The following is a 72,089-nucleotide window of genomic DNA, read 5'->3' as shown; positions in this document are numbered from 1 at the left end:
AAACAAACAAACAAACAAACAAACAAACAAACAAACAAACAAACAAACAAACAAAAGACAATGATGACCTCATACTGTTGCACACCTTCAGATTTGTTTGCAGGAAAAATGGGAAAAAATAACATCTGAAATGTTTCGTCACTTGGTGTCTTCAGTCCCTAAACATCTGTTAAATGTTGTGAGAAGAAATGGCAACAAAGTGGTCAATGCTTTATCATCCCAACTTTTTTGAAATGTGTTGCATGAATAAAAATCGCAATGTGTTTATTTTGAATGAATGAATGAAATTCATGAGGTAAAACATCAAATAATGTACTTCTGTAATATAGGTCAAAGATTATTTATAAATCATTTTTAAGTTTTAATTTCAATTTCAACATACCATCCCAACTTTTCCTGATTTGGGTCTGCATTTCTGTTCACTCTTGATGGATTTGTCAAAATGACATACATGCCTATACTCTAAATTGTTTTAGCTATGATGCTACCAAAGTCTGCCCATTGGTTAATGGATGCTTTTGTTGCATTTAGCTGTACTTAATGCATTTAAATCTCTGTTAAATTGGGTGAGAGGAAGTATTTTATGTTCATCTAGATTGTGTACTGTGAGGGAATTTTTAATGGATGAACATTATTATTCTCTGTGTTTCTGTGTGTTGAGCTCAAGTGGCCTATACTGAGAAAGATGTTTTTTCCTATGTTGTAATCGCTTTTCTGTGGCCTTGGTGGTAATGAGCAGGGTGCTTGAGTTCATCCTAGCTTGCATCTTCTCATGATGTAACCACCTTTCCTGACCTTGGTGGTGATAAGCAGGGTGCCTGAGTTCTCATAACTACGCATCCGCCCGCACGCCAGGTGCACGCTCTAACAAAGCTTCATAGAAAATCTTGAGCCAATCACATGAAGACACAAGCAGTGAGCGAATGCTTTCAGAGTATAATAGATAACATTCCTAAAACACAACTCAGAGTGCGCGTACTCTCGGCATCATCAGAAGTGATGTCTTCTTCTATTCTTCTCTTTCCTTTCCTATTTTATATATCTTTATATGATCTACTATAATAAATGACTGAAAAGACAACTGTTAAGCGTTCTGAAGTGTTTATTAGAAATTTCCATTACAGTACAATATATGAATGTTGGAAAGCATTCTAGCATCTGAAGTTCACAATAGTGGTTTTTAGCATGGCTGAAATTTTACTGTTATGTAGTTTTAATTAAAAAAAATTTAAATGAGTTAAAATTCTGTGTAATGCTTTGGGCATCAGCTGTAAAAAGAAGGGTATCTACAGGGCCATTTATAACACCTGAGCCACCGAAATTACCTATAAGAATGCAGGGTTGTTGTTTTTAAATACAACGTATATTCTATTTTGATATTTTGGTTTATAATGGATGGCAACAGGGCTTTACATGAACTTTTTTGCTCACCATCCACTGTAGCTAGTGGTTTTCCTGAGTCACTAGCCATTCAGCCTTTTCACTAGCCACAATTTTGTTGCCAGGAAATCGCAGTTTTTTCTTCACCATGATATGTTAAAGTTCGGAAGATCTAGATTTAATTATGAATGGCAGTGTATAATCAGTCCCCCCAGGATTTCGCGGGCCTTTTTTGTGATTGTTGCGGGCTAAAATGTCTGATGTTGCAGGGGGTTTTTCCAAAAAATTGCGATGAAAGTTGCGGTGTTTTTTAGGTTTTTGTTGCAATTACATTGCGGGAGGAAGTGAAAGTTGCGAGAAATTGTTGCGATTTTCTCTTTTTGTGATTAAAATTGAGTGATATGTTAAATATTAAGTTATTACTGAAAAACCATTGATTAAAAAAACAAAGACACTGAGAAATGGTCCTACAAACAACTTTACCAATATAAAAGATTACCAGGACTACAAAAATGCAGAAAAATAGGCTTTACTTATTCAAATGCACCTGTTGGTTCAACAGTTAAAGTGCATAGAACCTCACAGCACAACATGAAGTTACCTTAAAATATAATATAAATGCCTCAGCTTTCATGTAAGACAAAAAAAAACTATTAATACTAGTACTGTGTGCAGGCAGTCTCTCCTGAAGACTAAATTAAACAATAATTATAAACTAATAAAATAAATGGCTCAGGCTTCATAGAAGAAAAAAAAACAATTTGAACAGAATCTCACAGTATGATGCTGAAGCTGCCTAAACAATGGAAAATAAAATACCACTTTGGCAAAAATGTTGGCATCCATTAATTTCTTGTATTAAGTAAAAAATAATGTAAAGTGCACACAGTCCTTCACTGTAAACATAACACACTTTCAGTAACAGAATTTAAGCCTACATAAACACTGACTCGCACATGCTGCTTCTCTTGAACGTATACACGGAAGTAAAGGCGGAAGGTAGTTTGTCGACGTCACCTCAAGACGATGCCAACGATTGGTCAAATTTGCGGGAAAGTTGCGGTGATTGGATATAATTGCAACACCGCCCTGAATTCGCGGGGATTGGTTGAATTTGCGTTGAAGTTGCAAATCACAACATCGCGAAATCCTGGAGGGTCTGTATAATGTATCTCTACAGTAGCACTCAAGTATTCAGTGCTGTTAAGGTAGCTCCCTATATGAAAACATGCAACCAATTCAGAGAAAAATATAAACAGAGTATTCTGTTTATTGAACTCAAATTCAAGCCCCTTACAATATGAAATATCATATAATATGAAAAATAACATTCAGTACAACTGAACGGATTCTAATATTAAAAGTCCAATTCAAAACATTTATCATTGAAAAACATTTGATGTTTTGATATACAAGTATTATGTGTATTATCAAGTATTATTATGTATATTATGTATTATCTATTAATAGTGTGTGTGTGTGTGTGTGTGTATATGTGAACATGTGTAGAGAGATACATTAAATGTCCTCATTACATTCATCATCAGATGAGTCTGAATGGTCCATGAAAAATGGTCTTCGTGACCTGAGGCTTCCAGCAGGCCATAAGTTGATAGCTGGGGCGAGATCAACTTCTTTCCAATCGCGTGAATGTTTCTAAACAGCAGCTCCATCCTCTCCAGCTCAGCTGACTTCATGACAGCCAGGGACTGAAAGCAATGCTGTCCTGTAGTGACAAGCCGTCTTCGCCTGTTTTGATGTTATAGTACCGATATGTGCATTTGACTTTGCGTGGTCCTTTATAGTTTTGAGTTTAAAATTACTGGTGCCTGTCTTTGCCAGACTTTCCTTTTTCAAACAATGTGTGGTGTATTGTAATGTATTAGCTCTTTATGTTATTTTATTTATTCTTTTTTTTGTCACTTTTTTCATTTTCTTTCTTTTGTATATACAAATAGTTACATACATTTTTATACATGTTCGAAATAAATAAATAAATAAATAAATTCATTCATTCATTCTACAGTCTTCGCAGTACAGGGTATTTTTGGTTTTGCTATGAACTAGCCAATCTCACCCGAACTTCCATTTGTCATTGAACTGTCTTATCTTCCTATTAGTGTCTTGTTCATCTCCATGGCCGTAGCCAGCTCTGAGACCCCCGCGGTTCGGACCTTGGTCATTTTTAAGAGCTGAAAATACATTTGTTCGCTAAATATTCAACTGGATAAAAAATAAAGAATAACATTAAAACATCTCCGTAAAAAGTGCATTGTTAATTATGTTAAATGCTGATTCTGTCTTCTGTGTCTGTTTCACGCGCGCAGCTCTGAGGCCAAGAACACAAAAGCGAATGAGCGCACGACTCGGCAGAGGAATGCAGTGCAGGAGACACGGAGTTTCCATGGTAACCATCAGCGCACTTTCATGAAGCTGTTAAATTGACATCTTTGAAGCAGTGCAGTTGTAGCCTACCTTGTTTGTGATTTTAAAAATAAATCATTCGATAAGCTAAAGCAATAGAGTGGAAAGTTTCAACTTATGTCTGCCTTGGATAACTTTGCCTAAAACATGGTGGTGTATACTGATTTTTTTCCCAGAATTTTTTTTTTGTGTAGGTGTAACGGATGCCAGATTGTTAATGTATCTTAGTTCTACAGGCTACATGGTTAGGGTATCTTTTGTCCTCATTGCTTGGGCCAGATCAAACCATTAAAGAAGCTTAAATTATTCTTACTCTTGCCACATACATGATTTTTTTTCAAAACTGATGATATTCAGTTCAAACACCATTAAAAATAATTTCAGGAATAGATCTCTTGTGGGGCGGCACGGTGGTGTAGTGGTTAGCGCTGTCGCCTCACAGCAAGAAGGTTCTGGGTTCGAGCCCCGTGGCCAGCGAGGGCCTTTCTGTGCGGAGTTTGCATGTTCTCCCCATGTCTGCGTGGGTTTCCTCTGGGTGCTCCGGTTTCCCCCACAGTCCAAAGACATGCAGGTTAGGTTAACTGGTGACTCTAAATTGACTGTAGGTGTGAATGTGAGTATGAATGGTTGTCTGTGTCTATGTGTCAGCCCTGTGATGACCTGGCGACTTGTCCAGGGTGTACCCTGCCTTTCGCCTGTAGTCAGCTGGGATAGGCTCCAGCTTGCCTGCGACCCTGTAGAACAGGATAAAGCGGCTAGAGATAATGAGATGAGATGAGATCTCTTGTGTGACCTGTAATTCACCCCTCTCATTTAAATATGCCAAACATTTTTTTGGCGAGTGCTTTGCGCATTACTGACCTCAGTGATTTTAAAATGCTGCCTCCGGCCCTGTTCATCTCTGCCCCTTTTTTCCTGAGCAGCAGGGTTTCAAACTCCAGCTATACGCCGCCACATAGTGCGCTTGTCAGTCATCATCAACTCTGTTGCTTCGTTCCTTAACCGCAGGTTACTGTATCACTGATTTTATCTGAGACGTTAAAGTACGTTCTCAACAATTCTAACATGTCAGAATGTTTATGCAGGTGCTCATGGGAGTTGTAGGCGCATAATATTACATTGCAATACGTTTATTATATCAGATGCCTTCAGAGAAAACTACAATTAAAATATATTGTCATACCACAGAATAAACCACCTGCCAAAGTGGCTAGTGAGACTAAAGTCATTACCCGCCAAAGCCAAATTTTACCTGCATTTGGCGGGTGCTAATGTAAAGCCCTGGATGGCAAGGCCATGATTATTGCCATGGTTCAAGCTTTTGCAGACTTTTGTGGTCTGCAACTTGAGAGGTATGATTGGGGGTGTCAAATAGGATTTCGCTTAGGGCTTGCAATGGTTCAGAAACAGTTCTGGCAATCATTATAAATAGCTGTGGTGCCTACTCATCTGATGCCCTCAGGATGTCCTGACGCTGATTGTAATTATCTCATATAAGCTTTTATTTATTTACTGCTATTTTTAATTACATTTGTAATTGCAGTTTATTGGAAAATTGGCCAATTGTTTGTGTGTGTGTGTGTGTGTGTGTGTGTGTATACAGTTTGCCAGAATTACAGTTTTAGAATTTATAGCAATTAAGTTTTGATACACGGTACACAGTTTCACCTATGACATTACCTATAGCTTGGAGTAGATAGCCATGAGTAGTTATTAGATTCACAGAAGGACTGTTATATCTGTAGGTCTAAAGCAGCACAAACATCTTAATGTAATTTTCATTTGAAAAATCACTACTGGATCACAAAACAGAATGTGCCACACCCATCATAAATGGTGTTTCAAATAGCTATCATAAATAGCCATAATATAGACATTATGGCTCATTTTGAAGATCTACGTTTGTTAAAAACTTTTATTTATGGGATAATTTTATCCTGACACCAGATCTACAATTCACAATCAATTTTCATTTCAAAACACAGACTGTATATTGTTAACATTGTGGGTTTTTTTTTTTACATTTAATACTCATTTAAACATTTAGTATTCTGTGAAGCATGATGGCATTATAAAAACTACAGGGGGTACAAAAATGGAAATCCATATAATGTATTTGTGGCAGCGGGGGCGTGGCCTAGTGTTGGTTTGTGAATGGAGGGTGGTGCCAGGGAAGGTGAGTGGCAAAGTCAATGCACCTCATCTCATCTCATTATCTCTAGCCGCTTTATCCTTCTACAGGGTCGCAGGCAAGCTGGAGCCTATCCCAGCTGACTACGGGCGAAAGGCGGGGTACACCCTGGACAAGTCGCCAGGTCATCACAGGGCTGACACATAGACACAGACAACCATTCACACTCACATTCACACCTACGGTCAATTTAGAGTCACCAGTTAACCTAACCTGCATGTCTTTGGACTGTGGGGGAAATCGGAGCACCCGGAGGAAACCCACGCAGACAACATGCAAACTCCACACAGAAAGGCCCTCGCCGGCCCCGGGGCTCGAACCCAGGACCTTCTTGCTGTGAGGCGACAGAGCTAACCACTACACCACCGTGCCTCCCGTCAATGCACCTGTGCCTAATTAATTTTGTGTGTCTGTGTTGCAGTGACAGAGGATAGAAAAGGAGGGAGAGAGCAGAGTGAAAGGAACTCTCCTGACCAGAACACATGTATGTGTGCGTGTGTGTGACTGGGAGAGTGTGAGTGTGTGAAGCTGAAAAGCTCTGGAAACAAAGAAAATAAAGAGTGTATGCAAATATCAACTCCCACCTGCTGTGTTTCTGTACTCCACCCACATCAGAGAACTGTTACAGTGGTGCTGAAACCCAGAACGTACAGAAGGGAACCACCACATGGAGTCCTCCCCATTCAAAGAGCTCATCCATGCCTTTGCTACCACCAAGCAGAACCAGCATCAAGTGCTGACTGCCCTCTGGAAAGAGCAAGAGCAATGCTTTGAAGCCTTGATGCTGGCCCAACAGGAAGATTGCCAGGCATTCCAGCATCTGCTCGCGTCGGCAGGGGCTTTGACCATCACCACGGTGGACCCTATTCATGCCACCCTCATGAAGATGGGCCCCCAGGATGATCTAGAAGCTTTCCTTGTTCTTTTCAAGCAAGCGGCCGAAACATGGGGGTGGTTGCTTGAGCAGCACATGGCGTGCCTCCTCCCACTTCTGACTGGTGAGGCACAGCTCACAGCACTGCAGCTCCCTGCTGACAGCCGGCTCAGGTACACTGACCTGAAGAAAGCCATCCTGCAGCGTGCTGGCCACTCCCTGGAATAACACCGCCAGTGCTTCCAGACGCTGACGTTGGAGGAGGTCGGCCAGCCGTTTGCATTCGGCCAGCAACTCTGGAATGCCTGCCGGTGGTCGCTGGGGGCGGAAGACTGCGACGCCGATAGGATCATCGATCTGGTGGCACTGGAACAGTTCATCCCTTGACTTCTGGAAGGAACGGCGGAATGGGTCCAGTGCCATTGCCCGGCGTCACTAGAATGAGCCATCAAGTTGAGTCTGCTCCTGAGATGATTAGGGATGTACAGGCGGCCTGGTGGGCAGTTGACTGGAGGATTTTGTGGTTACGAGTCCCTTATCTCCTTGTCGAGGTCCCAAATGATCACCTGGACAAAGCATTCAGGTGCCAGGATGGGATGAGGTTCCTGGTCATGAAGAGATGGGCAGAAGATGCGTGACAGGGTGTCAGCCTTGGCATTTTTGGTGCCAGGATGATAGAATATTGTGAAGTTGAAACAGGTGAAGAACAGTGCCCATCGGGCTTGGTGTGGGTTCAGTCTCTTTGCCTTCTTGAGATACTCAAGGTTTTTATGATTAAGTGAAAATGACAAAGGGGTGTGTGGCTCCCTTCAACCAGTGCCTCCATTCCTCTAAGGCGAGCTTGAAGGCCAGTAGTTCTTGGTTCCCGACATCATAATTTCTCTCTGCTGGAGTGAGCTTTTTGGAGAAGAACGCTACCGGGTGGCGCTTGGGCCTTTCACCAAAGTACTGGGAGAGAACTCCTACACCAATCTTGGAGGTGTCCACTTCAACTGTGAAAGATCAGGTCAGGTCTGGATGTTGAAGGATAGGGGTTGTGGTGAAAGCCGTTTTGAGCCTGTCGAAGGCCTCTTTGGCTGTGGGGTTCCAGTGGAGGCATTTGGGCAATAAAAGTTTGCAAAGCCTAGGAAACATTGAAGCTCCTTCACCGAGGTGGGTACGGGCCAGGATGTGACTGCAGTTGCCTTGGAGGGGTCCATGCTGACTCCTTCAGCACTGATGATGTAGCCCAGAAAGGAGATCTTACGCATGTGAAATTCACACTTCTCAGCCTTGACACAGAGATGGTTCTTAGACAGGCGCTTGAGTACTGATCAAACATGGTTACAATGACTCTCTTCGTCAGGGGATTAGATCAGGATGTCATCGATGTAAACCATGACATACATCCCCAACATGTCTCGCAGCACGTCATTAATGAGGCACTGGAACACGCTTGGCAACGAAGAGAGGCCATAAGGCATGACCCGGTACTCAAAATGGCCGGCACTGGTACGGAAGGCGGTCTTCCACTCGTTGCCTTCGCAGATGCGGACCAGGTTGTAGGCACTATATAGATCAAGCTTGGAGAAGATTGTGCTGCTGCTGAGCTGTTCCAATGTGGAGGGCACAAGTAGAAGTGGATGCAAGTATTTCATTGATATCTGATTGAGTCCTCGAAAGTATATACACGGATGAAGTCCGCCCCCTCTTTTTTCCATGAAAAAGTATTCCGCTGATGCTGGTGAAGTGGACAGGCATATGTACCTCTGCTTGAGTGCCTCCTGTATGTACTCTTCCATAGCAGCTTGTTCGTTCTGGGACAGAGGGTAAATGCAGTTGTGTGCGGGAGAAGTACCAGGCAGGAGGTCAATGGCACAATCGTATGGACGATGTGGGGGTAGGCCACATGCTTTGCCCTTGCTGAAGACCTCCCCTAGGTCCAGGTAGTATGTGGGGATCCCTTCCAGGGAGTCAGGGTGAGGACTCTCTACAGAGGGTGAGGAAAGATTTAACTGAGGACGTCAGTGGCAGTTCTAGAAACATGTCGGGGACCACTGGAAAATCTCTGTTCTGCCAGGAAATGAGTGGGTCATGAAGCTGTAGCCACGGATAGCTCAGGATGATGTTGTGATGCTTGGTAACTGTGACAAGGAGTGACATTTGTTCAGATTGAAGAGCTCCCACCTGAATGTGCATGGGAGCAGTCCGGCAGGTGATGAGGCCCTCCCCTATGGGGCCTCCATCGATGGACTGGATGCTGAGTGGGCTCTGCAGTGAGTTTGTGGGCAAATTGAACCTCTGGATGACTGAGCTGGCAATGAAGTTTCCCTCTGCCCCTGAGTTGATAAACACAGACAGCACGTGGGTAAAGGAAGACAGTTTCAGTAATACTGGAAGCTTGAAAGATCAAGCTCTTAGTGACCTCATGGGACTCACTGAATCAACCTTGGTCTCCTCGGCACTGGTGCGTGGCAGGCAGACTGGACACTGGATGATAGGGTGATTGGAGCTCCCACAATAGAGGCACAAGCCCTCCCTTCTTTCTCCGATCTCGTTCGGAGCATTTCAGGCAAGTATGAGAAACTTCCATGGGAGAGGGAGAATCAGAGGTCATGGCAGGCTTGGCTTCCTCCTGGAGACATGGGCAGCTGGGTAGCAGATAGTCTAGCTGAATGGCAAGATCAGTGAGAGTGTCTAGAGTGAGATGTTCATTGCTGCATGCTAGTTCACTCAATACTGAGGGGTGAAGTCCTTGGCAAAGCACTGCCTTTAGCGCTGGCTCATTCCATCCTCTGGCGGCTGCAAGAGTCCAGAAATCTAGGGCATAATCGGCAACTCTCCTTACACCTTGGGTGATGGTGGGTAGGCTCTCGCCGACTTCAATTCCCTCTGGTTCGTGATCGAACACACTTGTATAACTCCAGAAAGCTGTTGTAGGAGGTGATGTGTTCACCTCTGCTCCTCCAGACTGCGATGGCCCATTGTAGTGCTTTGTAAGCACAACAAGTAATCATACATAAGGCGCGCTGGATTATAAGGCGCACTGTAAATTTTTGAGAAAATTTAAGGATTTTAAGTGCGCCATATAGTCCCAAAAATACGGTAATAATAATGATGAAATTACAGGCCCGTTTGATTGCCATTAAAAACAAGATTGGATAAATGTAACTTTCTAATAATGTTACAAAGCATATGCTAGCTTATCTTGAAAACGCTGACTACATTTGTAAATACAGAGAGTTTTTTTTTTTTTTACCAGCCTTGGGTTTCTCAGGTTTAGCACCTGTCTCAAGAGACGCAGGCGCGCTGGGAGCACTATCAGCAGGGCATGAATGATTACTTAAATCGGGATATAGTTTTTTTAATTCCGTGAAAATCGTCCCCGGGCGGCATGGTGGTGTAGTGGTTAGCGCTGTCTCCTCACAGCAAGAAGGTCCGGGTTCAAGCCCCGTGGCTGGCGAGGGCCTTTCTGTGTGGAGTTTGCATGTTCTCCCCGTGTCTGTGTGGGTTTCCTCCGGGTGCTCCGGTATCCCCCACAGTCCAAAGACATGCAGGTTAGGTTAACTGGTGACTCTAAATTGACCGTAGGTGTGAATGTGAGTGTGAATGGTTGTCTGTGTCTATGTGTCAGCCCTGTGATGACCTGGCGACTTGTCCAGGGTGTACCCCGCCTTTCGCCCGTAGTCAGCTGGGATAGGCTCCAGCTTGCCTGCGACCCTGTAGAACAGGATAAAGCGGCTAGAGATAATGAGATGGGAATGAGATGAAAATCATCCCCTATTGGTTTCATTTTGACCCATTCGAAATAGCCTTTAGTCATATAATCATAATCCCATTCTGGGTCACCCAATCCCTCGTATATTTGTCTATGTGCTGAGTTTAAAAGTTCCTGCATGAGGATAAGTCAAAAACTGAGGCTGGGATTCAGTCCAGCCAGCCAAATTGTCTAACCACGGACTGGTGTAGAATGCTAAACCACAGCAATTCATCCAATCCCGTGGGGTTTCCTCAGGGTCCGGTCTGGGTACCTTAACACAACTTCCCCCCATGGTGACATGAAAGGACCGTCTCGAGATAAATTATTCTGTGGTAACTCACACAGATGCGCGCGCACTAATCATCCCGTGGCAACTCTTCACGGGGATACACTAATTCTTCCCGTGGCAACTCTTCACGGGGATACACTAATCATCCTGTGGCAACTCTTCACGGGGATACACTAATCATCCCGTGGCAACTCACACGGAGATAAATGGGTTTTCGGATACTACCAACCAGGCAGAAGTCCCTTAAAATAAAAGAGATTTCTTACCTGATCAGGAGTTTCCCGGATGAGCCCCCAAAACTGTTAGGTAAGAGATCCACCGTCTCTTCCTCTTGCCCCCAACCGGAGCGATCACACTCTCACAGATAGGTCCCTCCGTGTCACCCAGAATATTCTGGGGCGAATCGTGAAACAGACAGGAACCCAGAAATTAGTTTCACCGTCTTTATTTCACAGCTTCGCCGAAAGACAAAAGACTACAGAAGAATTTATATGCATGTGTGTGTGTGTGTGTGTGAGTGAGGAGACCTTGGTCTGAGCAGGTCACATCTTAATTACATCAATAATAAGCAAAATGTTCAGACAGATTATGCACAGCATGTTCTTAAGATAGAACACAAAATATTTGATGCACAGCCTGTTCTTATGATATGAAATGATATGATATGATATGATATGATATGATATGATATGATATGATATGATATGATATGATATGATATGATAGCACAGGGCAATATGTTCCACATAAGATTAAACACAAAATATTTGCACATGTCAGTCTTGGTTAAACTGAGATCAAGAATAAATCCTTACAATTAAGAATAAATCTTTTACAGTATTGTAAATTTTTTTGCTAACAAATTAGTAATTAGGTCAACTTAACACATTTTCTTCTGATTAGAATTGTATCTCTGCTCCCATTTATCTTGCAAATTCAGTTCTGATTGATGTTTTGGGTAGATCTTCCCTTGGAGAACAAAATTTAGTCCTTTGTTGATTTTCTTGTTACAAACATTTTGTCCTGGAGGTTGGTCCTCTCTCACATTGTCACATTTCAGTTCTGTTTGATGTTTTGGTAGTCATGATGGCAGGCCAGATGAGTTACTATGTCCTTGATGTTCTGCTCTATAACAAATATTTGTATTCAGGAGGAACTGGCCAATGCCCACCTGTCCAAGCTCAGGAAGGTGCAGCATGATTTGGAGGAGGCTGAGTCTCAAGTCAACAAGCTCAGGGCCAAGACTCATGATACTGGAAAGGTCATAAAAATTTTTTTCCTCATTGATATAAGCAAAAATGATTTTTTTCTACTTATTTAACAAAATGAAAATAACTATCAAGGTTATGTGTGCTCATTATTTTATGCAATATATTAGTTCACAAATATTTATTTTTTTTCTCTTGTTCCACAGGCCAAAGAAGAGTAAAACTCTGAAGCATAATTCTGCTGCAGTTATAAAATATGACTATGTAACAGAGCAAATTTTTCCATTCAATATTAAATAAAAATGTTTATAATCACATGTTATTGCTATTCATGTAAATTACAAATAGTTGATAATTTTAGATGAGATTACACCACAATGTAAATAAATTTTCCTGATCAGGTATACAAACAGTTATGTTGGATATTAGCCAATAGTCATGATGATCAAATCATTTTTGGAGCACCCAGAGGAAGCCCATGCAGGCACATGGAGAACATGCAAACTCTGCCCAGAAAGGCCCCAGTTGCCCACAAGGTTCAAACCTGGAGCCTTTTTGCTGTGAGATGACAGTACTAACCATTGCACCACTGTGCCGCCTGGAATTAGAATCAGAATATTTTATTTGTCAAGTACACGTCTACAAAAAAATCTGCCTTGGTGTTGAAGTCAGCAGTAGGCTATTAAAGTTAAATATCAGGCAGGTTACAGAGGTGGATATGGGAAGGATCCTTGTTCAAGAGGATTAGAACCTTGAGAAAGAAGCTATGTATATTTTGGTTAGTCCAAGTCCTTAGTACTTTCTGTCTCTTTCAAGTGGAAGACAGAATAGCCTGGCTCAGAGGAGACAGTAATTTTCCCTCCTCACATCCTCATTCTAGGGGACTGGAGGGATGTGAGTTGCAGAACTGACAACCAGTGAAATTCCTCTGCAAATCTCTCAATGCACTATAATTTCTGCATGGAGTGAGCAGGCGTGAAGCTGTTCCAAACACAGATGGAAGATGTGATGACTGATTCTATGATGGCTGAGTAGTTTTAGAACTGATCTAACATTGCTTGAGACAGCTGAAAATTTTCAAACTGTTACAGAACTTTCCTGATAATTTGTGTAGTATTGTTATCCTACAGTAGGGGACAGCAGGGAGATTTGGGACAAGTTTTCAGCTTTTGTCAATTGTGTGAAATTCTTTGCAGGTAGCAGTCACATTCATATTGCATAAGAGAGTATTTACTATACCCTCTTGCCACAACATTAGTTTCTCAACTTGTGAAGCCTTCAGGCTTCACTTTTTCTGTCATTATGTTTTGCGGGGAGACATGAGACATTAAGGGGAAATATGGGACATTATGTTGGGAGACTTGGGACATAGTGGGGAGACAAGGAACAAAAATGAAATACCTAGGCCTACATGTTTACTTTTTTCCATTATCAAAACTTGCAATATATGAACTGTAGAACACACAATGCTAGTACAGTTATAGAAAAATATCAATTTACCTAAACATTGACTAGACAAAACAGTTCCATTCCGAAGAAGGAATGAAATAAGCTTAATCCATATGCAGAAGAAACCAAGCCAAGAATCATTTATTTGCAACATATACACTCAAGCACAGACTTAAGCACACAGTGAAATTTAACCCATCTGAAGCAGTGAACACACATGCACACACAAGTGAGCAATGAGCACACATACACACCCAGAGCAGTGGGCAGCTATGCTACGGCAGCCAGTTGGGGGTTAGGTGCCTTGCTCAAGGCCACTTCAGCCCAAGGCTACCCCATGTTAACCTAACTGCATGTCTTTGAACTGTGGAGGAAACCCACGCAGAGAGGGGAGAACATGCAAACTCCACACAGAAAGGCTTCCGTCGGCCGCTGGGCTTGAACTCAAAACCTTCTTGCTGTGAGGCGACAATACTAACCAGTACACCACCATGCCACCCAGATACAATCCCACATTTTTAACATCTCATCTCATTATCTCTAGCCGCTTTATCCTTCTACAGGGTCGCAGGCAAGCTGGAGCCTATCCCAGCTGACTATGGGCGAAAGGTGGGGTACACCCTGGACAAGTCGCCAGGTCATCACAGGGCTGACACATAGACACAGACAACCATTCACGCCTACGGTCAATTTAGAGTCGCCAGTTAACCTAACCTGCATGTCTTTGGACTGTGGGGGAAACCGGAGCACCCGGAGGAAACCCACGCGGACACGGGGAGAACATGCAAACTCCGCACAGAGAGGCCCTCGCCGGCCACGGGGCTCGAACCCGGACCTTCTTGTTGTGAGGCGACAGCGCTAACTACTACACCACCATGCCACCCACATTTTTAACAAATTTTTTAAAACAATTTTATATTTGTAAATCACAAGAAAAACACATGAACTGTCCCAATTCTTCCCATCTAGCCATTTTGGAGAAAAAAAATCCTTAAATGTTTTTTCCCCAAAATTTAAGTTTAATAAAGTCAAGTCAAGTCAAGTTTGTTTGTATAGTGCTTTTAACAATAGACATTGTCCCAAAGCAGCTTTACAGAATCTGCATGACCCAAAATATGAGCTAATTTTATTCCTAATCTATCCCCAATGAGCAAGCCTGTGGCGACGGTGGCAAGGGAAAAACTCCCCCAGACAACACGAGGAAGAAACCTCGAGAGGAACCAGACCCAAAAGGGAACCAATCCTCACCTGGACAACAACAGACAACATGACTATAACATTTTAACATGAAGTTAGTTTCATTGATGTTATAACTCTTCATTAATGGAAAATTGAGTGCAAAACTGTTCATGACAACCGCAGTCCCAAAGTTAGCAAGCCAACTGTAGTCCTCAGCCACAAAAGCATTACTGTAAGTGTCCAGAGTGTCTTCCAAGTGTGACTTTCAACTGTCCATATGGGGCCATCCTCCACAGGAGCGATGTGATGAGACTCCAACCAGACATAGGGCATCAGGATGGATCAGGCAGGTCTGAGGAGCAGAAGAGGTCAGCACCTCAATCCCAGGATTGACATGTAACTCAATCCTGGGATTGATAATAAATAATACTATATGTGGTAAGTCTAGGCTACATACTTTAATTCCTAACAAATCCCAAATTCACCAGCGTACATTATACCATAGAATAGACATGGATTACAAAGTAGAAAATACATGTTTTGCTGACAATATTTAACTGCACATACCTTGCTGCAGTGTCCAGCTTCATGGCTCCACAGGAAGTAGGTTACTCTAAGGGGCAACATCTAACTTTTGATGTAATTAATAACCTGATTGATTGAAATTAATTTATGGGAATACAAACTGTCCCAAGTCTCCCCACTCTCCCCTACTTCAGGTCCCATTGGAAGATTGTTGCTGACTGCAGAGCCATGTATTTCAGTGGGGAGAGTGGGAGATGCTTTAACCTATCAATTTCCATTGCCACCTCTCCAGGTGTTTGGCTTCACACAATGACACCAGCTGGCTAACAACTTTGCAGCATGCAGGCTCATCACCATTTGAAATAAGACAAAACAAAAGTCAAAGTCTAACTTTGTCATTCAGACCATACAACAAGCAGTACATGGCTGAATGAAATTATGTTTCCCCACACTCCAATGTGCTGGTATGTACAATAAACAAACATCTCATCTTATCTCATTATCTCTAGCCACTTTATCCTGTTCTACAGGGTCGCAGGCAAGCTGGAGCCTATCCCAGCTGACTACGGGCGAAAGGCGGGGTACACCCTGGGCAAGTCGCCAGGTCATCACAGGGCTGACACATAGACACAGACAACCATTCACACTCACACCTACGGTCAATTTAGAGTCACCAGTTAACCTAACCTGCATGTCTTTGGACTGTGGGGGAAACCGGAGCACCCGGAGGAAACCCACGCGGACACAGGGAGAACATTCAAACTCCACACAGAAAGGCCCTTGCCGGCCACAGGGCTCAAACCTGGACCTTCTTGCTGTGAGGCGACAGCACTAACCACTACACCACTGTGCCGCCCCACAAAGGAGAATATATTACCCCCCAAAAAATGGATGAGAACCATAACACTGGTGGGTGATGATAAAGTGCATAGTGATGGCATTGAATTATTGCACAGGATAACAAGATATTGCACTTTTGCAAGGCACTGTATGTGTATTAATTTAGAAATCCAGACGAAAGGTGCACAAAACAAGTCTTTCAGTAGGTTTAAGAGGTTTTTAAAATTCAAAAAGATATTACACAGGCTGACAGCATATTATACCAAATAGAAGCATTTCAACAATCTGTATGTGCATTAAGGGAGTCATCAGTTGTGACCAGTGTTGGGCACGTTACTTTCAAAAAGTAATTAGTTATAGTTACTAGTTACTTTTCCCAAAAAGTAACTGAGTTAGTAACGGAGTTACTTTGTCATGAAAGTAACTAATTACCAGGGAAAGTAATTATTCCGTTACATTTTGTTTCCCCTCAAAAAAAATCAAATTCAATTAGTGTAATCATAATAAAAGTGCATGTTAAATGTGTTTAATGACTGAAATGGACACTTAACAGAACCAATTAGTAATGTTATCTACACTATATTAATATTTTTGTGGGACAATGTGAGATAAGACATCTATCAAATGTAATATATTTTTGTAGTTATTAAAATTATGTTACTAATTACTGGCCACTGACGAGGACAAACGCTTTGTTCCTCGACATAATGTGCATTGCATGTAAACACTCTTGCCTTTTATTTCAAGTAATGAAAAGTCCTGGCTGTATTTCCAATGTGAAAGCGCAGTGCTGGGCTGACTGCTCACCATCGCTGTGCCTTCCGATTGAAAGAGCGCGCAGTAGTGCAGTAGGCGTGGCCTACCTACGTATGTTGTCCAAATCTACTCTGATTGGCTTACTGTGCCGTTGTCTCATGTCTCCCCGCCCCACACGAAAGCAGAGTAAAGAAAGGCTGAACGAGCAGCGTGCCAGATGAAAACAGCTTTAATAAAGTAACGCATAGTATTTTATTGTAAGTAACGGGAACGGCGTTATAACGATGTAAAAAGTAATTAGTTAGATTACTCGTTACTAAAAAAAAGTAACGCCGTTAGTAACGCCGTTATTTCTAACGCCGTTATTCCCATCACTGGTTGTGACAGTCTGTGTATGTTAGTGGGTCCAACAGTCCTGAGTCCATCATGTTCATGTGAACTTTTTAAATGTGTTAAGTATTCTGATGGCTTGTGGGAAGAAGCTATTGCTGAGTCTGGCAGTCTTGCACTGTGAACTTCGGTAGCGTTTACCCAAAGGTAGAAGGGAGAACAGACCATGTGCAGGATGGGTGGGGTCTTTGATTATATTGATGGCTCTGTTGCTGCAGTGTGATTAGTACAGATCTTGTATGGGTGTTTGCGATGTTCTGGTGATCTTTTCTGCTGTCTTCACCACTCTTTGGAGGGCCTTCCGGTCGGAGACAGAGCAGCTGCTGTACCAGACTGAGAGGCTGCTGGTCAGGATACTCTCAATGGCACCTCTGTAAAAAGTTGTGAGGATGGGGGGTGGAAGTTCCGCTCTCCTCATCCATCGCAGGAAGTGTAGGCATTGCTGTGCCCCCTTGACAAGGGAGGTTGTGTTAGTAGTCCATGTTAGGTCGTCTGTGATGTGCATCCCCAGGAACTTGGTGCTTTTCACAGACTCCACAGCGCTGCCACGGATGGAGAGTAGGGTGTGAGGTGAATGCTTCCTTCTGAAGTCAACTGTGATTGCCTTTGTTTTGTTGATGTTCAGTTGTAGATTATTGTTATCACACCAGGCAATGAGTTGGTTTACCTCCTCTCTGTTGTCTGGGTCATCGTCATTGCTGATGAGGCCCACCACTGTTGTGTCATCTGCAAACTTGATGATGTGGTTTGAGTTGTACTTGGCACAGCAGTCGTGGGTCATCAAGATGAACAACAGAGGGCTCAGAACACAGTCCTGGGGGACTCTAGTGTTCATGATGATGGTCTCAGAGGAGTTTTTTCTGACTCGTACTGTCTGGGGTCTGTCTGTGAGGAAGTCCAGTAACCAATTGCACAGTGTGATGTTGATGCCAAGTGGACAGAGTTTCCTTACCAGGTGTTGGGTAATGACTGTGTTGAAGGTGGAGCTGAAGTTGATGAAGAGCATCCACATATAGCTGTTCTTATTCTCCAGATGGTCCAGGCTAATGTGAAGTGCAGTCACTATGGCATCATCAGTGGAGCAACTGGGGCAGTATGCAAACTGGAGTGGATCAAGTGCAGCAGGGAGTCTAGATGTTGTATGTTCTTTAACCAGCCTTTCAAAGCACTTCATCATGATGGGGATGAGTGCTATAGGTCTGTAGTCATCGAGTGTTGATACTGGTGACTTCTTTGGCAGTGGTATGATGGTGGTGGCTTTGAAGCACTGAGATACGATGGCTTGGCTCAGGGAAGTGTTATAGATGTCTGTGAGGATGTGCGTCAGTTGGTCAGCCCATTCCCTGAACACATGCCCTGGTATGTTGTCAGGACCTGCAGCTTTCCGTGGATTCACCCTGAGTAGGGCCCTCTGAACATCGGCTGGGTCAAGACAAAGTACTTCATTATCCGGAGTGGGAGGGGCTTTTGTCTGTGTTGTTGTTTTCTTCAAACCGGCTGAAGTAGATGTTAAGTGTATTGAGGAATTCAGTGTTGATTGATTAATTGATTGCTTTGTTCCGAACAGTAAGGAAGATCTCATCTCATCTCATTATCTCTAGCCGCTTTATCCTTCTACAGGGTCGCAGGCAAGCTGGAGCCTATCCCAGCTGACTACGGGCGAAAGGCGGGGTACACCCTGGACAAGTCGCCAGGTCATCACAGGGCTGACACATAGACACAGACAACCATTCACACTCACATTCACACCTACGGTCAATTTAGAGTCACCAGTTAACCTAACCTGCATGTCTTTGGACTGTGGGGGAAACCGGAGCACCCGGAGGAAACCCACACGGACACGGGGAGAACATGCAAACTCCACACAGAAAGGCCCTCGCTGGCCCCGGGGCTCGAACCCAGGACCTTCTTGCTGTGAGGCGACAGCGCTAACCACTACACCACCGTGCCGCCCATACCCACATATATATACACTTATATTATCAATATAATGTTATTGTAATTCCTCCTCCCTATACCTCATAAAGATCTGTTCCTTATACCTTTTTTGACCTGGTTTATAGTTGTACATTTCATGAGCTCCACATTCAAACTGTTCCATAGCTTTACTCCACGAATAGAAATACTGAACATTTTTAACGTTGTCCTAGCACTGCAAATTTTAAATTTCAATTTCCCCCTAAAATTATAGCCCCCCTCTCTATCGTAGAACATTGTTTGGATATTCCTTGGTACTTTATAATTCCTTACTTTGTATATTATTAAGGCAGTTTTATATTCTATAATATCCCTGAATTTTAAACATTTTGAATTTAAGAATAGTGAATTAGTATGATCTCGGTAACCAGCACTATGAATTATTCTTAGAGCTCTTTTTTGAAGTATAGTTATTGCATGAAGTGAACATTTATACATATTTCCCCACACCACTGAGCAGTAATTTAAGTATGGTAAAACCTGGGAACAGTAAAGAATGCAGAGTGAATTATAGTCCAGGATGTGCTTAGCTATACTCAACACAGATATGCTTCTTGATAGTTTAATTAGTATGTATTTTATATGTGATTTCCAAGTAATTCTATCATCTATTATTAACCCAAGAAATCTATTATTAGAAACTCTTTCAATATCAACACCATCTACCTGTACATTTATTGCCTTATTTATTTTATAATTATTAAATAACATGAGGGTGGCACAGTGGTGTAGTGGTTAGCGCTGTCACCTCACAACAAGAAGGTCCGGGTTCGAGTCCCGTGGCCGGCGAGGGCCTTTCTGTGTGGAGTTTGCATGTTGTCCGCGTGGGTTTCCTCCGGGTGCTCCGGTTTTCCCCACAGTCCAAAGACATGCAGGTTAGGTTAACTGGTGACTCTAAATTGACCGTGAATGTGAGTGTGAATGGTTGTCTGTGTCTATGTGTCAGCCCTGTAATAACCTGGTGACTTGTCCAGGGTGTACCCCGCCTTTCACCCGTAGTCAGCTGGGATAGGCTCCAGCTTGCCTGCGACCCTGTAGAAGGATAAAGCAGCTAGAGATAATGAGATGAGAAATAACATGATTTTTGTTTTAGACAGATTTAATGATAATTTATTTCGATCAAACCAACTTTTTAACCTGCACAATTCTGAAGAGATTGTTTTCTAACTCATGTAAATTTGTTCCAGAACAAAACATTTCTGTCATCTGCAAATAATATCATCTTAAATATCTTTGATACATTGCACATAGGGGCAGCACGGTGGTGTAGTGGTTAGCGCTGTCGCCTCACAGCAAGAAGATCTGGGTTCGAGCCCTGTGGCCGGTGAGGGCCTTTCTGTGTGGAGTTTGCATGCTGTCCGCGTGGGTTTCCTCCAGGTGCTCCGGTTTCCCCCACAGTCTAAAGACATGCAGGTTAAGTTAACTGGTGACTCTAAATTGACCGTAGGTGTGAATGGTTGTCTATGTGTCAGCCCTGTGATGACCTGGCAACTTGTCCAGGGTGTACCTTGCCTTTCACCTGTAGTCAGCTGGGATAGGCTCCAGCTTGCCTGCGACCCTGTAGAACAGGATAAAGCGGCTAGAGATAATGAGATGAGACATTGCACATATCATTTATATAAAGAATGAACAGTTTAGGACCCAATACTGACCCCTGGGGGACACCACAATCAATATTCAAGCGAGTTGAGACAGAGTCACCCAACTTCACAAATTGTGTCCTGTTGCTCAGATAACTTCTTATCCAATTTAATACAACTCCCCTTATCCCATATTGTTCCATCTTATTAATTAATATATCATGATTAATATTATCAAAAGCTTTTTGAAGATCAATAAACATCCCAGCGACATATTTTTTATCATCTATAGAGTTACTGATTTCTTCAGTTGATTCCATTAGTGCCATCTCTGTTGATCCATTTGCTCAAATCCATATTGACTATCACTGAATGGTTTGTATTTTTCAATGAATTTATCTAATCTGTTACTGAATCATTTTTCAAGAGTTTTGGAGAATTGAGGAAGTAAAGAAACAGGTCTGTAATTTGTGAAGTTGTGTTTGTCCCCAGATTTATACTGTGGAATTACTTTTGCTATTTTCTTATTGCTTGGAAATGTACCGGTTTGAAATGAGAAGTTACAGATGTATGTTAATGGTTTAGAAATCCCTCCAATAATAGTTTTCACTAGTTTCATATCAATATCATTACAATCTGTGGATATTTTATTACTACATTCATTAACTATATCAATAATTTCCCTCTCATCCACTGGTGTAAGAAACATAGAACAAGAATTCCTCTTTATAATATTATCAATACAATAATCATTTGTTACCGGATCAGAGATATTTTGAGCTAAACTTGGTTAACAAAAAAATTATTAAAACTATTAGCAATGTTATAATTTTCGATACCTTTGTCATTAAAGTATTTAGGGTAATGTATTTGTCCAGAGCCATCTTTAATAATACTATTTAATATATTCCATATTCCTTTAATATTATTTTTGCTATTATATATTAATTTACCATAATAATCCTTCCTACATCTCCTTATGATACTCGTTAACTTTTTATATTTATTTTCTGCCTCTTTGGTTCTTAATTTAATAAATTCTCTATATAGAGTGTTTTTCTTCTTACAGGCATTTTGTAATCCCTTAGTAATCCAAGGTTGGTCATTATAGTTTTGTTTTGTACTATATTGCTTCAGTGGGCAATTTTTATCGTATAATAATTTGAATATACTTAAAAAGTTATCATATGCTCCATCAGTGCTATTCTCTATATAAACTGATTCCTAGTCTTGCATTAATAAATCATTATTTAATGCAAACATGGCTTTCTCTGTCCTAACTCTTCTATACTTAAGTTTATGGTCTGTCACATTTCTCTTACAATTACAGTCATAAATTGTAAAAACTGGTAGATGATCACGGATATCATTGATTAATATTCCACTTATAATGTTATTATCTATATCATTGGTAAATATATTATCTATTAAGGTAGCACTATGGTCAGTAATTCTGGTGGGTCTGGTAATTTTTGGGTGAAGACTCATACTGTGCATGGTATTAATAAATTCCTCAGTCATAGTGTGCTTATTAGGGTTCAACAGATCAATATTAGTATCCCCACAAATGAAGATAACTTTATTATCTACTGTAAATGTCTTTTCTACCCAGTCCTTAAAACGCCTCTATACTAGTTTCTGGCGCTCTATATATACAGCTAATTAATACATTTCTACTTTTTTCAATATTAATTTCGATTGTTAAACATTCTAATAAGTTATCAATCACCGTTTTCATGCCATCAATTAATTTATAATTCAAATTACAGTCCACATACACCACCACTCCTCCTCCACCTTTATTTTTCCTGTTTATATAATTAAATTCATATCCAGCCAGTTCAAAATCCACTCCTTTCTCCATGTTAATCCAGGTCTCCGATATGGCAATTATGTTGAATGGATGAGTAAACTGACTTAAGTATTTCTTGAGGTGTTTGAAGTTAGCGTACATGCTTCTGCTGTTGAAGTGTATTATTGATAATTTTCCCACAGCCTTAGTGGACTGATTGTACTGTTCCTCTGTGTAATAGTGGCAATTGTCATTAATGGTTGAGAAAAAGTTATTGTCCAGGTCTATGTCATTTTCTGTATTCAATAGCCTATGGTCAGTGAATTCATGTGGTTTCAGTTCCAGGTTTTCATAATCAACAAGCATTTGCGTTAGCCGAGTACTGTTCCGAGTAATGGATGAAAAAATTATTTCGGTGTGTGTCATGGTTGAGTTTGGTGTAGTGTCACATCAGTATTGATTACCATACAGTTCCGATAGCCATCACTGGTATTTGTCCAAGTCCTAGATATTTCGTATGACCAGAACTCTAGCCTCCTGCGGTGTACCATTCAGCTTAATGAATACTTTGCAGTTGGTTATCCACGTAGATTGAATTTTATTTTCCTTCTTCAGATAATGTGCTTTTCTGGCAATGTCAGCATTGTGTTTTGTCAGGTGCTCATTGATGTAGACATTTGTACCTTTCAGTTTCCTTCCTTGTTTCAGCAATGTAATGTTTTCGATTGACAAATCTCATGATGATGGCAGTGTTTTCCTTGTCTCTCCTGGGTAGAATGTGGCAGGCCTTGACATTACTGCAATCAATATCGATTCCCTTTGAGTGTAGGAACACAGACACTTGTTGCTCCACGGAGTTGCTGCCCAGTTCGTCAGATTCTCCCTCCCTTGTCACTGCTTTTGCATATGACCTGGGTTTAATCTGAATCCCAGTGATGATGACGTCATTCATCCTGGTATACTGTTCCAGTTCAGCAACTCTGCTTTCCAGGTGAGCGAGACGCCAGTCCTTCTCGGCGTTCTGCAGCCTGCGCGACTTCACTTCCGTCACCAGGTCCATGATGGTTTTCTGTTGTTTAATAACAGAAACTTCTTCCGCCAGAAAGTCGAGTGACTTTTTAATGTCCTCACCTTCCTCGGCTGTAAAGTTCTTTTTTGGTGGCATAATTCACCAATAAAGCCATCCAATTCGGTAAAATGTTTGGAGAGTTGTTTCCTCACCTCACTGCTTTTATGAAGTTTCCTGCCAGAGGAAGTGACGTAACCATCCAGATACCTCATGGAGTGTGTGAAAGGTGGTGGTGGAGACCTATAGTCTGTGATGGACTGAATACATTGCCACAGGTGCCTAGAGTCTTTAGAGTCAGTGAAGTGTCTCTGGATTTTCCATCCATAGGCACACTTTGCTGCTCTCATGCCCAGGTTCAGATTGGCTCTTGCAGATCTAAGAGCATCTTTGTCCCCAGACTTGAAAGCAGCATTTTGTACTCTCAGAAGTGCGCACACCTCCCCTGTGAGCCAAGGTTTTTCATTGGCACGTGTGGTGATGGTCTTGATAGTAGGTCACATCTTCCACACACTTTGATATGAAGCCCATCACAGACTCAGCATATTCTTGTAAGTTGGTGTTGGTTGACAGTGGCAGCCTCCCTGAAAACATTCCAGTCTGTGCAGTCAAAGTGAGCTGAAGCAGCACTCTCTGGCCATGTTTTTATCTGCCTCACATACAGTTTGCACCCAGTTAGCAGTGGCCTGTATGCTGGAATTAACATAAGAGATAAATGGTCCGAGTTTCCAAGTTGGGGGTGGGGGACAGCCCTGAATGCCTGCTTGATGTTTGTGTAGACACGATCAAGTGTGTTTACACCCCTGGTAGCAAAGTCTACATGTTGGTAATAATGTGGTAGGACTATCTTCATGTTGGCCTGATTAAAGTCTCCTGCGATTATGTAAACACAATCCGGGTTAATATTTTGCATCGAGGCAACAGACTGATACAGTGTGGACAATACATCTTTTGTGTTCGCACTGGAGGGGGATGTAAACAGCTGTGATGCTAATGGCTGTGAATTCCCTCAGCAGGTAGAATGGTCTGCATTTTAAAGACAGAAATTCTTTATCCTCAGAGCAGTGGCTTGAGACCATTTCAACGTTTGTGCACCAGTTGTTGTTAATGTAGATACACACACCTCCTCCTCAAGATTTACCACTGAGAGCATAGCTCCTGTCTGTACGGAATGTTGTTAGCCCATCCATGTATACAGCGCTATCAGGAACAGTGTAATTAAGCCATGTTTCAGTAAGGATGATAATACTGCAGTCTCTCACCTTGCACTGGGTGGTTAAATCCAGTCTCAAATAATCCATTTTGTTTTCCAGCGAGTGGACGTTGGATAGCAGGATAGATGGAAGTGCAGGTTTGTGTGGGTTAGCCTTTAGCCTGGCGCTGATACCCGCATGACTGCCGCATTTGCAACGTCTCTCGCACCGCTTGCGCCTCCTCCTATGATAGATGGTGATGGTAGGGTAGTCCGCTGTTGTGCAGGCCCCTGGGCCTTGCCTATGTAGAATGCCTACATCGCAGAGTGTTTTGCGTTCCAAGGCCAGAATTCCACTGGATAAGTTGTTGGATGAGTCAGATTTGCGAAGTCTAAGCAAAGTGCATTGATTGTAAATAAGTTGCGTACTTGACTGTGTCGGTTCAGACAGAACATTTAACGTAGATCGCACATTGCTATTGGGAGCTGGAGTAGCTGCTGCCACACAGGGCGCCACCATCTTAGAAAAATATGGTGGTGTCATCAGCAAACTTGAGAGGCTTGAATGAATTCACTGCTAAAAGTAAAATACAGTCATTGGTGTAGAATTAATACTCTGCACATACTTTTTAAATGTGTTTATTTCTTTTTCTAACTGTATATTTTAGATTTCTTCATATTTTTAATTCTATTTATATTTCTACTTTTGTCACTTAATTTTTTATCTTAATTGTCACAAACCAAATACAAAAGCAAATTCCTTGTATGTGAGAATGTATTGGGCAATAAACTTAATTCTGATTAATAGAGCATTGGAGAGCATGAAGAAGTCTAGAATCAACATAAACTTCTTGAGAACTGAGATCTATTTCACAGCTTAGCATAGCATTTTTCAAACTGCAGGTACCAATCACAGAGCAGCACCGTTTGTGAACTCTTCTGTCATTGGACGCTACTTTATTGCAGGAGAAATTGGCGCGGAGCATACGGACTTGGAGTTGTATGTAAGGATGCATCCCAAATCTCACCAGATCCATCGACTAGTGAAAACAGTGAACTCCCACAGAATTTCAGTGAGACCTTCCTCAGGGATATTTGTTTATTCTATCTAAGATTGCAAGGCCAGCTCCTTCTCCCAGCTTCAACAATACAGACTATTGTTGAAGAGATGCAAAATCTGCATGAGTTAGGACAGGATTACACTTTAAGTAATCTTCGTTCACTTTTAAAAGATGACATGAGTCTAACAGATGATGATGTCACTAAAATCTGTGATTGTGTTGGAGATTCAGATCAAGCGGCTGCTCTGAAGATGTGAAAGAAATGGTCCTGCTGCTGATGGCCTAGTTTGAGGAAAGGGAAGAGATTATGCTTTCTAATGTGGAGGACACCTGTCTGGCAAGGGAAGTCCAGATGGACAAGCTCCCCTTAACTCCTACCATTATTGTCTGTGGTAAGTTAACTTTTTGTTGGTCTGTTTCTTTTTATGTCTGGATGAATTCATGGTGCTTGTTTTTGTTATTGTGAACTGTATAAATCATGTGTTTGTCTGTCTGTCTCTGTGTGTGTCTGTGAATCAGTCTGTGTGTGTGTCTGAGTCTGTGTGTCTGTCTGTCTGTGCCCTGAAAAGTGTCAGGAGCCCAGCCATTCGTTTCACTTACATTTGAGTGTGATTCCTTCTTTTTTAGGGCGATCCTGCTTTACTTCCACACGGTTTATGCTCAGTGTTGACAGAACCATTGTTCAAGAGAACATCCCCTCCTTTGTGTCGTCAATATGTATGATGTTTGGAAGCTACTACAGCTTCAACATCCATTACACTCTAAAAAATAATGGGGCCAGTACCGGTTCTTCAGGGCGATGCCATAGAAGAACCTTTTTCAGGGCTTCAAAGAACCGTTCATGTGAAACTGTCTCTACATCCCAGCCAACCTGAGGTCTCAGGTGAGTCAATGGGGACACGACTCCTGCCTGGCCTGTCACCCCAGGGTCACACGCTCCCTCCATCTGCTGTCTCAGCCATTCTGGTGGCCGTCGATGAGGAGGGACATCCAGGATTTTGTGAGAGCCTGCCCCACTTGCAACCAGCACAAGTCCCCCAGGCAGCCCCCAGCCGGGTTACTCCAGTCCCTGCCAGTACCCATGCATCCCTGGTCCCATGTCTCCCTGGACTTTGTTACTGGTCTTCCTCCATCGGAAGGTAATATGGTCATCCTCACCATCGTGGACCGCTTCAGTAAGATGACCCACTTTGTGCCTCTCCCAAAACTGCCAACTGCTAAGGAGACTGCCCAGGTCGTCTTAGAACACGTCTTTCAGGTCCATGGCCTGCCCAGGGATATCGTTTCTGACTGGGGCCCACAGTTCTCCGCCAGTTTCTGGAGGGAATTCTGCCACCTCCTTGGGGCCACTGCCAGTCCGTCGTCCGGGTTTCACCCACAGTCAAATGGCCAAACTGAGCGCATGAATCAGGAACTGGAGAAGGCACTTAGGTGTGTGGCTTCGTGCAACCCCCACGCCTGGGCTCAACATCTGCTCTGGGTGGAATATGCCCACAACTCCCTCACCAGCTCTGTCACCGGACTCTCCCCCTTCCAGTGTGTGTATGATACACAACTACCTCTGTTTACCAGCCAGGAGGGAGAAGCCACCTGCCCGTCTGCTCTCGCCTACGCCTGCCGCTGCTGCCGCACGTGGGCCCAGGCCCGCACCGCACTCCTGAAGTCCAGTACCAGCTATGCTATTGGGGCTAACTGGCGGAGGACCCCTGCACCCGTTTACCATGTCGGCCAGAAGGTATGGTTGTCAGCTCGAGACCTACCACTACGGGTGGAGTCACGCAAATTGGTGCCTCGCTACATCGGACCCTTTCCTGTACAGAAGGTCATCAGTCCCACGGCAGTTCGGCTGCTGCTGCCCAAGACCATGAGGATACATCCCACCTTCCATGTCTCCAAACTCAAACCGGTGCACGAGAGCCCCCTGGTCCCGGCAACACCGCCGCCTCCTCCTCCACGCTTCATTGATGGTGGACCAGTCTACATGGTCTGGCGACTACTCCGCTTGTGACATAGGGGTAGGGGCATCCAATACTTAGCAGACTGGGAGGGTTATGGTCCTGAGGAGAGGGCATGGGTCCCTGCTGGAAGGATTCTGGATTCGGCCCTCATTGCCGACTTCCATCGACTACACCCTGACCAGCCCTCCATCCGACGGGGTCGACGTAGGGGTTCTCACCGTGCGGATCCCCTTCCGGACCCTGCCCCTGCTCCAGTGCCTGAGCCTGACACTGAACCAAATCCTGGGCGGGGGCCCTTGGATGACGAGTCTTCCGACAGTGAAGATGGTGCGGAGGCTATAGACACTGACCGGTCAGAAGAATTCTGACCCTCCACCGGGATTCCCCCTCCTCCCGCCCGTCTTGGTGGATCTGTGGCTAGGGACTTCTGGAGCCGTCCCTTGGGGGGGGGGTTCTGTCATGGTCCCACCTGTGGGTTCCCTCTCTTCAGGTAACATCTCCACTCCTCTCCACTCAGCATTACCGGCCACGCCTGCATACACTTCCTCTTATTAACTCTCAGTGTCTGTCATTGGCTGCTGCCTATCACCTGCTCCTCCTCTGTGTGTATTTAAGCTGCTGTCCTCCCAAGCTTCAGTGTCAGATCATCTTCTAGGCGTCGACTCTGTCAACTCTTCAGTCCTGGTAACCTGACCCTGCATTTCTGTCCCTTATCTTGCTACCTGATGTGTGACTCTGTGTTCCAGCCTGTTCCCCACTCCTGCCTGTTGTGCTGTCCTGTCTGTCTGCTGAGGGACTGCTCGCTGGGAGACTGCCTGAACACCTAGTGCCATCAGCTTACAGCCTCCCTACTCTGACAACACCTGATCCTCTCTGATCTCTGCTGCTAAGCAGGGTCGAGCCTAGCCAGTGCTTGGATGGGAGACAGCAGACATCACCAGCCATCCCTGCCTCTCAGTCCTCCTGCCACTGAACTTCACACACGCACATCCTCCCTTTCCCCTGTTATCAATAAAACTCAACATTTAATTTGCGCTCTTGGGTCCTCGTCTGTTTCCCCTGACAGTAATGACACTTCAGAATGTTTATGACTGTTGTCATTAAGTTTCATTTGGTTTTTGTAATGTCTGACCCCCAAACAGGGTAGACTTTACATTACAAAAATCGAATGACACTTAATGACAGTAGTCATAAACATCCTGAAGTGTCATTACATGTTCATGATATGTGTCATGTCATGTTTATGGCAGGTTCATGTCGCTCTTATGTTGAAACCTCAAGTAAAGTGTAACCCAAATGATTTATTTGGCTTCTTCGGAAGATCGTGTAGGGAAAACAGGCTTCACAGAAACTCTACCTACATAAATAATTTTGTAATTCAAAATATAATGAAGGATGAGTGACACTTACATAGTTTTTTGACAGAGGTGGTCGAACAAAGCCTGAATGAGGCCGTTTTTCAGTTTGTTCTTCCCTGGATATTTGAACTGTGGATCCTGTGAAATTAAAGCACTTTTGAGAAAAGGCGGGAGGATGATATCACAGGAAACTGGCGTCACTGTCATCGCTGATGTCTCATATCTCACTTGAACTTCATGGCTGTTTTCCCTGTCAATTAGAAAAAATATACATTTACAATAAATTTCATATACTGTAACACATTGCATTCTGAGACCTCAATGGCTTCCTGGGATTACCTAATTCAATGCCTATCCTAAATGTAAATAACTGTACTGTAGCTCACATTGACAACTTGGCAATTAACATATTGAAATTAGTTTAAGATAAGATAGTACTTTATTCATCCTGAAGGAAATTCAAGAATTCTCATCTCATCTCATTATCTCTAGCCGCTTTATCCTGTTCTACAGGGTCACAGGCAAGCTGGAGCCTATTCCAGCTGACTATGGGCAAAAGGCAGGGTACACCCTGGACAAGTCGCCAGGTCATCACAGGGCTGACACATAGACACAGACAACCATTCACACTCACACCTACGGTCAATTTAGAGTCACCAGTTAGCCTGACCTGCATGTCTTTGGACTGTGGGGGAAACCGGAGCACCCAGAGGAAACCCACGCGGACACGGGGAGAACATGCAAACTCCGCACAGAAAGGCCCTCGTCAGCCACGGGGCTCGAACCCAGAACCTTCTTGCTGTGAGGCGACAGCGCTAACCACTACACCACCGTGCCACCCAAATTCAAGAATTACTTAATTTTATTTAATTTAATTACTTACAACTTAAGTTTATCTAGAATAGCCATAAATTGAACTTGGTCCTTAATTTTAGGAAACATTCGTTCGCTCATTCGTTCCGTCATTTTAGTAAGGGTGATGCCTTCATTTTCTGGATACAGTGAGAAAAAAAATTGGGTTTGGTTTACATGACATATAGACATTTTTATTCTCAATTAAAAAAGAAAAAAATTACCTTACCACTAAACAAATGTTTTCTGTGGCCGATGGACTAGTGTTATGAACTGCCTGCCAGCTAGTTCATAAAGATCCAACCGGTGATAATCCAAATCTTCACCAGGTTTAAAGAGAATGTGATTAGCTGTTGGGCTTACTTCGTAAGCGTGAAAATGGGCATCAAAGGACAAGGTATTGAGAAGTTCAGCGACATTAAACCAATTTGCTCTGGCATTCAAAATCTGTGTGACTTTTATAAAAAGAGGAATTTCATCCTGGAACAAATCCAGGATGAAACAGTCACCAACAGAGTAGGTCACAGTGTCTATATCAACCTCTTTGCAGGTCCAGAATGTCTCCTCTTCTGTCACGTTAGCAAGTCTGAGTTTTTCCTTCACGACAATGTCAAGTTCATGATACTTCAAAGGTGAGACTGCTGAGCTTCTCTGTCTCTCAAATTTGTTGCCCGACAGCCAGTCCCAACACTGCCTGAATTGGTTTCTTGTAGCGAGAGAGAGACAGATATTCTTGAAGTTACAGTTTATTTCAGCAACTTGTTTAAAGTACAGGTGCTTTGCCTCGTAACGCATGCACCAATGTGCTCTAGGTGGACCAAACTCCTCAATCAATCAAGGGTAATGAAGCAAGAAATGTACCTTTGGAGTGATCTTATTAGGAAACAATCTCCTGAAATCAACCAAAAAGGAGGAAATCAAAAAGTCCAAATAACTGATCCAACTAGCACTTATAGTAGGTGCCAAGATTATTTCTCCAATTTCCCTAAGGCACAGAAAAAGTTGCCATGTCTTGTTGCCTTTTGGAATTTTGTCTCCAATAATAAAGGGAAGTGTCCGGAATAATGTCCACTTTTCAATTGCTTTCCCTGCAAGTCTACCATCTAACACAAGTCTTTCAGAAATTGGGGCAGGCTTACTTGAAGCATCATTCTGTCCAAAAGTGAACCCTGCCAGAGCAACAGAAATATTCTGCACACCAACTATTTTTTCTCGGTGAAGACTTCTCACAAGTAACATGAGGAACAACTCCTTCAAGAAAGTCATGCATAACATCTGGAGGGAATGCATTAGTTACACTGAAGCTTGGTATCTCACTAAAGGCACACGGACCGGTCACTCCATACAATGAGCTTGTATTTGGGTCTTCAGCTACACATTGTAGGTGGTAACTGTGTACATCTGGTGTCCGTAAAACACATTCATCTTCATTTGTTTTCTGTGAAAGGTCCTTATAGTGACATAAACAATACAGGCAAACACGCCCACTGCTAAAGGAACCACGAAAACCTGCAAGGGAGTGTGCAGAGAGGTTGTCTGCTGATACTGTAACTATTGTGCCTTTAAAGCGAAGGTGTCTTCCTTCATATAGCACTTCAATGCCATCAGTTTGCAACTTCTGTATATCAGAAATAAGGGGCTCCAAAATTCTGGCTGACCCGTACTGTTTCAACAAGCTATTATAAACAAGGATTGAAAGATGGATATGCTTTAAATTACTCCTGTATTTTGGGTGAATGTTTCCCAGAGTAAAGTAAAATGCAGAAATTTTGTGTACTGTTTTCCTAGATCCTAGAGGGTTAACAATCTCGAATTCATTGTTATAAAAGTGAAGTCTCAAAAAGAAATCACTATCCCACTGAGAATCCTTACATATAGTCCCATCACAGAAATCTTCCAAACATCCATCATCAACCACGGTCCAATTGATTATGTGCTCTAGAGTGGACTTTTCTCCTAGTATTACTTTCAGTGTATCTAACAAGGGAACATATTGATAAGTATGCTTTTTACCATTTTCTTCAATATTAAGAGTGCATTCAACAGATTCAATCAAATTTAGATGTTCAATGCAGTATTTTTCTAGTTTGTAGGGAGTATTCACTGCGTTAAAACATTGTTCAAATAGAGTATCCTCACTAAACATAGACAGGAGCAAAGTACTAACATCAACTCCACGTTCTTCTAAGAACTTTTCAAATATTTCTGTGAAAGAACCTTGGAAAAAGATTAGCAGTGTTTCAAACCCATAAATAACATCTGTTGGTACACATTTTTGAATAACATATTTTTCCTGAAGATACAAAACAAATATCGCCAACCGTCTTGTGAGTGTTTCAATTAGTGCATTTAAAAGTTCTGATGTAGATACTTGAGAAGCCTGTTCAATTTCTCCACTGGGAGGAGTCTCTGTTGCTTCCAAATATCCTTAACAGTTTCTGTGTTTTTTGCGGATGTGGTTCTGTAATGATTTCACTCTTGAAAATGTATGTGGGCAGCCATCAAGTCCACAAGTAACTGAAAATGCCTCTAGGGTTTCGTGAAAAAGCTGCAGGTGCTTTAAAAGTTTGTTGTGAGTTGGTTTTTTGATTGGACAAAACGTGCACTGAAAAATATTGTCCATTCATATGGACCTACCAATGAAACTGTCCTTTGCATGCCCTAGTCCAGCTTCTTCAAGCCATTCACAAACTTGTGACACTGACCATAAATGTGCCATACCTGTTGAAAATATAAACATGAATTAGAAAAATGATTCAATTTACTTATGAATACCGAAAACATGTAAGCAGCAACATAACTTAGAAAAACGTTGCTTTGTTTTGAAATGCAGCTATTCAGCTACTCACAAAATGGCGCCTGACCTGTTTGCTATAGCTATCGATAGCTAAGAATATTCAACTTTTCATTTTGTAAAATTGGGATATAAACTTTGTTTCGTCACCCCCACAAACGGCTAATGTTTTTGGCTGATAAGGAGACTAAACTGGTGTAGAACAAGCACTCTTACAAACACTTACCGAAAGATTAATATGTTAATAAAATCTTCTGGCGGGGCGGCACGGTGGTGTAGTGGTTAGCACTGTCGCCTCACAGCAAGAAGGTCCTGGGTTCGAGCCCCGGGGCTGGCGAGGGCCTTTCTGTGTGGAGTTTGCATGTTCTCCCCGTGTCCGCGTGGGTTTCCTCCGGGTGCTCCGGTTTCCCCCACAGTCCAAAGACATGCAGGTTAGGTTAACTGGTGACTCTAAATTGACCATAGGTATGAATGTGAGTGTGAATGGTTGTCTGTGTCTATGTGTCAGCCCTGTGATGACCTGGCGACTTGTCCAGGGTGTACCCCGCCTTTCGCCCGTAGTCAGCTGGGATAGGCTCCAGCTTGCCTGCGACCCTGTAGAAGGATAAAGCGGCTAGAGATAATGAGATGAGATGAGAAAATCTTCTAGCAGCTTCCACAAAACGCGACCTCCTCCAGCAGAAATTCAGGCGAAAAGGCAGAGTGGAGGGAATGTTCCGTGAGACGGCGGTTGCGCGCGAGAATGTTCAGAGCAGATTCTGGAATCTTCGGCTCAGAGAGGCTGCTCTGACACTCAATGTCTGAAATAATTTGCGTTTTAGGCATTATTTGTGCAGGCAAAATTATGTACAAACTGTTTTAGAAATATTAAACAACTATTGCTGGTGACCTGATCACAGTATCCCAATGCCTAATTTGTGCATAGGTGTGTTCAGTGTGCATCATGACACCGCAAGTAGGCGTAGATATATCCAAATAACTAGAAAATTATTGTTGTTTGAGCAGTGAAGACAGATTTGTGTAAAAATAGCCTATGTGCATTGACCAGGAAATAGTAAGAAAATGCCAGGCTCTGAAGAACCATTTCCAATGTGAAGAACCTTTCGCATAATGTAATGGTTCATCACTGAGTTTTGACTCTCCATGGAACCATCCAGAGATTTGAAGAACCACTGAAGCACCTTTATTTTTTAGAGTGTATCCATCCAAGCTGGCATCCACCCTAGAGTTCCTGTAGAGGTGCTATTTTGGATTGTTCAGCCAGCATTTTCTCTGTATTGAACTGTAACAACAACAAAAAAGTAAAAAAGTTGCTTGATGTGTGTGGCAGCAGGGGCGTGGTCAAGCGCCGGTCTGTGACAGGAGGGCGGAGTCAGGGAAGGTAAGTGGCAGAATCACTACACCTGACGTCAATTAACCTGTGTTTGTGTGTGTCTTCCCAGTGACCGCGCCCTACTTAAGGAGGGAGAGCGAAAGCAGAGGAGCGGATCCCCGAACTAGACGCTGGTTGTGTGTGTTTGGTGTCAAATTGTTCACTGAAAAGTGTGGCAATAAAGCCCTATTTGAACCTGATCTCTGTCCTGCCGTCCTCTGTGCTCCATCCACCCGTGCTGAACTGTTACAGTGGTGCTGAAACCCGGGACAATTGGAGCGCAGCAGCCGATCAGCCACATGGAGTCCTTCCCATTCACCGACCTGGTCCACACCCTCGCCATGGCCCAGCAAAGCCAGCACCAGGCGCTAGTCGCCCTCTGAAAGGAACAAGAACAGCGCTTCGAGGCCCTGGTGCTGGCCCAACAAGAAGATCGTGAGGCGTTCCGGCACCTCCTCGCGTCGGCGGGGTCCACCAGCGCTCCCACCACGGGCCCGTCCCCCCTCACCCTAACCAAGATGGGTCCACAGGATGACCCCGAGGCCTTTATCACACTCTTCGAGCAAGTCGCAGAGGCCTTGGGGTGGCCGATGGAGCAGCGCGCGGCGTGCCTCCTCCCCCTGCTAACGGGAGAGGCGCAGCTGGCCACGCTACAGCTCCCCGCCGGCTGGCCTACACGGACCTCCGCCGGGCTGTCCTCCAGCGTGTGGGGCGCACCCCTGAGCAGCAGCGTCAGCACTTCTGCGCTTTACACTTGGAGGAAGTTGGCAGGCCGTTTGCGTTTGGCCAGCAACTCCGGGACGCCTGCTGGCGGTGGTTGAGGGCCGACAACCGCGACACAGAGGGGATCATTGACCAGGTGGTGCTGGAGCAATTCATTGCTCGCTTGCCAGCAGGAACCGCGGAGTGGGTCCAGTGCCACCGCCCGGCGTTGCTGGATCAGGCAATCGAGCTGGCGGAGGACCATTTGGCGGCTGTTCCGGCGGCAGGGCAGCAGACAGCCTCTCCTCTCCTCTCTCTCTCTCTCTCCCCCTCCTCCTGTGTCCCGTCCTCGCCCCATTCCCCCACCGCGGAGGCAGGGGCCGGCACCACCCCAGCAGGCCCGCCGCACCCGCGGTGCCCTCCCGTTTCTCCCTTCTGTGTCTGTCTCTCCCCCAGACACACACAAACACAGGTTAATTGATGTCAGGTATAGTGATTCTGCCACTTACCTTCCCTGACTCCGCCCTCCTGTCACAGACTGGCGCTTGACCACGCCCCCGCTGCCACAATGTGGTATTTTATTGTTGTTTTGGAAGTTACTTTGTCATTAATACGGTACATTTTGTCTGTTTTTCTTCTGTTTCCCAACGTGCTTTTTCTCCATAAATCCTGAGAAGGGGACGAAAGTAGAGAAGACCAGTACATCCCATCTACACGTGAACCCCAGAGTCCTCACCTTGATCCAAGACCTTTCAGATCATGAGTGGCGGGACATCTGAATATGGACTCAAGTAAGCCATGGTTTGTGGGGATGTCCTAGTCACAGATAAAACTTTTCTATGGATGGGTTAGTTCTTTAAACTTTAACAGTAAACATTACAGATGAAAATCTGTTTGAAGTTGTGAGTTTGATTGTGTTTGTGAGTGTGCATGTAAGTCTGTGTCTGAGTCTTAGTGCATCTGTGAGTCAGTCTGTCAGTGTCTGTGTGTGTTTGTGAGTCTGTGTGTGTGTGTCTGTAAGTCTGTGTATTTTATCATTCATATTTGTCTGTTTTTCTTCTGTTTTCCAAGATACTACTTCTCCATCAACACAGAGGGCATGGAAGTGGAGAAGAGCAGCAGTTCCCGTCTACACTTGAACCCCAGAGTCCTCACCTTGATCCAAGAAGGTTTCTTATGGTTGCTTAATTACTTAAGCTTGCATTATTATGTTACATATTAAAATATTGGTTTGACATTGTGACAGTCTGGTTGCACGTGTGTTTCTTTATATTCAAGGCCTTATTCCAAATGTTTTTTTTTTCCAAGAGGAAAAGGAAAGGAAATTGTATTCTTTAGTTTAAAATTAAGAAAAACAAAACACACAACTGTTGAAGTTTTTGAAAAGTATTTTGCATACCTTGTTGAAATAATAAAATGGGGGTTTGAAATGACAAGTTGGTATTGTATTTGTTTTTTAAAAGTTGCTGCATACCACAGTTTACAGTTCTCTTCACATTTATGGTAAAAGTCAAACATAAAGTGCAGTTTAAAAGTAACCATCAAATATAGAAGCGTTCAATCTACCTTTTAATGTATAGGAAAAAAAAAACATTTTATCTGTGTCCCATTCAGTTTTCTTGAGGTGGCTTAGTTCTTTTGTTTTAACAGTAAACGTTACAAATGAAGATCTTTGTTTGACATTGTGTCAGAGTTTGTGTTGGTGTGTTTGCCTGTGAGTCTTGGTGTGTCTGTGAGTCTGTCTATATTTAATACTCATTTAATGAAGACATTCCTTAAAGAATTCAATGATAGCATGTAGATGTTAATTTCACTACAAAACATTGTTATTAATACTACAAAATATATTACATGAAACACAATCTTTTAATAAAATAAGCAGAAATTCAGTAAAATTACTGTCTTATGAGCCTTTTACTGTTTAATGCCTTGTGTCTGATTTTTTTTCAGTGAAATTGAACGGGATTAGATGTAAAATAAGCAACCACCGCATGTAAATTGTACAGGAAAAAATGGCTTTAATAAAGGCATAGTCATGCTAATTTGGCTGAAAAGGGATGTTGAATTTACCAGTTTAGCATGTAATTTATTATTTTGTAAAGGATAACGGTGTTAGGACTGGGACTGTTTTGGCCTCTAGAGGCCGCTGTTATGTTTATCTTGTCATGTTTGTTTTGGCCTCTAGAGGCCGCCACTGTGTTTTGTGTTTGTCTTGATTGCCTGTTTCCTGCCCCGCCCTGTTCCTTAATTAGTTTGTGCATAAATACCCCTCTGTTTGTTCCCTTGTCACGGAGTCTTTATGCTATGCTGTCTAGTGCTAATTTCCTCTGGCCCATGTATCTCGCCTGTGCCCTTGTGTTTTTGATATTTTTGCTTTCTTTGGACTTTGTACCTTTTTGATCTTCTGAGCGTTCAGCATTTTGCCTTTCCTTTTGTTTTTGGGCATTTTACGTTTGGATATTTTTATTTTGGTTTATCTTCTGAGCTTTTGGATTTTCTTTTTGTTTTTTCCATTGGATTGTAAATAGTGTTAATAAACTTTTTTTTTTTGATACTCTACTTTCGCCTCATGCCTCTGCACTTAAGTCATTTCCCTGGTGGCCTAGTGGGGGTTTACTGGATTATCACACCAACGACCCAGGTTCGAGTCCCAGCAAAACCCTAACAGAAAGACACTGTGACCGACTTAGCAGAGGTGTCTTCAACGGTCTACCTGGCTAACCTTCAGGGAATTATGGCTTCTTTAACACACTTTGGAGCTACCATGGGCATTCATGGACGAACACTTATGAGCCAAGAGGTACTGCTTCAGCAAATTGGGAAAACCCTGGCACAGCTGACTCCTCTGCCTGCATCTCCTCATCTGGCTCCTGCTCCACCATCTGCTCCCACTCCAGTGCCTCCTGCCACGCTGTCTCCTTCACCCTGCACCACAGAGGTGTGCTGGGAGTTCCTTACCCAGTGCCAACTCACCTTTGAGCTTCAGCCTACCACCTACACTACGGATCGCTGCAAGATTGCCTTTGTGATAACCTTGTGAGCTGGTAAGGCACGAGCTTGGGCAACTGCCATTTGGCAGAGACAGGGACCCGAGTGCTCTGATTTCAAGTTGTTTATGGAGGAGATGCTTTGTGTCTTCGATCAGGCAGACACCAGTAAAGACGCAGCCAGGAAGCTCATGTCCATCTGGCAAGAAGGAAGCGTCGTGGACTACGCCATCGCGTTCCGGACGCTCGCAGCAGTCAGTGGATGGAACGAAGCAGCCCTGGTTTCAGCCTTTCACCATGGTTTGTCTGACCCCATCAAAGATGGCCTGGCCTCTATCGGATGCCCAAGTGACCTCGAAACTCTGATCTCACATTCTACTCGCCTTGACAACAGGATTAGAGAGCGCTGCCGAGTCCTGAGCTTCCCCGGCCTCACTGCCTCGACCTGGAGCCCGTCTACCTCCTCCAGTGACTGTCCAGAGCCCATGCAAGTTGGCCGTACTCGTCTCTCCGCAGCTGAGAGGGAGCGCAGAAGGAGGGACAAGTGCTGCATCTACTGTGGCAAGCCTGGCCATTTCCGAGCATCATGTCCCGACCTCTCGGGAAAAGGACCACCCCGTCCAGCCAAGGGAGGGTTGTGACGGGGCCTACCCTCTCTCCTGAACTCCCTGGCCAAGGAGTCTACATCCTGGTCTCCATCTCCTGGGATGAGTCTGTCCACTCTTGTCAAGCCTTGTTAGACTCCGGGGTGGCTGGAAACTTTATGGATGTTCACTTCACCCAAAGTATCAATGTCCCGACTGCACCTCTTGAAGTCCCACTGTCTGTGTCTGCCCTGGATGGCCAAGCCTTAGGTGACGGAAGAGTCACCCAAGTAACTTCTCCAGTCTCAAGGTCACAAGGAAGAAATATCCCTGCACCTGATTCCTTCACCAGAGTTCCCAGTTATTCTAGGTCTTCCTTGGCTCACCCGCCACAACCCTCGTATAGACTGGGTCACTAGCCAGGTTGTGGAGTGGGGTCCTGCTTGCTATGCCTCTTGTCTGCTTTCTAGCTCTCCTGTGTCTCTTGCCGAGCCTCCTGATCTCACAGAGTTATCTCAAGTTCCCACAGAGTACTGGGATCTCAAGGAAGTTTTCAGCAAGAGCAGTTCTTCCTCCGCACCGTGCCTACGACTGTGCCATCGACTTGCTCCCTGGGACTACCCCTCCTCGTGGCAGACTGTTTTCCCTCTCTCAGCCAGAATGCAAGGCCATGGAGGAGTACATCAAGGACGCCTTGGCCTCTGGGTTCATTTGACCCTCCACCTCACCCGCTGGTGCCGGCTTCTTCTTTGTTGGCAAGAAGGATGGGGGGCTCCGGCCATGTATTGATTACAGGGGTCTGAACAAGATCACTCTACGCAACCGCTATCCCCTTCCGCTGATGTCCACAGCGTTCGATCTGCTCCAAGGCGCCACGGTCTTCACCAAATTGGACTTAGAGAATGCATACCACCTCATCCGTATCCAACAGGGAGACGAGTGGAAGACTGCCTTTGACACCCCGTCTGGGCACTACGAGTACCAGGTGATGCCCTTCGGACTCACCAACACACCAGCTGTTTTTCAGGCCCTAATCAACGATGTCTTGAGGGACATGATTAACCAATATGTGAGATGGTGTTGCAAGACCTGGAGCAAGGTCAGGAGGACCCTGATCCAGACCTCCAGAACCAACCAGACTCAGGCCAACCGCCATAGAAGACCTGCCCACGCTTTCCGCCCTGGGCAGCGGGTTTGGCTGTCCACCAAGGACCTTCTGCTGTGGGTGGAGAACCGCAATGCTCCTCGCTACATTGGCCCTTTCAAGGTGGTGCGCAGGGTGAACCCTGTCGCCTACCGGCTCCAATTGCCCCGGACTCTGAGGATCAACCCCGCATTCCATGTTTCCCTGTTGCGACCCATACTGACGTCCACATATGCCCCTGCCCCTAGGAATCCCCCACCCCCCGCATCTTCCAGGGTCAGACTGTGTTCACTGTGCATCGCCTGCTTGACTCCCGCCGGGTCCGTGGCGGGCTTCAATATCTGGTAGACTGGGAGGGCTATGGCCCTGAGGAACACTGTTGGGTCCCTGCCCGGGACATTTTAGATAAAGGACTTTGTCGGGACTTCCATTCGGCCCATCCTGATCACCCTGGGAACGTCAGGAGACTCTCCTGGGGGGTCCTGTTAGGACTGGGACTGTTTTGGCCTCTAGAGGCCACTGTTATGTTTATCTTGTCATGTTTGTTTTGGCCTCTAGAGGCCGCCACTGTGTTTTGTTTTTATCTTGATTGCCTGTTTCCTGTCCCACCCTGTTCCTTAATTAGTTTGTGCATAAATACCCCTCTGTTTGTTCCCTTGTCATGGAGTCTTTATGCTATGCTGTCTAGTGCTAGTTTCCTCTGTCCCACGTATCTTGCCTGTGCCCTTGTGTTTTTGATATTTTTGCTTTCTTTGGACTTTGTACCTTTTTGATCTTCTGAGCGTTCAGCATTTTGCCTTTCCTTTTGTTTTTGGACATTTTACGTTTGGATATTTTTATTTTGGTTTATCTTCTGAGCTTTTGGATTTTCTTTTTGTTTTTTCCATTGGATTGTAAATAGTGTAAATAAACTTTTTTTTTTGATACTCTTTCACCTCACGCCTCTGCACTTGAGTCATCCCCCTAGTGGCCTAGTGGGGGTTTGCTGGATTATCACACCAATGACCTGGGTTTGAATCCCAGCAAAATCCTAACAAATGGTTTTAAATTGTAAAACTTACAGGTTGCTCTGTAATGTGTTTTACACTCTGCTGTATTTTTTTACATTATTATTCTGGCAACCACAGCTGCCAGTTTTTTTTCTGTAAAAATAACTTTTTTTACAGTGTAGTTACAGCATTTAACTGGAAATCACAGCATATGAATTTGTAAAATGCTATAGGCTGCAGTTTATTTCAGCTATTTAAAACAAGCCATATTGTAATTTTAACTGTATTGCGTTGGTTCAAATATTAAAATTTTTCTATGTTTATAATACAGTAACATATAAATTCTACAAGTAAATATGATCCTTTTCACATATACTAAGTGTTAATGTGAAGCCCTGTTAACAGCCCTGTTACTTTCAGTGTTTTCCAGTGTTTCTAGGGCATAATGGTTGGGTTAACAAAGAGGAAAAAAAAAACATTCAGATATGAATATTTTGAGTATCAAACAGATACAAAAGCAGATTATCTGACTTAATGTCTAGTAATGCCAGCAAGTTGCACCATTACTTTATCATTGCTGACATGAGAATTCTTTTCTGGATGAATGTTTTATTATATCAAAACACCTTTCTTAGTAATCTATATAATTGTGGCTTATACTAGCTATTGTAGACATACTGCTTACTTAAACTTTATTTCCTCAATTTGCACTCAGCATTATCTGTTCCAAGAGCTTCTGGATAGTGGAACATAACAAAAATTACCTTTCAATGTTTGGAAGCTCCTTGTTCTAAAACACTACATTCGTTCTTTTGTGCAAGCCACTATACTGAGCATTTTCAAATGAGTGAGCTTTTCTTATATTTCTCTAAAGGAAGAGAAGTGGGCTCATTTTAAAAGCATTACCACAGGTGCGTGCACACAGTACTGGATATATGATATATATCATGAATAGCGGTGGAGAGAAAAAAAGCAGTGTTTTTGACTGGCATCTTGATGCTTCAATCAAGCAGTATATAGACTGTATAACATTTAATATCAAAAGAAAGTTTTCTTTTGAAAGTGAGTGGCACTGTGGTGTAGTGGTTAGCACTGTTGCCTCACAGCAAGAAGGTTCTGGGTTTGAGCCCAGTGGCCAATGGGGGCTTTTCTATGTGGAGTTTGCATGTTCTCCCTGTGTCTGCATGGGTTTCCTCCATGGTCTAAAAATACATGCAGTTAGGTTAACATGGGGCAGCCATGGCCTGAAGGTTGGGATGAAGTGCCCTTGGTCAAGGCACCTAACCCCCAACTGCTCCCCAGGTGCTGTACCATAGCTGCCCATTGCTCTTGGTATGTGTGTGTGCTCACTGGTCACTTGTGTGTGCGTGCGTGTCTTCACTGCTTCAGACAGGTTAAATGCAATGGAGGAATTACACTGTGCTTAAGTCTGTGCTTCAGTGTATGTGTGATAAAGGCTTCTTGTCTTGCATCTCCAAAAATTTTGACTGGATGGAAGTGATTTTTAATTCCCAGCTCTGACCAGGATTTGTATTGTGGTGGAAAAGTGTAATAAAACTCCAGGCTGTTTGGAAGAAACAAACAGAAATATGAATTTATTGAAAAGATGAATTCAAAGTATACACCTTGCAAGGGGGCCTTCTCAAATGAAATGGTTTTCACCCAGAGAAGCGCCCCTTGCTTTCCCACACCCATCATTATATACTTGTCAAAATAACAGTAACACAACAGATATCTTCTTAGTGTCAGGGTGTCCAGCCTCGGCAGTCTATCACAAAACACTGTCTCTGCACATACGCATGTTTTACTAACCTAGAAAATAGAACAAACAGCACTCTTCATCTTCCATAAACATGAGACACAGTGTCTGACCTTCCAAATGTCTCAGAGACATGAGCTCTCTAAAAAATTATATCCTTCCCCTACACAGTGTCTTTCAAAGCTTACTTTTCTAAAGATCACTAAAAGCACAAGAATAAATCTAAAAATTAGATTTTCCTCTACAGTATCAATACCCTGCAGCAATGATGGGAGGAAGCACTCTATCATTTTAGGTAAAATTTTGTTTCCTGATGGACCATACTGCTTTATACCATAGAAAACTCTTTCCTTTGGAATTAATTTTCCATTCAGAAGGAGTACACTTTCTTTCACGCACTTCATACATAGCTCTACAATGTCTTGAAAAAAGTGTTCATCCCCATTGGTGTCTGTCCTGTTTTGTCACATTACAAACTGGAATTAAAATTGATTTTGGGGGGTTTAGCAACATTTGATTTACGCAACATGCCTACCCCTTTAAAGAAGAAAATTGTTGTTTTATTGTGACACAAACAGTAAGATGAAAAAACAGAAATCTGGAGTGTGCACAGGTATTCACCCCCAAAGTCAATACTTTGTAGAGCTACCTTTTGCTGCAATTACAGCTGCATGTCTCTTGGGGGTATGTCTCTATTAGCTTAGCACATCTAGTCACTTGGATTTTTTCCCCATTCCTCAAGGCAAAACTGCTCCAACTCCTTCAAGTTCAATGGAAATAAGTGTTCTCACTTTCTTGTGTCATCCATGTATTTTTAATGTTTGTTGTATGTATTTACATTTAACCTACTAAATAAAAATCAATCAATCAATCAATCAATCACGTTATGTTGGTGTAGAGCAATCTTCAAGTTATGCCACAGATTCTCAATTGGATTGAGGTCTGGGCTTTGACTCGACCATTCCAAGACATTTAAATGTTTCCCTTTAAACCACTCCAGTGTAGCTATAACAGTATGATTAGGGTTATTGTCCTACTGGAATATGACCCTTCGTCCCAGTCTCAAACCCCTGGCTGACTCAAACAGGTTTTCCTCCAGAATTGCCTTGTATTTCGTGTCATCCATCTTTCCTTCAATCCTGACCAGCTTTCCTGTCCCTGCAGATGAAAAACATCCCCACAGCATGATGCTGCCACCACCATGCTTCACTGTAGGAATGGTGTTCTCAAGGTGATGGGAAGTGTTGGGTTTGCGTCACACATGGTGTGATGTTATGTGTTAATAACATTAGAACTCCAGTTCCCATAATGCCTTGTGAGCTAGGCATGCGCACTAGATGAAGAGAAGCAGGAAATGTTTTTGTTTTGTATGCCTGGATATGCCACTGCAGTAATGTGTAATAAAACACAAGTTTATTCAACACGCCTCATCTGTTCATCACCTAGAATAGAACAGATATGACATGGTGTCAGAAAGTGGTCGTTTGCAAGTGAAGACAGAAGAAAAGGGAAGCTGCGTTTTGCAACGAGCGCCACGTTAGAAGGCGAAAAGTTAGCGGCAGGAAAAAAAAAAGTCACCGGTCGCGTCAGATAGTTGTTAGCTTTGAAAAGTATAGCTAGCTACGGTGTATCGGCTGAGATGGCATGGCTGAAGGTGACAATGAAGACGTTAGTGTCGTGGAGGAAGACGAGGAGGATTCACCACAAGTAGAGGCTGAAATAGCTCCTGAAATCGGCGAACCAGAAGAGATTCAAGTGGTCGAAATCCTGGTACAAAGACCTGTTGTCATCATGGATAAGCTGAATCCACCATCGTGCATGCAACTGACTGGTAACCTTGAAGATAGTTGGAAACGGTTTAAACAAAGATTCAATATCTACTTGGCAGCAACTGGGGCAGGGGGTGATGATGAAAATTTGAAAGCGTCCATCTTTTTGCATGTTATTGGAGAAGATGCTCTGGACATATATAATAGCTTTCAGTTAGATGAAGCTACTCTAACATTGACAACACTTATGACCGAGTTTGAAGAATATTTTGTGCCAAGTCAAAATGTCACATTTGAGCGGTATAAGTTTTTTACCCATGACCAGAAACAAAGCGTACCTTTTGATCAGTATTTAGCTGAGCTCCACACACTGAGCAAAACATGTGAGTTCGGGACTTTAAAAGACTCACTAATTAGAGACAGGATAGTCTGTGGAACTGATGATAATGCACTCAGAGAAAGACTGCTCCGTGAGACAGGACTGACATTAGAGAAATGTGTCACCATGTGTAGAGCAGCAGAAACAACTCATGCACAGGCTAAGGAGCTGCACAGAGGTGAAACAGCAGTGCATGTAGTGAAAAAGGAGCAGAAAAGAAAGTCATTTAACAAACAAAAAGATCCAAATGAAAAATCAGAGTTTAAGTGCGGTAAATGTGGCAACAGTCATAAGCCCAAGTCATGTCCAGCATATGGCAAGTCGTGTAATAACTGTGTAAAAAACAATCACTTCTCCAAATGCTGCAAAGCGACGTCAACAAAAAAGAAAGTCCATGCAGTGGAAGAAGAGGATGATGACTCTGTAGAGGAGAAAGACTTTATAGTGGACAGTGTACAGATTTGTGGCACGGACAAAGCTGAATGGATTGTGCCGATTGAGGTAAATGAGACTATAATACCATTCAAGCTCGATACAGGAGCCCAGGTAAATTTACTGTCTATTCAGGACTATAGAACACTGACCGTAAAGAGCAAGATCCATCCTGTAAAGATCAAAGTGACGGGATACACAGGTGAGACCATACCTGTGAAAGGAAGCTGCATAGCAACCTTTAAGAATAAAGGATGGCAGATTAAGACACAGCTGCTGATCGTGGATAAGAGTGTACAGCCAATCCTCGGACTCAGTGCGTGTGAAAAGATCAATCTGGTCAAGAAAGTGTTCGTAGTGACATCGCCATCAACTTCAAATGATCATGACTCGCTCATGGAGGAGTACAGGGACTGTTTTGAAGGACTCGGATGTCTACCTGGATACATGTGAAGATACATGTGGATAAAAGCGTGTCCCCAGTTGCGCATCCATGCAGGAAAGTACCATTCAAGCTTAAGGAAAGATTAAAGGAGGAGCTGGCACGTATGGAAAAAATGGAAGTCATCAAAAGGATTGACGAGCCTACGGAATGGATCAGTTCACTGGTGATAGTTCAGAAGAAGACAGGTGCTTTGAGAATATGCCTTGATCCAAGGGACCTAAATAGAGCAATAAAGAGAGAACACTTCAAGTTACCAACCAGAGAAGAAATCATGGCGCAGTTTGCTAGTGCGAAATGGTTCAGCAAATTGGATGCCTCGTCAGGTTTCTGGCAGCTAAAGCTAGAAGAGGAGAGTTCAAAGCTTTGCACCTTCAACTCACCTGAAGGCAGGTATCGCTTTCTTCGTCTCCCGTATGGCATCTTGTCAGCACCTGAGGTATACCACAAAACCATACACATGATATTTGAACACATACCAAGAGTTGATACTATGATGGATGATATAATCGTATGGGGATCTACTCGTGAAGAACATGACATGAGGCTGAGACAAGTACTAGACAAGACGAGAGAGGTGAACCTGAAACTGAATAAGGACAAATGTGAGTTTGGAGTGAAAACACTTACCTTTGTCGGTGACGTGGTCAGTGAAGAGGGGGTGAAACCGGATCCAAGAAAGGTATCAGCGATCTACAACATGGAGTGACCCCAAAACAGAGACGACGTCAGAAGGTTCCTCGGTATGGTAACGTACCTCGCCAAATTCATACCAGATCTTTCCACATGCTCAGCACCACTCAGAAGCCTACTTGATCAGAAAAATGAATGGCTGTGGTCATGTGAGCAGGAACAGTGCTTTAAGCAATTAAAAGAGACTCTAACACAAGAGCCTGTGCTGAAGTTCTACGATCCAGAGAGGAGCACCAGGATCTCAGCAGATGCTTCGCAGTACGGCCTGGGGGCAGTGCTACTACAGCAACGTAAGGAGCAGTGGCTACCAGTTGCTTATGCATCCAGGGCTTTGACGAGCGCCGAGTCCTGGTACGCTCAAATAGAAAAAGAGCTTCTTGCAAGGCAAGGCAAGGCAAGGCAAGTTTATTTGTATAGCGCATTTCATACACACAGGCAATTCAATGTGCTTCACAAAAAATAAAAGCATAAGAACAGTAACAAAGAATTAAAGTAAAAGTAAAATCATTAAAATCCAAGATTAAAAAGAAATTAAAATAAAGAAAGTAAAATCATTAAAATCAAAAGAAATTATATTAAAGGAAATTAATTACACTTTAGGTAAAAATTAATCAAGTGAAAGCATCTGAAAACAGCTTTGTCTTGAGCCTGGATTTAAAACTAACAACAGTAGGAGCATTTTTAATATCATCTGGAAGTTGGTTCCAAAGCTTAGCAGCATAGCAACTAAAGGCTGCTTCACCACACTTCGTTTTGACAGCTGGTATTACTAGCAAGTTTTTCTCCTGTGATCTTAGAGACCTAGTTGGTGCATATAATTGAAACATATCCAGTAGGTAGCTGGGTCCCATCCCATTTAATGTTTTAAATAGAAGAAGTAATGCTTTAAAGTCAATTCTATAGCTCACTGGGAGCCAGTGCAGAGACCTTAGGATTGGAGTGATATGGACTACCCTTTTTGTTCTTGTAAGAAAGAACCCTTGCTGCTGCATTTTGGATTAGTTGAAGCTCTTTGATGGTCTTTTTTGGAAGACCTGTGAAAAGGCTATTGCAGTAATCAACCCTACTGGAGATGAAAGCATGAATAAGTTTTTCTAGATCATGTTTTGACATGAGACCCCTGAGTTTAGAAATGTTTTTTAGGTGATAGAATGCAGACTTTTTTTTACCACTTTCATATGACTGTTGAAGTTAAGTTCGCTGTCAATAAGGACACCAAGGTTTTTGACAGTATCCTTTGCTTTAAGCCCCTTAGTTTCAAGAACAGTGGCAATCCTAAGCCTTTCCTCCTTTTTGCCAAATATAATTGCTTCAGTTTTATCTGTGTTCAGCTGAAGAAAATTGTGAGACATCCATTTGTTAATTTGGTCAATGCATCTATGAAGAGACTCAAGAGGGGCAAAGTCATTAGGTGACATAGCTAAGTAAAGCTGAGTGTCATCTGCATAGCTATGGAAGTTTATTGAGTTATTCTTAATAATTTGTCCAAGTGGGAGCATATAAAGGTTGAATAGTAATGGTCCCAGGATTGAGCCCTGGGGAACCCCACAGTTCAAGGACACGGGTGATGAACTGTGGCCTCCAATGGCCACATAAAAAAATCTTTGTTGTAGGTAAGATTTTAACCAGTTGATTACTATACCAGTAAATCCAACCCAATGCTACAGTTGATGTAACAGTATGGAATGATCTATCGTGTCAAATGCAGCACTTAAGTCTAAAAGCACCAAGACTGATGTTTTACCAGCATCAGAATTAAGACGTAGGTCATTCATGACTTTAGTAAGAGCTGTTTCAGTGCTATGATTGGCACGAAAACCTGACTGAAACTTATCAAAACATCCGTTTAATGTCAGGAAGGCAGTTAATTGATTAAAAACAATTTTTTCAATTATTTTACCAACGAATGGCAAATTGGATATGGGCCTGTAGTTGTTGAGTACTGAGACATCTAGGTTATTCTTTTTCAGTAGGGGTTTTACAACCGCTTTTTTCAGAGATGAGGGAAACATGCCAGTTTGTAAGGAGGTGTTGATAATCTAGTGTTGCCACCTGTCCCGGTTTTTCCTGATTGTCCCGGATTTTCATGGTCTGTCCGGAAAAAAAAAATAAAAATCCAGGACACTGAATGTCCCGGTTTTTTGTACATGATGGGCAAAATATGTATTTCAACTTGCGAGCCAGCTGAGAACCAGTTTGCTTTTCCATAGCTCGCCCGTGCTAAGCGCCACTAAGCGGAGCCACGTCATCACGTCGCTGAATACGTCATTACGTCGCTGTATCCGTCACTTATGTCACTGTATACGTCAGTTACGGCGCTACGTTTACATAAACCTTGGCGCGAATATCAAAGCAAAAACACGGAAGAAGCAGCAGTAACAACAACAACAATAATAATGGATGACTTCGCATTTGTACAGCTGCTGCTTCTCGGCGCTTAAAAATGGCGATCTTTCATGGTCTTGTTATTGTTGTTGGTCTTAACAACTCCGCCCCCCCGCTGACGTAAGCCGTTCTTTCCTCTGGCCCAGCAGAGAGTTGGTGCTAGCCTGGAACCGGCTTGGACTGATAAAAGAAACAGACTCTCTGTTGCAATGGTGAAGGCTGAGCTTCAAGTCAGGCTAAACTTTCAGTTGTCCTGTACTGAGTTCAAGACATTCATTGAAAATCAGCCAGGACTCATAGCAGCAGCAAAGAAAAACACCAAATATAAATGGAAGATTAGGTAAGGTTTTGGTGAATTAAATGAAATAGTGTAGTGTAGTAATATACTCCTGTATGTACTGTATGTGCCAAGTTATATCAGTTACATGTCCTCCTATGTATTTGTTTAGCCAAGAGCAGCAGAGGCACAGGCAAGCACAAGCAAAGCACACACCACACTCTAAGCAATCAGGTAAGCTGTTTGACACTACGCCTTACATTGTTACATTCAGGTATTCTTAGATACAATGAAAAATTAGATTATTTATTTTTATTCCACATAAGCAAACAAACAACTTAATTATGTATTTCCCTTTTACCTGTGCCCACTACTGCCCCCAGGTGTCCACAACCAAAAACTGTTGGAAATAAACCAAAATACTGAAGACCTAGCCTAGTAAACTAGACCCACCCGCCTAGCGGCCAAAAATATTTTTGCCTAGCGAATGGGTCTAGCCTCGCACCATGTAAACAAAAACACTCCGGGCATCAAATCGTGCCCGCCAATCACAACGCAAGGTTTTTGTTTGGATTCTTTGGGCGGCCTTTTGCAGGAGTGACGACAAAGCTGCGCGACGCTGGAGAAAGCGCAGCAGGAAAGATGGCTACGGCTAGTGAACAGCGCGCGTTTGACTCCGCTTTGGAATCAGTTTTAGAAGAATTAGACTTGGGGTTTTCGTTGAAACATGAGCAGGAAGAGGCTCTCCGCTCATTCCTTTTCAAGAAGGACATTTTCGCTGTTTTGCCGACCGGCTATGGCAAAAGTCTGATCTACCAGCTAGCTCCGCTCGTAGCCAAAAGGATGGGGCTAGTTTGTGCAGTACGAAGAATTAATAAACAGCTTTGAAACATTACTTTTTGATTTGTTTCTTATTTTCCCGTTATTTTAAATTTAAGGGAAATTATTTCACCAAACACCACTAAATAAAAACTCTCAAAAACAGTTTAAGCAAACCCTTGAAAAACACTTGGGGAAAAAAAAATGAGTGTATGATATGTATGTGGTACAGACTCCAAACTTGTGGTCATTATCTCCAAACTTCTTAATATCTAGAACATGTTTATTAATTAATACGCATTTTGAAAAATTATTTATTTCAAGGCCTCCCCCACTGCTTTCTGTCGCTCTGACTACGTCACAGTCACTGTTGCGCTGATTGGTCAGAGCATTGGCCTATACGCACAGAGACAGTTTGAAAGACAGCGGGTTGTTCCTCCTACCCGCTTCGGAAATGTCTACGGATCGAGGCCAGACTAAATATTCACATTTAGTCTGGCTTGCCAGGCTACTGAAGACCTGCTATATTATGTAAAGCAATTAACTAAACAAATAACTAGCAAAAGCGTCATTTTTACTAATTAGAGCAATACAGTTTCAGCGTAGAAGGGCGATTTTTGTCTTGGGTTAGATGTGTGAAGGGCGCCGTTGCTTACAAGCAAAAAGGTCGATTGGATGGTCAAAATGTCCAGGATTTTTGTCAGACACAGGTGGCAACCCTATGATAATCTGAAGTACCTCGTCTGATATGAGGTGAAGAACAGATTTGAAAAAGACTGTAGGTAAAATGTCCAGTTCAGATGTGGAGGAGCTGAGACTTTGTACTGTTTTTCTCAGAGTCTCAACATCAATTAAACTAAATGTTGACATTGTATTACGACCCCCTCTCTCTTTATCCAATGGTTCCAGATTTTGAAGTGTTTGCACCTGTGTGGCTATATTCATACATATTTTATCAATCTTTCCTTTGAAAAAAGATGCAAAGTCGTTGCATGTATTAACTGAGAGAAATTCAGAAGGCATTTGTTTTGATGGGTTTGTTAGCTTTTCAACTGTAGAAAATAGCACACGGGTATTGTTGATATTCCTATTAATAATGTCAGCAAAAAAAGACTGTCTTGCTTTAGAAATTTCTAAGTTGTATTTACATAACATCCCTTTGTAGATTTGATAATGAATCTGGAGTTTAGATTTACGCCATTTTCTTTCAGACTTTCTACATTCCCTCTTTAACATTTTAAGCACCCTGGATTTAGTTTCCAGGGTGCTTTTCCTTTGTCTATGACTCTTTTGGTTTTTAAAGGAGCAATAGCATCCATAATATGATTCATTCTTGAATTAAAAATTTCCATTAGATCATCTGCACAATCTGAAGATTGACATGGGAGTTCTGAGAGTGCCTGCTCAAAAAGAGCTGCTGTGCCATTGGTAATTACCCTCTTTTTTACAGTCACAGACTTGTTTTGAAAGTGAGGGGAAATGGAAACATCAAAGAAAACACAGAAATGATCAGATATACCCAGGTCCATGACACTAGTAGATACATTAAGACCCTTAGTGATGACAAGGTCAAGGGTGTGGCCATGGGAGTGTGTTGGCCCTTGTACATGTTGTGTTAGGTTGAAGGCATCAATCAGTGTAAGAAATTCATTTGCATACGTGTTATCTGGATTATCAACATGGAAATTAAAATCCCCAGAAATAATAAGACTGTCAAACTCTAAACAAATATTGACAACAGTTCCCCAAACTCCTCTAGGAACAGTGGTGCAGAAAGTCTTGGTGGTCTGTAAATAGTCAACACTAATATGTTAGAAGAACATTTTAGGATTGCACTTAGGTATTCAAAAGATGTAAAATCACCAAGAGTTGTCTGTTTGTACTGAAAACATGCCTTGTATATATTTGCTATTCCTCCTCCCCGTTTATTGGCTTTTCCAACACTCATGAAATCAAAGAGTGGGGGAGTTGCTTCAATAAGAGTAATAGAGCTACTTGATTGTGCAAGCCAAGTTTCAGTAAGAAGCATAAAATCCAGTTTGTGTGTACTGATGAAGTCATTAATTAAAAAAGGCTTATTAAGTGATCTTACATTCTGAAGAGCTAGTTTTACAGTGAATGTGGGGATAATTTCCACAGAAGCGTTCTGTGGTTGTTTTGGAACTGGAAGGAGATTTGACAAGTTTACCCCATTGATAGGATGAATAAGAACACCTCTCCTTCTTGTTAGCACAGGAATAGAAAAGTACGTCGTGGATCCCAGCTTATTTTCAAAACTACCATCTGGACCCAGATTATATCAGTTCGTTCCAACATGAAGGTCTTCACTGCTGCCGGTGAACTGTAGCTGTGCACATGGTCCTTGAGTCTTATCTGTAGTCACAGGGGGAGGTGGTGCCCTCTGTTTCTTGGGTGCTGTAGCAGTAGGATATATCATTAAAGATATTAGGGTACACAAGGCCTGACCATGAGACAGCTCTGTGTATGGTACTTGATTTGAGTGTCCTCTTGGGCTTGCCAAAGACACTTGGCTTAAAGACAATAGTCTCTCAATTTTCTCAGGAAAACGCAGTCTGGGGGGTGAAGGAGATACAGAGGGGCTTGGGGTTACATCCACTGCTGTTGTTGGTGATTGCCTATTGCCAGTCTCAGGAGGTTGTGGTGATGCTTGTTTATCTGATTGTCTTTCTGATAGTTCTGCCAGCTTACCTGTTAGCTCAGATATCATGTTGCTAGCCTTGGAAAGTGACAGGGATGTGTGTGGTGATAGATCCACCCTCTGATCATTTTCCTGAACTGTATTGGGGGCAGATGAGTCAGCATGATCCTCTGTAGTTGCTGGGGGCTTAGTTGTCTTTGTTGGTGACAAGGAGTTTTGCTTGACTCCACTGAGAATGGGAACTGAGATTAAACATTTCCCGGAATGTTGTGAATCATCTGTATGTTTGAGGTTGTTTATCATTTTTTCAGTTTGTAATCCATCAGAGTGAGCGTTAGTCCCGCTTCTTTCTGCCTGCAGATTCACTGCTTGAGTTTGAACCTCAGCAGCGTGTTTCCATACTGTCTTTGAGTCTTTGTTGATGTCCCTGGGAGGTTCAGTTTGTACCCAAACAGAGTTCGTATCAGCGTTGTTAACTCCTTTCAGTGCAGCTACAGAGCGCTTATCAGAGAGTGTACCCAAGGTCGGCATGGAATGGTGGACAGAGTGTTGATAATGGTCTGCCAAGACTTTGGCACCAGTCCAGCTGAGTTCTGTGCTATTTGGGCTGAAAAAGGCTTTGCGTTTCCAAAAAAGGTTAAAGTTGTCAATAAAATTAATGCCAGAGGAAAAAACATGTCTTTGCAAGCCAGGTGTTGAGACTGAGCAGTCAGGAAAACCCGTAATTGCCGATCACAGATCCTGGTAATGGACCACTGATAAAAAAAGGCATTCCAAGTCCGTTTAGGGCAGAAAAAAGGTCTTTGAAAGATTTCCTCACAGTGAGCTGTTCCCTGAAAACATCATTTGCTCCAACATGCACAATAATGCGTTTAATTGATTTGTAGTTTGACAGCATTTTTGAGATGTTGTCTGTAGCCTCTGAGATGGAAGCGTGAGGAAAACAGCACACAACCATGGACTCTCCTCCAATATTTTTCACAGTGAAATCACCCACAACAAGGGTTGTAGGATTAACAGGTGTTGGTGGCTGCTTTCTACCTCTACTGCGAGCTTTATTTTTGTTATTCAAATTCTGCCACTTTCTAGGAACTACTGGTTCCATGTCTGTAAGGCACTGAAATCTGTTCTGGAGTGTAATGGGCTGTGTATATCTGTAGTTTTCAGCCCGGTGGTATTCATGGACTGTAGGTCTGACGGCATCAGACCGCAATGGAGTTGAAGTTAATGCCCTTTTGTTTTTGGGTCTAGCACCTTGTCTTTTCCAGCAATCAGTACTCACATTTTGCTTTGTGAAGTCAACTGATTCATCCAAGTTCCCATCATTCAGATGCTGAACATTCCCCGCATTCCCCTTAGCGGTATCGGCTGCTGGACTCCCTTCAATCCTTAATAGACGGGCATTAATCATAGATTCCAGGCTAGAAATTCTTTTTTCAAGCTCAGTCCATTTGTTACTAGAGTTCCTTGGTTTCCCCATTTTGCTATAATCCAGTCTTCTGTGTCAGTTGCTTTGTCTAACTTCTAGGTTATCTTGTATAAATGGGAGAAAACATCTGTCCTTCCTTGCTAAACTTGTTGAATGTAAGTAAAAAGAAAGCAAATAAGAAAAATAGAGAAATAGTGAAAAAATCAGAAAAGAGGAGTTCACGCAGGAGCAAAGCAAAAAGCGTCCTACTCGCTTGAGTAGCAGTAGGAGGGAGCAAGTACATACTCATGTGAACGATTTCATCAATATGTCTATGACCAAGCGTTTGAAGTGGAAACAGACCATAAACCACTTGTTTCGATCATGTCCAAGCCATTAAACGATTGCCCTGTAAGAATACAACGCATGTTGAAGACTACAGAAATATGATGTACATATGATATACACACCAGGGAAGTACATGTTCACCGCCGACGCTCTATCCCGAGCAGTGGACAAGAAAGAGAGTGCCGACAGTGAAAGATGTGCTGACATACAGGCTTATATGGATATGATTGTGTCATCACTACCGGTTTCTGCAGACAGAACCAAGCAAATACGAAACATTGAAAGAACTGAAAGAGACAATACAGAAAGGATGGCCTAAAAGCAAAAGTAACTGTCCAAAGAGAATACAGGACTGCTGGAATCACAGAGCTGAGCTTACAGTGGTGGACGACATCATATTCAAGGGAAGCAAGTTCGTCATTCCATCCTCACTACGAAAAGTAATGCTCCAAAAGATTCATGAAGGCCACCTCGGAGAAGTCAAGTGCAAGCGTAGGGCTAGAGAAGTAATGTACTGGCCGAGAATCAACCTTGACATACACCAGACTACAGCGTCCTGCAAACTTTGCCAAATATACAGACCAAAACAACAGGCAGAGCCGCTGATGCCTCATCCTGTGCCTTACAGACCTTACTACAAAGTAGGAGCTGACTTGTTTGATTGTAATGGAAAGAGTTTCATTGTGGTCACAGACTATTTTTCCAACTATCCCGAAGTCGGACAACTGCAATCTACATCAAGCAGAACAGTCATCAGCTACCTAAAGACAGTGTTCGCAAGACACGGCATCCCATGTGAACTGTTTACAGACAATGACCCACAGTTTTCTAGCTGTGAGTTTGCCTCATTTGCCAAAGAGTGGGGATTCCAACATACAACTTCGAGTCCTACTTACCCAAAATCCAACGGTTTGGCAGAGAGCTCTGTAAAGATAGTAAAAGGTCTTATGAAGAAGTCTGAGGACAGAGATGATTTTCAGAAAAGCCTACTCATCTACAGGAGTGCACCTCTTGAGAATGGCTTATCTCCAGCACAGATGCTGATGGGTCGCTGCATTCGTTCCAACCTGCCGGTCAGTGAGGACTTGCTGATACCCAAAGGTGCATCTAAGGTGAGAAAGGAAAAGGAGAGACAAAAAGTGAAACAAAAACAGCTACATGACAGGACAGCGAAACATCTACCTACCTTGAGGCGTGGAGACCGAGTGCATCTCAGAGACATTAACACTGGTACATGGAGACAACAGGGACATGTCGAGGAAGAACTTTCTCCACGTTCCTACAGAATCCAAACAGAGTGTGGACTGTCTTTGAGAAGGAATCACACAGATCTTCAACTACAACTGACTGATGAAGACACAACAGCTCAGGAGGTTGAGCTTCAACAAGACATACCTGAACCTCCTGAATTGCCCAACAGCGAACCAGATCACACTACCAGTGGTCAGACAGCAGTGTCCAAGTCACCTACTGCTGAGAGACTTTTGAGACCTCAGAGACATATAAAGCCACCGCAGAGGTTGATTGAGAGCTGCTGAATGGAACATGGACTGTTTAGTTATGCTCACCCAGAGTTCCTAATGAAAAGCAACATGGACTGTTTAGTTATACTTACCATGGGTTAGGAAAAAAAAACTGTTTATGGTTAATGTACTTACCTTTATTTACTTAAAAAAGAATGAAAAAAGAGAAGAATGTGAAAAAAAATCAATGATATGCTGTAAAGAAAGTGTGAAATGTGATATAGCATATATTATTCTGATCCACTGAAGAGATTGGGTGATGTTGTTTAGAGGTCCAATGTTTATTGGGTTGTTAAGAAAGAAACAGAGCTGGGAAAAATAGACAATGTTTAACAGTTATGGATAAAAGTTTATTGTGCAGCATGGGAATATTTTCTTTCTAGGGGGGAAAGATGTGACGTTATGTGTTAACATTAGAACTCCAGTTCCCATAATCATAATGCCTTGTGAGCTAGGCATGCGCACTAGATGACGAGAAGCAGGAAATGTTTGTTTTGTATGCCTGGACATGCCGCTGCAGTAACGTGTAATAAAACACAAGTTTACTCAACATGCCTCATCTGTTCATCACCTAGAATAGAACATATGATACATGGCTTTTCCCAAGATGGCCAAAAAGTTCAATTTTAGTCTCATCTGACCAGAGAATCTTCTTCCATGTGTTTGGGGAGTCTACCACATTGTTGGGCAAACTCCAAGCATGTTTTCTTCTTTTATTTAAGCAATGGCTTTTTTTCTGGCCACTCTTCCATAAAGCCCTGCTCTGTGGAGTGTATGGCTTAAAGTGGTCCTATGGACAGATACTCCCACCTCTGCTGTGGATCTTTGCAGCTGCTTCAGTGCTATCTTTGGAGTCTTTGCTGCATCTCTGATTAATGCCCTCCTTGCCTGGTCTGAGAGTTTTGGTGGGCAGCCTTCTCTTGTCAGGTTTGTAATGGTGCCATATTCTTTCCATTTTATTATAATAGATTTAATGGTGCACTGTGATATAGTCAAAGTTTGGGATTTTTTTTTTTGTATAACCTGATCTCTACTTCTCCACAACTACAGTACGTCTCTGACCTCTTTGGAGATCTCCTTGGTTTTCATGTTGCTTGCTTAATAATGTTGCAAAGTCAGGGTCATTCCAGAATAGGCTGATTTATACAGACATCATGTGACCGAGCATGTGACACTGATTGCACACAGGTGGATCTTAATCAACCAGTGTGACTTATGAAGTTAATTGGTTGGACCAGCTCTTATTTAGGAGTTTCATACGAAAGAGGGTGAATACCTATGCATGCTCCAGATTTGTTTTCTCATCTTATTGTTTGTGTCACAATAAATAAAAAAAAAAAAAAAAAAAAAAATTATAAATGGAACTTTGAAAGTGGTAGGCATGTTGTGTAAATAAAATGGGTGCTAACCCCCAAAGAAAATCCATTTTCATTCTACCTTGTAATGTAACAAAACAGGACAAACACCAAGGGGGATGAATACTTTTGCAAGACACTGTACTTTATTTAAAATACAAGATATTTTTAAAAACAGCTTCTTTCACAGTTTACACATTCATAGCTATTTATATCTGGCTCACTGTATTCATGATTATGCTGCAAAACACTTAAGAGAATGTTCTCCAATATTCCATTCCTTTCTTTACACATCTCAATAAAAAGATTGATGTTGAAAGTTGAAACTCCTACTTCAATCTGAAAAAGATTAAATCAGATGTTTGTCCAATTCTGATTTTAATTGCAACTTTCTGGTTTCAGAAATAAGGCTATTATACCTAGAACTTTTAGCATCTCCATCCATCCATTATCTGTAGCCACTTATCCTGTTCTACAGGGTCACAGGCAAGCTGGAGCCCATCCTAGCTGACTATGGGCAAGAGGCAGGTGTTACACCAGCTGGCTCAAGGCAAGTGCAACATGAAGGGAGACCACACTAAGTAGTACGTTCGATATATCAATATTTATTTAAATAATGAACGAACGTCAAAAATACATAAAGTAAAAGTGCAATGTGTTATAGTGTGAATACAAGTAAATTAACCAAACCAAAATGGAGGAAGCCCCCCTTGCCTTCTTGGGAGACCTTTTATAGGCCAAGTCCCCATTATCTGTAATCCTCCACACCTGGACCAGTCACCTATTGATTGCATCTTAAGCAATACACGAACCAGGGTGGCGCTAAAGACACCCCAAAACAGACAGGGTCGTGACACCCCCCTCCTTAAAATAGAGACACCTCAGTGAGTCTCTACACAATTTAACCAAACAGAAAACTAAATATCCATATTTAGAACACAGAGCACAGTGAAAACACCACAAAAACTTAAGTCATATTACAGTGACTGTGAAATACCCATCCACTTTCCACTGTCCTGCATCTCCCCATCCCAACCAATCAGCACACCTTGGCGCCAGGCAGCAATTTAAGACGGGCTGAAATAAGAGAAACACAGAACACACTGGATTATGACACAGCAATCACATCACAAGGGGACCGCGACAAAGCGTCAGCCATGATGTTCTCCACCCCCCTAATATGACGGATATCCAAGTTATACGGCTGTAGAAACAACGCCCAACGCATAAGGCGCTGGTTGGGATTCTGCAACGAATGAAGGAACGTTAGCGGGTTATGGTCAGAATAGACCACCACGGGCCGTACTCCTCCCCCCACATAAACGTCAAAATGTTGCAATGCCCAAACCAAAGCTAATGCTTCCTTTTCTATAACCGAATAATTAACTTGATTATTGAATTTTCTGGAAAAATAAACTGGGCGACGAACACCACTGTCGTCAGACTAACAAAACCACTCCAGCACCCACCTGACTAGCATCCACAAACAACTCGAAAGACATATCAAGCCGAGGGGCAGCAAGAACAGGCGCTGTGCTCAAAAGCAACTTCACATTCTCAAATGCAGACTGACATTCCGATGTCCACTCAAACTTAACATCTTTCCTAAGCAGTGCAGTCAACGGAGCAACAATAGTGGAAAAATTCAAACAAAAACTGTGGTAATAACCCACCATACCCAAAAACCTCATTAACTCTCTGTGGTAGGTGGGGAAAATTCATCAATTGCTTGCACGTTGGCTCTAACTGGACAAACCTGCCCTTTTCCAACAACCTTACCAAGGTACACCACCGTAGCCTGGGCAAACTCGCATTTCGCGAGATTCACTGCAAGTTTTGCCTCACATAAACGAACAAAAAATGAACGGATGTGGGACAGATGTTCCTCCCAAGTGTTACTATAAATTACTACATCAAGATATACTGCGCAACCTTCTAACCCAGCGATAACATGATTCATTAACCGCTGAAAAGTGGAAGGAGCGTTGCGTAAACCAAAACTCATGACGTTATAAGAGTATAAACCTGACGATGTAATAAACGCAGAAATTTCTTGTGCTCGCGATGTCAGTGGGACTTGATAATACCCTTTTAATAGATCGAACTTACTGACAAAGCGTGCCGAACCCACCCGATCAATACAGTCTTCCATCCGTGGAAGAGGGAACGAATCAGGCTTTGTCACCTTGTTTACCTTACGATAGTCGGTGCAAAACCGGAAAGTATTATCCGGTTTGGCTACCAACAAACAAGGTGAGAACCAGCTAGAATAAGGCGGCTTAGCCAAACCATGATCTAATAAATAGCACACCTCCGCTTCTAAAAGTTTTTCTTTCTTGGGTGAAGTTCTATAAAAACTTTGACGAATGGGTTGTATATCCTCAACCACAATGTCGTGTTGAATTACATTTGTGCAACTAGGAACATCAGAAAACAAGACATCAAACTGAAGAATTAAAGACTTCAACTGACTTTGCTGTCCAAGAGAAAGGTGACCAAACAACCTATCCAAATTGGACAACTCAGAATTTCTAAGACGAGGTTGCAGCACCACACTAGAAGAAAATGCATCCTCAGGGTCTGCAATCACATCAGAACTGACACTCAATGCACTCGCCGTAATCCGATAGACTTGGCTCTCTCACCGCTCAAGCCTGTCTGCACAGCAGGAGCATAATATGGCTTTAATAAATTAATGTGGCACAACTGGGTAGATCTTTTACGATCAGGAGTAGATAATAATCCAAATCAGTTACTTGACGCACAACATACGGACCAGAGAACTTGGCACAAAAAGGTGAACCGGGCACTGGAAACAAAGCCAGGACCTGGTCCCCAACATTAAATTCACGCTCCACAGCGCGACGGTCATACAGCCGCTTCGTTTTCTTTTGTGCTCTAGACAGCTTTTCTTTGGACAACTTCCACGCAAGAAAAAAGTTTCCGTCTAAACCCATGCACGAAATCAATTAGGTTCTGAGGTGGTTGCACTGGTTCCACCTCATGTTTTAACACAGAGAGGGCCTCGAACCCTGTGTGCAAACACCAGGTCGTTGGGACTAAATCCCATACTTTCCTGTGTTACTTCACGTGCAGCTAGTAAAAGCCAGGGAAGACCCTCCTCCCAATCCTTATTCAACTCAACGCAGTAAGCGCGCAGTAAAGATTTTAATGTACAATGGAACCGTTCAAGAGCACCTTGGCTCTGCGCATGGTATGCGCTACTTACGCGATGTGTTACATGAAGCTGATTCAAAACTTCCTTAAATAGACCTGAAGTAAAATTACTTCCCCGGTCACTTTGCACAACCTTCGGTATTCCAAATATCGACATGAACTGAGACAATGCTTTCATAACTGAACGAGTGGTAATTGTGTGTAACGGATAAGCAGCTGGATACCGTGTGGTATCTTCAGCACTCAGAGCAACATAGGCATTCTGAGCCTTCCCCGTGAGAACACATTGCAACAACAAAGTGCGCTCCGAGTCTCCCCACCTTTGATCATCAGCAAGACTTTTAAACAATGAAAAAAAACATATCGAGGTCGCGATCGTTAAATCTAGGCAAAAGTTTAACCATATTTGATAAGTTACCTTCCATAGATCCACCAACAACGGCAGAAGCCCGTTCTTCCAACTGCTTTCGCCTTTTAACCTCCTCACGCAACTTGTCATACTCCAGCTGCCGGTCCTTCTCACGGACCTCAGCAGCCAGCCGGTCTCTCTCGGCAGCCAGCCGCTCTCTCTCCAACTGTGCTGCCGCAACTTGCCGGTCTTTCTCCATCTGAATTTCCAGCCAGGGCCGGCTCTAGGTCTTTGGCTGCCCTAGGCGAGATTGAGTTTTGGCGCGCGCCCCCCCAAGAAAAAAAAAAAAAAAAATTATAACATCTAAATAACACTAATCTAATCACTATTCTATTACTATTAAACAACATTCTAAAAAATAATGGGGCCAGTACCGGTTCTTCAGGGCGATGCCATAGAAGAACCTTTTTCAGGGCTTCAAAGAACCGTTCATGCAACAGTTCTTTAAAGAACCATTTAAACCATTTGTTTGAGCAGTGAAGACAGATTTGTGTAAACATAGCCTATGTGCATTGACCAGCAAATGGTAAGAGAATGCCAGGCTCTGAAGAACCATTTCCAATGTGAAGAACCTTTCGCATAATGTAATGGTTCATCACAGAGTTTTGACTCTCCATGGAACCATCCAGAGATTTGAAGAACCACTGAAGCACCTTTATTTTTTTTAGAGTGAATGTACGGTGCATGGACAATAAACAAGAAGTCATTTTTATCTTTCATTATTGTTATTATTGTTATCATTTAACATAAGTGTCACAAAGTAAAATGACCACACATTCAATACATATCTCCATATAATGGGCAAAAACTCTTCTGCACCCTGTTCAAAGTGTAGTGCATGGACAATAAACAAGAAATTATTTTTAGTTTCTTTTTTGCTATTAAAAGTTAAGTCATCTCTGAAGAATTAACAAATTAAATGAATAAAAAAATTCTACATTTCTAAATTGTGCAAACTTAAGCACCCTGTTAGGACATCAATGGACTATTTTCAAACAAAAGTGCTATTATGGGTACTTTGTTATTGAAGTCTATTGCTGCTTGCATCTAGTTAGCTAGGCAGACATTGATTCAGGCGTCTAAAATATTAATTTGCCACTATAATGATTGATATGAGAGATTAGATCAGACTTACGACTTCGCTCTATTTGTTTCTTCCTGTAGCCTTCGTTTGCACCCTTGCGCACCCGAGAGTTTGGATTTCTTCATTTAAGCACTTGTAGTCTGGGCTACTTTTTGCAGTGGATAGCCATTCTCATTCCCCGATGAACACCGCTCCCCCTGCCCCCCTTATAACCTATCATTGTGCATTTTTAGTAGGCATAAGGAAACCACCGACCACTACTGCGTAGGCTACACTTGTTTTTCAACCTTTGAGCCAGGGCGCACTTTTTTCAATGAAAAAAATCTCAAGGCACATCACCAATAGAAAGTGTTGACTGAAACTAAAACGCTGTTGCCAATATTTACAATATACAGTCATTCTATAATTTTCCACGGTACACTTGGTGATCTCTCACGGCACACTAGTGTTCCGCGGTACTAAGTTCGGCAGCACAGTGGTTGAAAACACTGTACACCACTGATGCACTTGGTAACGTCTCCATTCAGTAACTCCATCCCTCCTTTTTCGTGGGGTTTTGGTCGCCCTTGGCGCCCCTGGGCATACTTTGCACTTAGGCTGTTACATGGCCAAAACAGAGAATAGCCGCGGATGCGCACTTGCGCGCCTGAAGACACACTAGACAGGGCGAGCCACTGTTGAGCGCTTATTGTTTCATGATTAACAACCACCACCACACCCCACTTTTTTTTAACAAATCGCACCCTGACTACATGCTTTGCTGTACAATTAAATTAGGCTAAGACATTATAATGCTGACTCGTTTTCAGAATAGTGGAAGTCATAATTTTTCTCCCCCCGTTTCTGCGCCCCTGGATGGACGCAGCGCCCTTAGCATTTGCCTATATTGCCTATGCCACGGGCCGGCTCTGTTTCCAGCAATTGCTTCTGCTGCTCGAAAGTTAAATAAGCCGCCGGTGGAGTAACCACTGGTGCTACACCCTGCGGCATCAGTAAGCCAGCAGGTGGTACCAATTTTGAAGGATCTAATACTTCCAGCTCAAGCAACTTGTCTTTAACGGCTAATCTCAACTCGGCTTTACGTAAAGTTTTTGCCAAGTCAGTCTCAAACCCATAATGACCTGCAACTTTCCAAAGCTGATCCTTCGTCAAAGTATTTAATGTCTCCTCCGAAGGAAATGCCACAAATGCATCTACACTTTCCATCACAAAACCCAAATACCTAACCAAAAATCCAAACTCTTACCAGATGCAACTTTACCAAACTGACTTCACAAAAAGTTCGTCACAAATGCCCAATTACTCACCACACCGCATGCATGCTGGATCATCATTCCTTGAAGCGCATGTCCCACAATCAACGAAAAACCAACAGCACAGGAGTAGCCCCGCACCTAACTCAACACAAATCCCTAATTAAAACTGACCTAGTCTTCAGGAGCCCTCATACGATTGAGTTCAAAAGAAACCCCCCCGCGTTCGACTCCCCAAAACAAAAAACTAAAATAAACTAACAAAAACAGCATTATGCGCTCTACTCCTACCGCAGGGTTTGCACGTTACTCCAGTGGAATCTATTAATCCACCTGCGTTGCCTCGCCAATCAAGGGACAATTATGTCAAGTACAAACAGCACCAGACATGCAATTAGCTTCGTCCCAAAATCAAAACAATTGATTTTCAGGACGATGAACTTCCTCCTTCCCAACCAACCAAACAGAAACAATTACTCAAACGAATTAACCGAAAACAATTTATATAACGAAAAAACTGAAACAATGTATCAAACGTACAATAATACTATGTGGGTCACCCTACAAAATGACCAGCGAGTTATCAATTTACTTTACCGGTTCCAAATTGCTCCCGGACGAGCCCCCATATGTTACACCAGCTGGCTCAAGGCAAGTGCAACATGAAGGGAGACCACACCAAGTAGTACGTTCGATATATCAATATTTATTTAAATAATGAAAGAACATCAAAAATACATAAAGTAAAAGTGCAATGTGTTATAGTGTGAATACAAGTAAATTAACCAAACCAAAATGAAGGAGAAAGCCCCCTCTTGCCTTCTTGGGAGACCTTTTATAGGCCAAGCCCCCATTATCTGTAATCCTCCACACCTGGACCAGTCACCTATTGATTGCACCTTAAGCAACACACGAACCAGGGTGGCACTAAAGACACCCCAAAACAGACAGGGTCGTGACACAGGGTACACCCTGGACAAGTCGCCAGGTCATCGTAGGGCTGACACATAGAGACACACAACCATTCACACTCACACCTATGGTCAATTTAGAGCCACCAATTAGCCTAACCTGCATGCCTTTGGACTGTGGGGAAACCAGAGCACCTGGAGGAAACCCACGCAGACAAAGGGAGAACATGCAAACTCCGCACAGAAAGGCCCTTGCTGGCTGCTGGGCTCAAACCCAGGACCTTCTTGCTGTGAGGCAACAGTGCTAACCACTACACCACCGTACCGCCCACTTTTAGCATCTGTTCATGATAAAATTCTCCAACAAAGTTCAATATTAGACTTGTGATCACATGAAAAACAATTCTTTTTCTCTCTTTACTTTGAATACCTCCAGATTGCCTAATCAAGAGTATTACTAAATACAGATAAACAATGCACCCAATTCCAAAATTACATTAGGTGAACCATTTTATCCAACAGAAAATCTGAATGACAGTGAGGATAGCATTTGCAATAGTTTCAAACAATATTACAATTCTACCCTTCAGTTTGTCAACTGAATTCCCACCTTTGCGGTCATAAAACACTATGGCTAATAGACCTGAAGTGGTCAATTTCTTCTCCAACAAGGTCACAGGACCTTGAATTACTAACACTAAGTGTCCACCAAGAGGAATTTTGTCTCAACACACAAATCATGCCAAAAATGAGGAAATTGACTGAGGCCATCAAGAGCCACAATGCACAGACATCTTCAGCAAAGGGGCTACAACTGTCACACTCCTAACATCAAGCCAATCCTGAACCAGAGACAATGTCAGAAGCATCTTACCTGGGCTAAGGAGAGAAAGAAGTGGACTGTTGCTCAGTGGACTTGATAAAAACACAGTGCAGTGGACCAAAACCAACAGATGACATGGCACCCCAAATCATCACAGACTGTGGAAACCTCACACTGGACTTCAAACACCTTGGATTCTATGCCTCTCTACTCTTCCTCCAGACTCTAGGACCTTAATTTCCAAAGGAAATGCCAAATTTACTTTCATCTGAAAAGAGAACTTTGGACCACTGAGTAACAGACCAGTTCTTTCTCTCCTTAGCTCAGGTAAGATGCTTCTGATGTTGTCTCTGGTTCAGGAGTGGCTTGATATTGGAATGTGACAGTTTTTCACTTTACATGTAATGAATACATCAGTGGCAAACTGTTACTATTAGAGCTGGGAGTTCAGCTCAGCCAAAACTTAACCAGACACACCAAAAAAGCAACAGGGCAAAGGATGAGCAGCAAGGTGCTAGGTAGCGCTGTTGTATGTGGTTGTCAATGCTGATTTTAAAAGTAACTAAGTAAATTATATAGGGAAATGAATACTTATGAAAAATACTGTGGCAAGCATGTGTGGAAGAAGAGTCTGGAGACAGAAATCTTAGTTTCTCGGTCGTTAGCTTGTGCTACTTGCTCTCGATAGCACTGGCTTGACTGCTTTACTAGCATTCGCTAACACTACTGATCAATGTTACACCAGCTGGAAGGTGACTTCACTGCTGCACTGATGGTGCCGACTCACAGTTAAGGTTGTGTTAGCCTTACAGCAGGCCTAGGGTGAAATTTTGTTCCTCCCACTGTGAATCAAAATCTGATTGGTTAAGTCATCGGACAGTTCCTACATAAAAACACACACTGCCATGGCCTTCTGTCCCAGCAATGAAGTCCTAACCAATGAGTGAGCCAGCTCTAAACCCTTCTCTGCCTAGAAGAAACAAACAAACAAAAAAAGTCCTCACTGGATAACTATTTTAATGTTTTCAGGACAGTAACCCTTTCATTTCTGAAGCAAATTTGATAGAAAATAAGGCCAAATTAGAAGCGAATAATAAGGAAATGAAAAAAATTTAAAAATGAAAGAAATTAAACCTAACACTTGAAATGCTGATATGGTTGGGTCTTCTCTGAAGGCCTAGAATGCCATCTGCAATACAACCCCGATTCCAAAAAAGTTGGGACAAAGTACAAATTGTAAATAAAAACAGAATGCAATAATTTACAAATCTCCAAAACTGATATTGTATTCACAATAGAACATAGACAACATATCAAATGTCGAAAGTGAGACATTTTGAAATTTCATGCCAAATATTGGCTCATTTGAAATTTCATGACAGCAACACATCTCAAAAAAGTTGGGACAGGGGCAATAAGAGGCTGGAAAAGTTAAAGGTACAAAAAAGGAACAGCTGGAGGACCAAATTGCAACTCATTAGGTCAATTGGCAATAGGTCATTAACATGACTGGGTATAAAAAGAGCATCTTGGAGTGGCAGCGGCTCTCAGAAGTAAAGATGGGAAGAGGATCACCAATCCCCCCAATTCTGCGCTGACAAATAGTGGAGCAATATCAGAAAGGAGTTCGACAGTGTAAAATTGCAAAAAGTTTGAACATATCATCATCTACAGTGCATAATATCATCAAAAGATTCAGAGAATCTGGAAGAATCTCTGTGCGTAAGGGTCAAGGCCGGAAAACCATACTGGATGCCCGTGATCTTCAGGCCCTTAGATGGCACTGCATCACATACAGGCATGCTTCTGTATTGGAAATCACAAAATGGGCTCAGGAAGATTTCCAGAGAGCATTATCTGTGAACATAATTCACCGTGCCATCCGCCATTGCCAGCTAAAACTCTATAGTTCAAAGAAGAAGCCGTATCTAAACATGATCCAGAAGCGCAGACGTCTTCTCTGGGCCAAGGCTCATTTAAAATGGACTGTGGCAAAGTGGAAAACTGTTCTGTGGCCAGATGAATCAAAATTTGAAGTTCTTTATGGAAATCAGGGATGCCATGTCATTCGGACTAAAGAGGAGAAGGACGACCCAAGTTGTTATCAGCGCTCAGTTCAGAAGCCTGCATCTCTGATGGTATGGGGTTGCATTAGTGCGTGTGGCATGGACAGCTTACACATCTGGAAAGACACCATCAATGCTGAAAGGTATATCCAGGTTCTAGAGCAACATATGCTCCCATCCAGATGACGTCTCTTTCAGGGAAGACCTTGCATTTTCCAACATGACAATGCCAAACCACATACTGCATCAATTACAGCATCATGGCTGCGTAGAAGAAGGGTCCAGGTACTGAACTGGCCAGCCTGCAGTCCAGATCTTTCACCCATAGAAAACATTTGGCGCATCATAAAACGGAAGATACGACAAAAAAAGACCTAAGACAGCTGAGCAACTAGAATCCTACATTAGACAAGAATGGGTTAACATTCCTATCCCTAAACTTGAGCAACTTGTCTCCTCAGTCCCCAGACGTTTACAGACTGTTGTAAAGAGAAAAGGGGATGTCTCACAGTGGTAAACATGGCCTTGTCCCAACTTTGAGATGTGTTGTTGTCATGAAATTTAAAATCACCTAATTTTTCTCTTTAAATGATACATTTTCTCAGTTTAAACATTTGATATGTCATCTATGTTCTATTCTGAATAAAATATGGAATTTTGAAACTTCCACATCATTGCATTCCGTTTTTATTTACAATTTGTACTTTGTCCCAACTTTTTTGGAATCAGGGTTGTACATGAAAGTTTACCTTTTTGAATTAAATTACACACACACACACACACACACACACACACACACACACACATATTCAGGATATTCCAATATTGAGATGCACTAATATATTCAAGTTATTATTCTCTAGGCTACATTATAATCAATTGCATGAATGTAAATTTATTGGGGAAAGAAACATTTGAGAGGAACATGTTGATTAAAAATAAGAGCTTTATTGATACATAGCAGAAATGGCAAATTCACAAACACCATATCAGTCGTGCTGCACTTCCAAAAGCCCATTCATCTAGTAGTAGACCCAGCCTTGCTTCCAGCAGCTGTAAACACAATCAGTACTACACAATGCACTGCAAGTAGATGTAATCTAACTGTGTGTATTTCAATAATTCTTACACAGAGAAGGCTTAATGTTCCTGTAGTAATATGCCACACTTATCCAATCAATTAAACAATTAAAAGAACGGACATGGTATAGTCAGCTTCATTGTAAAATCAATTTACTGAGCAATTTGTGTGCAGAAAAAAATAGAAGGAAAATCAATTTGTACAGTATCAAGTCCAAACATACAATATTCTAAAACAGATTTACCAACTACTATTGAAGTGATTTTTTTCTTTACTCAGGAGAAAAATGTGAGCTCACTGTCCAAGAAGAGTTTATCTAAGAGAATTAATTAAAAAAAAATTATATAATCTTTTATTTGCCAAGTATGTGAACACACGAGGAATTTGTGTTCACATTTGTGAATAGATGATTAGGTCTAGTTTTGTTGTGATGTATAAATAGATAAATAAAATTGATCCATTAAATAAAATCAAATAAATAGTGCTGTCAAAGTTAACGCGATAACGCATTAACGCGATCTCAATTTAACGCGATTAAAAAAATAGTACCGTTAACGCAAATTCTAATTTGGCCCTGCGAGTCACCCGTAGTTCCTGTTGAGGCTTGTCGCGTGCTGCTTCAATAAGAGTACGTGTGAGTGATGGAGAAAGGCATAGACATATAAACATCCTCGCCGCCATATTGGATAGGGCAAAGTGGAGATTCTTCAACCGTCTGTGGTATAGCATCTAGACAGTAGCCGAGAATAAAGATGCCTCATTCATGTGGTGCGTTTAACTGTACCAACAGGTTTACCGTCCAAACGAGGGGATTACCTTTCACAGGTGAGACTGGAAAAATACTTTTCAATACTGTTCCTTCAGTCTTCAGTTTCCCAGCTCATCTCCACCGGGTAGGCGTAGAGTTATAAGCAGTGAGAATTAGATAATACAGTGCCACACTATGATGAACGCTTTTGAACGTATGATAAATGTTTTTATTTTTGTTATCTGTTTTTTTCTTCTTTTATGGCAAATACTTCTCTTCAAAAGAAACTAATGAAGAGTAAAATAAAACATTTTTTAAAATTTTCACAGTGATATGCACTTTATTTTTCATCCCTTGGTTTTCTCATCTAATATGGAAGTTATGGATGTCAGTGGCTGTGACAAGACGTGTTATGCTCTGCAATAAAAAAAAAAACAAAACATTGGTACAAAGCAAGCCCATTCACTTTTTTTATGCTGATAAGAGAATTACAATGGTTTTTCATGTGACAAAAATGTGCGATTAAATTGCGATTAATCGCGAGTTAACTATGACAGTCGCGACATTAATCGCGATTAACTATTGTAATCACTTGACAGCACTACAAATAAATAGCTGTAGCATCACTGGATGGTTGCTTTTGGCATGTCAGTGCAAGCAAGTGTGTGCAAACTGTCCTGTGACTTGCAGCCATTGACTCTTTCAGACTCTCCAGAATGCCACAGAGATTAAGCAAAAACAGGATTCCATAACTTGACAGTTCACTGGTTTGAGAGACTGTAGCAGTTGACTCTCACTGGCTCCTTCTAGAATGCCAGGGACAGAGATGGGATTTTAAAAGTTGAGAGAAGAAAGAGAGCAGCAAAGCCAAGCCGAGTGCAATGTGTAAGGCAAAATATTGGCCATGGGTCCGGGAGGTGCTAAGGCCCCAGAAGCAAAATGCATGGGAGAGCTCTGATATGCAATCTCTAATTTTCATGCTCTTTGATTAAAAGGCCACATTTAAAATGGCTGTTACTTTTTTCTTATTGGGATTTTATATTTTGTGCAAGTAATAGCTCATTTTCAGGATGGATGATGTAAAATAAAATTGTTTTAAATAAAAGGTTGTTGCCAAGGGCGTTTCTAACTATTGAAAAGACCAGGGGCTAAGTCAAGTTTTCCTGGGGCTTACATTTTTAAGGGAGATTGGCATAGATGGGTTGGGGAGGTTATACCCAACTTTACAAGAAATATCACCCACACACATTCAAACACTGCGAGGCAAAACAACAAAACCATTTTATCCCTATAGGTAATTAAGATGCAAAATGGTATGGTAGGCTGGCTGGTTCTGCATAGACTACATGTAGCAATAAAACCTATCGTGGCCAAGCGTCGGTTTGTGAATAGAGGGCAGGGTCAAGGAAGGTGAGTGGCAAAGTCAGTACACCTGCCAGTCCAGGGAATCAAACCATTGACCTAGTCAATTTGGGTACACACCTGCCTGTGACCCAAGTGGAAACCCAGATACTGTACTTCCACCCACCCAATTGCACACTTTTTTGGGTTAGCTGTGAGACCCGCAAATTGACAAGAAAGTTGCTGGTTTGAGTCCCTGGACTGGCAGGTGTATTGACCCCACCCTCCATTCACAAACCTATCAGGCTTGTGGGACCTCTCAAACTGCAAATAACAGGGGCTCGAGCCATTTGTCCCAATTACGTGCATCCTCACTTACGAATTAGATTTTTGAGCATTTGATTAAAACACACCCCTCCTAGAACTGCCACCTTATTGTGGTGGAGGGGTTTGTGTGCTTGAATGATCCTAGGAGCTATGTTGTCGGGGGCATTATGCCCCTGTCAGGGTTTCCCAAGGCAGACAGGTCCTAGGTGACAGGCCAGACCAAGAGCAGTTCACCAAAACCCCTATGGAGAAAAAAAATCAAGGACCGTGACGTCGCCCGGTATGACGCAGCCGGGGCCCCACCCTGGAGCCAGGCCTGGGGTTGGGGCTCATATGCAAGCGCTTGGTGGCAGGGCCTTTGCCCATGGGGCCCGGCCGGGCTCAGCCCAAAGAGGTGACGTGGGCCCGACCTCCTGTGGGTTCATCACCCACAGAGGTAGCAGTAGGGGATTGGTGCAGTGTGGATTGGGTGGCAGTCGAAGGCAGGGGCCTCGACGACCTAATCCCCGGACACAGTGGCTGGCTGTTGGGACATGGAATGTCACTTCACTGGGGGGGAAAGAGCCTGAGCTTGTGCGGGAGGTTGAGAGGTACCGGCTAGAGATAGTCGGGCTCACCTCCATGCACAGCTTGGGCTCTGGAACCCAGCTCCTCGAGAGGGGCTGGACTCTCCACTTCTCTGGAGTTGCCCGTGGTGAGCGGCAGCGGGCTGGTGTGGGCTTGCTTATAGCTCCCCAGCTCAGCCGCCATGTGTTGGAGTTTACCCCAGTGAATGAGAGGGTCGCCTCTCTGCGCCTTCGGATTGGGGAGAGGGCTCTTGCTGTTGTTTGTGCCTACGGGGTTGTTCGAGCATAGGGGTGTCCATAAGTGCACTTGGCACCAGGACACCTTAGGTCGGAGGTCGATGATCGACTTTGTAGTCGTTTCATCTGATCTCCGGCCCTATGTCTTGGACACTTGGGTGAAGAGATGGGCTGAGCTGTCAACTGATCACCACCTGGTGGTGAGTTGGATCCGCTGGCGGAGGAGGAAGCTGGACAGACCTGGCAGGCCCAAATGTATGGTGAGGGTCTGCTGGGAATGTCTGGCCGAGCACTCTGTTGGGGAGGTCTTTAACTCCCACCTCCGGGAGAGCTTTTCCCAGCTTCCAAGGGAGGCGAGGGACATTGAGTCTGAGTGGACCATGTTTTCTACCTCCATTGTGGACACAGCTGTTCGGAGCTGTGGCCGCAAGGTCTCCGGTGCCTGTTGTGGCGGCAATCCCCGAACCCGGTGGTGGACACCGGAAGTAAGGGATGCCGTCAAGCTGAAGAAGGAGTCCTATTGGGCCATGTTGACCTCCGGGACTCCTGAGGCAGCTGACGGGTATTGGCAGGCCAGGCGTGCTGCAGCTCGGGCAGTTGCGGAGGCAAAAACTTGGAACTGAGAAGAGTTCGGGGAGGCCATGGAGAAGGACTATCAGTCGGCCTCGAAGAAATTCTGGCAAACCATCCGGCGCCTCAGGAGGGGGAAGCAGTACTCTGCCAACACTGTTTACAGTGCGGGTGGGGAGCTGTTGACCTCGACTGGGGACATTGTCGGGCGGTGGAAGGAATACTTTGAGGATCTCCTCAATCCCACCGTCATGTCTTCCACTGAGGAGACTGAGGCTGATGACTCAGAGGTGGACTCGTCCATTACCCAAGCCGAAGTCACTGAGGTGGTTTGCAAGCTCCTCAGTGGCAAGGCACCGGGGGTGGATGCGATCCGCCCTGAGTATCTCAAGTCTCTGGATGTTGTGGGGCTGTCTTGGTTGACACACCTCTGCAACATCGCGTGGTGGTCGGGGACAGTGCCTCTGGAGTGGCAGACTGGGGTGGTGGTCCCTCTTTTTAAGAAAGGGGACCGGAGAGTGTGCTCCAATTATAAGGGAATCACACTTCTCAGCCTCCCAGGGAAGGTTTACTCCAGGGTACTGGAGAGGAGAATT

The sequence above is a fragment of the Neoarius graeffei genome, chromosome 28 (assembly GCF_027579695.1).
Source record: "Neoarius graeffei isolate fNeoGra1 chromosome 28, fNeoGra1.pri, whole genome shotgun sequence".
NCBI classification, from domain to species: domain Eukaryota; kingdom Metazoa; phylum Chordata; class Actinopteri; order Siluriformes; family Ariidae; genus Neoarius; species Neoarius graeffei.
This window is presented reverse-complemented; position numbering follows the sequence as displayed.